Source organism: Capricornis sumatraensis, chromosome X (genome assembly GCF_032405125.1).
Source record: "Capricornis sumatraensis isolate serow.1 chromosome X, serow.2, whole genome shotgun sequence".
Taxonomy (NCBI): Eukaryota; Metazoa; Chordata; class Mammalia; order Artiodactyla; family Bovidae; genus Capricornis; species Capricornis sumatraensis.
Genome location: NC_091092.1, coordinates 125,946,529 through 126,018,617, shown reverse-complemented (window position 1 = coordinate 126,018,617; position 72,089 = coordinate 125,946,529). Strand labels below are relative to the sequence as shown.

Sequence of the window (72,089 nt, the reverse complement as noted above, 5' to 3'; positions counted from 1 at the left end):
CTCAAGTTCAGAGAAGCTAAATTTCTCATGTCCCTTAGCAGGGAGGTCTGGCAATGTAAAGACAGCTTCTGGTTTCATTAGAAACTAGAGTTGTCTGAAATTGTATGAAATGATCCAATTTTTTTCATAGTTTAAAATTCCTATGCAATGGCCTTCATATAAAATGTAAATAGATTCTTGAGAGTGCTTTGCTTGGTATGAAATTTGTATATATACAAAATGCTTATGACATAATAGCAAGTGACAAAACACAGCATACATCCATATCTTCACATGTCCTATACTTATAATTGCCTTTTAACTTAGAAAATACATTAAAACTCTGGCAGTAAATAGTCCAAAAGATTAAGAGGTCATCTAGGAATCACATGGCAGTATTTGGTCCTTTTCCCTTCTATTTTCTAAGTCAGAAGAGGATGGGGGTGCAGCCACTGGCCTGGGAATGAATGATTCAGGCTTCACCGGGGACTACCTGGCTCACAGTATTGGGAGCTTTCTGAACCTCTTTATGCCTCAGGTTCCTCATCTGGAAAATGGGTTGGCCTGAGACTATAATGGGCTAATGCTTGCCAAGTGCTTAGCACAGTGTCTGACACTGTTCCAGATTTTCTAGAATGAGTTTAATTTTAGTAATGAAAAAGGTTGCTTTTGAAGGTTGTTATACCTTGATGATGTTTTCCTTATTGAATATCTTAGAATAAACAGTGACTGTAATTGAGTAATTACAGTCATATAGTCAAACAGAAGCCACCTGATGCGAAGAGCAAACTCACTGGGAAAGACCCTGATGCTGAGAAAGATGGAAGGCAAAAGGATTAGAGGGCAGGAGAAGATGAGATGGTTAGATATCATCACCAACTCAATGGACATAAATCTGGGCAAACTCTGGGAGGTAGTGAAGGACAGGGAAGCCTGGTGTGCTGCAGTCCATGGGGTCACAAAGAGTTGGACACAACTTAGCGACTGAACAACAACAACAAATAACTGAGGAAACAAACATTTAAAAATCATCACAGGACTGTAAAGTGAGCATCTACTTGGACAATTTGCCACTGTCTTAAACACATGCTTCTGTCCATCTAGCACACTAACATGTGTCACCATCTTTCCCTCTCCAATCCCAAGAAAATGATGATAAAGGAATAAAGAGGAACTCCACCCACAATTGGCACCAGTGGTAAAGAGCCTGCCTGCCAGTGCTGGAGACCGAAGAGATGCAGGTTCCATCCCTGGGTCAGGAAGATGCCCTGGAGGAGGGCATGGCAACCCACTCCACTATTCTTGCCTGGAGAATCCCATGCACAGAGGAGCCTGGCGGGCTACAGTCCATAGGGTCATAAAGAGTCCGATGTGACTGAAGTGACTTCGCATGCACTCACCACCCACAAGGACAAGGAGAACAGGAGAGGAAATAGCACAGGACTAGGCATTTCAAGGGGCTGCCGTCTATGGGGTCGCATAGAGTCAGGCACGACTGCAGTGACTTAGCAGCAGCAGCAGCAGCAGCAGGCATTTCAAGGCACTGTTGGGGTTCAAATAGCAACCTGGTAAGGGTATCAGGCTTAGCAAGGTGAAGTCAAAGTCACTCAGTCATGTCTGACTCTTTGCGACCCCATGAACTGTAGCCCCTCAAGCTCCTCTATCCATGGAATTCTCCAGGCCAGAATACTGCAGTGGGTAGCCTTTCCCTTCTCCAGGGGATCTTCCCAACCCAGGGTTTGAACCCAGGTCTCCCATATTGCAGGTGGATTCTTTACCATCTGAGCCACCAGGGAAGCCTAAGAATACTGGAGTGGGTAGCCTATCCGTTCTCCAGCAGATCTTCCTGAGCAAGGAATCGAACCAGGATCTTCTGCATTGCAGGTGGATTCTTTACCAGCTGAGCTACCAGGGAAGCCCTCAGGCTTAGAAGGAGGCCAGCAAATAGGGGTCTGCAGCAAACCCCAGGAAGCGAGCACCTTGGCTGAGTGAAATTCAGGCGAGGCTCAGGGCTGTGATCATGGGAACGGTGTCACTGTCTGTATACTGAGTGGCTGGATCCTCGGTCCTCTCCTGAACCTGCTCTGTCAGATACTAACCCCGAGAGGATCCAGTTCCCAGAACCCTAGTGACCAAGCCTGGCCATCCTCCCTGCCATGGGTCGGGGCTAGAGTCTCCTTCTCTAGAAAACCTAAGAGGCTGAGAGGCAACTGAAACCAAACACCAGTTCCCTGGGAACAAGACACACTGGCAGATGGGATTCACAGCCGCTGCCCATGAAGCCTTTGAGAACACTTTGCCACTATAAACTGGGGTGACTTGTGGGAGAATCTTCTTGGAGATTCTTGAGAATTGCCACAACATCCAGTTCTGGAACTTTGGACCAAGGCATTTAACTATCAGCTCTTCTGACCTTTTCAGCAGCAACCCTGACCTCTATCCTCACCACTCCCTCCAGCCTGCTCCTACCCACAACCAAGATCCTAATTCTACATTTGACCTTTTATACCTGAAACATGCGGAATGGCTTCTGTTCTGACGGTCCCAGACTGGGACAGGCTGTGGAGGAGGCCTTCTTTTGCCATCCTTGGTTCTCCTCGAGCCCACTCTGGGCACTGGAAGTATGCACAGCACTAGCAGGGGTGAATGGCGGGAGAGAGAAGTTAGGGAATTAAGTCCCTTTACTCTCTCCCTTCTGTGTCACCAATTGGCTATGTCCTTGTGCTGAAGACCTCAGCTTCCACCCCTGCCCTTCCTGTGTGGAGACCCTCATGGAGTTCCAAATATGACTTCCTCTTTCTGCCCTTTGGGCCCCAGCATACTGATATAATCTTTGCTGTTTCCCCTGCACCCTGCCCACATGTTCATAAATGACCCCTTATTAAACCCTCTAGATGGCCCAATTGAAGTGTAGCATTTGTTTCCTGCCATGCCCCAACTGACACCCCTCTCCATCACTGCTCACCAAAGGCCCTACCAGGCTCACAGGATGGCCAAAAGGCTTGTAGGCGCCTCGGTGTTCAGTACCAACCATCAAAGATCACCAGAAATTTGAGAAATATTTCCATTGTGAAGGAAGTAACAAAAACATACCAAAAAAAGAAAGAAACTAAGGGGAAAAGATAAGCATATAGGGAACAAAAGAAGACTTCATCAAAAACCAAACGCTAAAACGCTGAAAGAACCTAAGTGTCCATTAACAAATGAATGGATAAAGAAGATATGTTGTATATACACAATGGAATACTATTCAGCCGAATAAAGAATGAAATCTTGCCATTTGTGACAACATGAATGGGACCCTGAGGGTATTATGCTACATGAAATAAATCAGACAGAGAAAAACAAATACAGTATGATTGCACTCATATGTGGCATCTAAAAAACAAACAGAAAAACAAACAAAAAAAAAATCAACAAACCAAACCCAAAGAGCCAGTTAGATACAGAAAACAGAAGAGTGATTACCAGAGTGGGAGCAGGGAGGGTGAAAGAGGTAAAGGGGGTCAACTATATGGTGGCCCACAGGCATGCTGTAGGGCTACACAGCAGTCAAAACATAATGTTGTACGGATGAAGCTTCTGTAATGCTATCAGCTGTTGTTAACTCAATTTTAAGACTTTTAATAAAATAAAATAAATACTATACAAGGACCAAAAACCCCCAAACACAAAAAATTTTCATAATGTGAAGAGCCTATGCATTCAGGTCACAAATAAAAACAGAGACAAAGAGGGAGATAAGAGAGAGTGAGAAGAAGTGGGAAGAAGAGGAGGCAAAGTTGTTGCAATCAAAGAATGAGAGAGATCTTGGAAATACAGAATATGATAGCCAAAATTTTAAAAACTAAATAAAAGAGCTGTTGTATAAAGTCAAGGATATCTCCCAGGAGGTAAAATAAAAGACAGTGAAGTGGAAAACAGAACAGGAAGGGTGTGAAATATAGAGGATCATTGCAGAAGGTCAAGTGTCCAACTTAAACGTAGTCCAGGAAAAAAGTAAGCAAATAAATGGAAGAACTGCGATTATTAATAATACAAGAAAATGTCCCTAAAATGAAGGATAATTGTCTCTGCATGGAAAGGGCCCACCAAGTGTCCAGGACAATGAATAAGAAAAGATTCACAAAAAGATACAGCCTCATGAAGTTCAGAACAGCAGGGATAATCCTAAAAGCTTCCACAGAGAAGCAGCAAGTTGTCTAACAAAGGGATTGGGGATCAGGACAGTATGAGACATCTCAATAAGGTTTCCAGAAGTTGGAAGATAATGGAACAATACCTTGCAAATTCTGAGTTATTGACCCTCAGCCTAGAATTCTACACTCAACCAAAACGTCTATCAAGTATGAATATGAAGAATGACATTTGCAGACATGTGAGGACTCCAAATGCATGCCTCCCATGTACTCTTCCTTCAGAAGCACTGAGAGGATGTGCCCCAGCAGAGAAAGGAGCACACTAAGAACACAGAAGACACAAGACCTGGGAAACTAGGGGTGCCACTGAAGACAACAGCAACAGGATGGTTCCTGGATGACGCTGTGTGACGAGACCACAGGGCAATCAGTTTAGCTGAAACAGCATGGAGAGCTTGAGGAGGGAGTTTGTGTAACATGTTATTGATAATCATGAGCAAACCTGGTGGAGGACATGGTGGACAAAATAATGCCCCCCCAAAGATGCCCATGTCCGAATCCCTGGAACCTCTGAATATGTTAGGTTAGATGGAAAAGAGAAATTAAGGTTGCAGCCAACTTTGGGAAGCGGCAAGGAGGCTGGCTTATCCAGGTAAACCCAGTGTAATCCCAAAGTTCCTTAAATATGCAGCAGGGAGGCAGCAAAAAAAAAAAGGAAAAAAAGAGAGTGCTGCAGCACAAGAAAGAGAAAAAAAGAGAAAGATGGGACCAGCTGTTTCCAGCTTGGAAGATGGAAGGGGTCAGAGAATCCAGGCAACCTCAAAAACCAGAAAAACAAGGGGATAACTTTTCTCCTAGAGCTTCCAGAAGGAATGCGGTCCTGCCAACACCTTGCTGTTAGCCCAGTGAGACACATTCTAGACTTCTGGCCTTACGATAGCAGCAATAGGAAATAAGGAAGATTTGAATGAGTGCCTCAGAACTAAGCAAGTAAGAAAATCAAGACACCTATTAACATCAGGAAAAACAATAAATTGTACGGAAAAAAAATCTATAGTATAAACTACCTGGAACACTATTTAAGTGGTCATTTACTGTAAAGCAATAAATATTAACAAAAAAATATGATATAGTGGAAGACTTTGGGAGAGAAGTTTGGGAGAATAATAGAAGTGATTCTAAGAGGAGCTCCAGAGATAGTGCCTAAAACTAGTAAGTCAAGACATAGCACTATAGGCATGTTATTTAGATATAGCGAGGGAAATCCAGAAGAAAGAGTTGAGTTTGAAAGTGAATCTCCCTGGGGAGTGGAACTGAGGAATACAAGGGAGGAGAATCGAGGTCCACTCCCTCAACTCTCAAAATAAGGCAAGAGAAGCCTTAATTTAGAACACTTGTTTATGTGTATACCACTTTCCCGTCATCCTGTAACAAAGTACCGTGAATGGAGGGGCGTAAAGCAACACAAACTAATTATCTTACCATTCTGGAGGTTAGAAGTCCAAAATGGATGTCATTGGGCTGAACTCCCTCCAGAGGCTCTACATGAGAATTCATTTCCCTGACTTTTCCAGTTCCAGTGACTCAGTGCTCTGGGTGTTTGGGAGTTTGTGGCCCTTTTCCCGTCAGCAGTTACATCTCTCTGAATTTTGCTCCCAACATCTCAGCTCCTTCTGGGACTATCTTCTCTCCCCATTTTGCTACAACCTTTGTGATTATACTGGGCCCACCTAGGTAATCCAGAACACTTTCTCTAGTGCAAGAGCATTAACTTCATTCATCACACCTACAAAATTCCTAAGGGATTTTGCAAGGGAAGGGAACTAGTTCCAGGTTCCTAGTTCCTAGTTCCAGGGGTGAGGACATGGATGTCTTTAGTGGAGTGGCTTTATTCGGCTTACCCCAATTGCCTGTGTTACTTTAATAAAAATATTTTTTAAAACATGCACTCTTTGACCCAACAATTCTCCTCCTAGAAATTAATGCTAGTGGAAAAGTCATGTGCATAAAAATTTATGTTCACAGACATTGTTCATTACACTGAAAAATTATAAAAAATACACTTTCATGATAAAAAGATTTAAGGTACAGCAACGGTAAAGATGTACTGGATGGACAGGGAAGCTTGGGAGTGCTGTAGTCCATGGGGTCACAAAGAGTTGGGCATGACTGAGTGGCTGAACTGAACTGAACTGAACTGAACAGTAAAAATCCACCTGCAATGCAGTAGGCCTGGTTTAGATCCTGGGTAAGGAAAATTCCCAGGAGAAGGGAATAGCTACCCACTCCAGTATTCTTGCCTGGATAATTCCATGGACTTAAGAGCCTGGTGGGCTCCTTATCAGAACAATATTTTGAGAAGGACATAGCAACCCACTCCCATATTCTTGCCTGAAGAATCCCATGAACAGTGGAGCCTGGCAGGCTACAGTCCATAGGGCCACAAAGTTTAACAGCACTGAAGTGACTTGGCACGCACACACATAGAAAGACTATTATGTAGCAGTTAGCTATCATGCTATAGAGCTTTATGATGAACACAAAAAGATGTTGACTGTAGTGAACAAAAAAAATACAAAATGGTAAGTTCACAACTATCAAATTTTTAAAAAGTGTATTATGTGTAGAAAACATTTTTTGGTATGTATATTTATGTGTACATATGTGTGTGTGTGAGAGAGTTTATATAGGGAGAGAGAGAGTAGGAAAATGTGAATGTGTGAGCGTGTGTGTGCATGCACAGTGGGTATATATGTGCCTAAGGCCCACAGGATTGAGACCAAACTGTTAACTCTGGTTACCACTGAGTGGTGGAATGCAATTTTAATTTTTCTCTTTATGTTTTCTCCAACTTTCTAGGATATTTCCTCCCCTCAAGTGTGTATTACTCTTATAACTAGTAAAAAAGTTACTTTCATTTTGCATAAATAACTTTTTAAAATGAGCATCTGAGGCTTCAGAGGCTAACCATAGCAACAGCTATAGTGACCAAAGATTACACAAGTAGCAATTAGCATGGCTAAAAAAAAATGCCAACAACCCTTATTAATCAACAGTCTCTTAAGAGTGACTTCACTTTCACTTTTCACTTTCATGCATTGGAGAAGGAAAGGGCAACCCACTCCAGTGTTCTTGCCTGGAGAATCCCAGGGATGGGGGAGCCTGGTGGGCTGCCGTCTATGGGGTCGCACAGAGTCGGACACGACTGAAGTGACTAAGCAGCAGCAGCAGCTATCCATGCTCTAGGAGTATGTTGAAGCCATGACTATAAATCTCCATATCTTGTTCTCTTTCAAATCTTATTTTGTGCTAAGGTCGGCTCCCTTGGAGAAGGAAACGGCAACACATTCCAGTGTTCTTGCCTGGGAAATTCCATAGACAGATGAACCTGCGGGCTACAGTCCATGGGGTCACAAAGTCAGACACAACTGAAAACTCATGCATTACTACTGCTAGGCTAGGAGAAGGCAATGGCACCCCACCAGTACTCTTGCCTGGAAAATCCATGGATGGAGGAGCCTTGTAGGCTGCAGGCCATGGGGTCGCGAAGAGTCCGACACGACTGAGCGACTTCACTTTCACTTTTTACTTTCATGCATTGGAGAAGGAAATGGCAACCGACTCCAGTGTTCTTGCTTGGAGAATCCCAGGGACAGGGGAGCCTGGTGGGCTGCCGTCTATGGGTCGCACAGAGTCGGACACGACTGAAGCGATTTAGCAGCAACACGCTAGGACATCTTAGGAGGTGCTGAATCTCAACTGGTTTCTAGGCAGCAATCAAAGAAGGCAGCTCAATTTCCTTCCTTGCCCATTAGGTGGGGCAAGAAAGCTTTAGAATAGTTGCTGCTAGCTAAAACATGAACAGGAAGAGACCAAATTGAATGAAAAAAAAAAAAAAAACTAGAAAGGCTCAGAAGTCATCTCTGTCCATTTGGGTGGCATGGGTGCTAAAATTTTTCAAGGATGAAAACTATTTCCCCAGAGTTTTCTGAGTTCAGTCGCTCAGTCGTGTCCAACTCTTTGCGACCCCATGAACCGCAGCATGCCAGCCCTCACTGTCCATCACCAACTCCAGCAGTTTACCCAGACTCATGTCCATTGAGTCGGTGATGCCATCCAACCATCTCATCCTCTGTCATCCCCTTCTCCTCCTGCCTTCAATCTTTCCCAGCATCAAGGTCTTTTCAAATCAATCAGCTTTTCGCATCAGGTGGCTAAAGTATTGGAGTTTTCAGCTTCAACATCAGTCCTTCCAGTGAACACCCAGGACTGATCTCCTTGCAGTCCAAGGGACTCTCAAGAGTCTTCTCCAACACCACAGTTCAAAAGCATCAATTCTTCATGCTCAGCTTTCTTCACAATCCAACTCTCACATCCATACATGACCACTGGAAAAACCACAGCCTTGACTAGACAGACCTTTGTTGGCAAAATAATGTCTCTGCTTTTTAATACGCTGTCTAGGTTGGTCATAACTTTCCTTCCAAGGAGTAAGCATCTTTTAATTTCATGGCTGCAGTCACCATCTGCAGTGATTTTGGAGCCCAGAAAAATAAAGTCAGCCACTGTTTCCACATCTATTTGCCATGAAGTGATGGGATCCGATGCCATGATCTTAGTTTTCTGAATGTTGAGCTTTAAGCCAACTTTTTCACTCTCCTCTTTCACTTTCATCAAGAAGCTCTTTAGTTCTTCTTCACTTTCTGCTATAAGGGTGGTGTCATCTGCATATCTGAGGTTAGTAATATTTCTTCCGGCAATCGTGATTCCAGCTTGTGCTTCTTCCAGTCCAGTGTTTCTCATGATATACTCTGCATATAAGTTAACTAAGCAGGGTGACAATATACAGCCTTGATGTACTCCTTTTCCTGTTTGGAACCAGTCTGTTGTTCTATGTCCAGTTCTAACTGTTGCTTCCTGACCTGCATACAGGTTTCTCAAGAGGCAGGTCAGGTGGTCTGGTATTCTCATCTCTCTCAGAATTTTCCAGTTTATTGTGATCCACACAAAGGCTTTGGCATAGTCAATAAAGCAGAAATAGATGTTTTTCTGGAACTCTCTTGCTTTCTTTGATGATCCAGCAGATGTTGACAATTTGATCTCTGGTTCCTCTGCCTTTTTTAAAACCAGCTTGAACATCTGGAAGTTCACAGTTCACGTATTGCTGAAGCCTGGACTGAAGAATTTTGAGCATTACTTTATTAGGGTGTGAGATGAGTGCAATTGTGGGGTAGTTTGAGCATTCTTTGGCATTGCCTTTCTTTGGGATTGGAATGAAAACTGACCTTTTCCAGTCCTGTGGCCACTGCTGAGTTTTCCAAATTTGCTGGCCTATTGAGTGCAGCACATTCATAGCATCATCTTTCAGGATTTGAAATAGCTCAGCTGGAATTCCATCACCTCCACTAGCTTTGTTCATAGTGATTCTTCCAAAGGCCCACTTGACTTTGCATTCCAGGATGTCTGGCGCTAGGTGAGTGATCATACCATCGTGGTTATCTGGGTCATTAAGATCTTTTTTGTATAGCTCTTCTGTGTATTCTTGCCACCTCTTCTTAGTATCTTCTGCTTCTGTTACGTCCATACCATTTCTGTCCTTTATTGTGCCCATCTTTGCATGAAATGTTCCCTTGGTATCTCTGATTTTCTTGAAGAGATCTCTAGTTTTTCCCATTCTGTTCTTTTCCTCTATTTCTTTGCACTGGTCACTGAGGAAGGCTTTCTTATCTCTCCTTGCTATTCTTTGGAACTCTGCATTCAGATGCTTATATCTTTCCTTTTCTACTTTGCTTTTCCCTTCTCTTTTCACAGCTGTTTGTAAGGCCTCCTTAGACAGCCATTTTGCCTTTTTGCATTTCTTTTCCATGGGGATGGTCTTGATCCCTGTCTCCTGTACAATGTCACGAACCTCTGTCCATAGACCATCAGGCACTCTGTCTATCAGATAGTCCCTTTAAATCTATTTCTCACTTCTATATAATCATAAGGGATTTGATTTAGGTCATATCTGAATGGTCTAGTGGTTTTCCCTACTTTCTCCAATTTAAGTCTGAATTTGGCAATAAGGAGTTCATGATGTGAGCCACAGTCAGCTCCTGGTCTTGTTTTTGCTGACTGTATAGAGCTTCTCCATCTTTGGCTGCAAAGAATATAATCAATCTGATTTTGGTGTTGACCATCTGGTGATGTCCATGTGTAGAGTCTTCTCTTGTGTTGTTGGAAGAGGGTGTTTGCTATGACCAGTGCATTCTCTTGGCAAAAGTCTATTAGCCTTTGCCCTGCTTTTTTCTGTAGTCCAAGGCCAAATTTGCCTGTTACTCCAGGTGTTTCTTGACTTCCTACTTTTGCATTCCAGTCCCCTATAATGAAAAGGATATCTTTTTTGGGTGTAAGTTCAGAAGGTCTTGTAGATCTTCTAAGAGCCATTCAACTTCAGCTTCTTCAGCATTACTGGCCAGGGCATAGACTTGGATTACCGTGATATTAAATGGTTTGCCTTGGAAATGAACAGAGATCATTCTGTTGTTTCAGAGATTGCATCCAAGTACTGTGTTTAGGAGTATGATGGTGATTCCATTTCTTCTAAGGGATTCCTGCCCGCAGTAGTATATATAATGGTCATCTGAGTTAAATTCACCCATTCCAGTTTATTTTAGTTCACTGATTCCTAGAATGCCAATGTTTACTTTTGCCATCTCCTATTTGACCACTTTCCATTTGCCTTGATTCATGGACCTAACATTCAAGGTTCCTATGCAATACTGCTCTTTACAGCATCGGACCTAGCTTCTATCACCAGTCACATCCACAACTGGGTATTGTTTTTGCTTTGGCTCCATTCCTTCATTCTTTCTGGAGTTATTTCTCAACTGATCTCCAGTAGCATATTGGGCACCTACTGACCTGGGGAGTTCATCATTCAGTGTCCTCTTTTTGCCTTTTCATACAGTTCATGGGGTTCTTAAGGCAAGAATACTGAAGTGGTTTGCAGAATACCAAACTGAGAATCTGTAAAATGTGTTTTGGTACCTGATGATCAAATCTGCCCCAAAACAAAACAGAAACAGGCTGAAAGACAGAACTAGTGTGGTTACCAGTAGAGAGAGGAAGTAGGGAGATATGGGGAGAGGATTGAGATACATACAAATTACAATGTATAAAATTAATAAGCAACACAGGGAAACAAAGCTATTATTTTGTAATAACTTTAAATGTAGTATAATCTATAAAAACATTGAATAACTAGGCTACACATGTGAAACTAATACTGTAAATCAACTATATTTCTAATTAATTAAAATATCTCTGGTTGAAATGCAAATTAAAACAGCACTGATATAGCATTTTCCATGGGTCAGATTGGCAAAAGTTAAAAATCTTGTCAATACATGCCACAGGCCAGTGGGAAAAGAGGCTGTCTCCAGCATTGCTGGAGGAAATTCCAACTGGTACAACTCTTATGGAGAAGAGCTGGCAGTATCTAGGAATACTGCACATACAGTTTACCCTTCTGCCCAATAATCTCACTTCTTAGAATCTACCCTGAAGATTTACCTCCAACAAAATGAAACTAAATATGCACAAGGTTATTGATTACAGCATTATTTGTAATTGCCAAATATCAGAAACTACCCAAATGTTTGAACATAAGAGCACAGGGACAAGTGGAGGATGTGTAGCTGTATAGGAGGAGAACAACCTCACAAAATGACATGGAGTGACTTCTAGGATTTCTTAAGTGAAAAGAGCAAAAGTGCAGAAGATGACATAGAAGATACTTTCTTCTGCATAAGAAAGAGGAAATAAGAAAACAGACATGTATCTGCTTGTCTTTATCAAAAACACAGGCAGAAGCCAGAAGTTGGTTATCTACAAGGAGTGGGAGGGAATGGTGTTGCAGGAATATGGAAGACAGTGACATTTAGTGTATTTTTTTTATATAGTTTTGATATGTGGAAGTATGTTAATATTGTGCCTATTCAAAAAACCAAATGAATAAGGATGTTGCCAGGTGCTGCCCTGAGGGTTGGGAGGTAAGGACAGAGCTTCAAAAGAGAGAGATGGTGGAAGGTGAAAATTACCATAGAATGGAAAGACCTAAATCTCCAGGCAGAAGGAGCTCAGCAGGAGCTCAGATAAACAAGGAGCCATAGAGAAGACCCATCATTGATAACTTTCAGAATATCAGAGAAAAAAGGCAAAATTCTAAATTTCCTGGAGGTTAGAAATATTCACATATGCGGGAGTAGGAGCCAAAGCAATGGAGAAATTTTTAAAATAGAAAGCATAATTACTTCCTATCTATTCTAGGTATTTCATATAAATAGAATCCTATATTTGTTCTTTTGTGGCTTATTCACTAAGCATAATGTTGACAAGACTCACGCATGGGGTAGCATGTATCAACACTTTATTCCTTCTTATGACTGTATAAGAAGATTCCATGGTCTGGATAGACCAGATTTTGTTTATCTAGTCATCTGTCGATGGATACTTGGGTTGTTTCCACCTTTTGGCTTTTGCAAAAAATGCCATTGAGTACAAGTTTTTAAGTCTCTGCTTTCAGTTTTCGTGGGCATACACCTAAGAGTGAAACTGCTGCATCCTATGGCAATTCCATGTTTAACTTATTGAGGAACTTCTGGGCATGTTTTCACCATAGTCCTTAAGAGACCATTAAATAAGTCACACTGTATTCTCTGTAATCCTTTGCAGAAAATTCTCATCAGCAAGAACTTCACAACATTGGAGTCAATTTCTTCTTTATGAAATTTTAAGTATCATTAGAAGGGATTCGAATTTGAGGTAAGAATTTGCTTCAGAAAATTACCTGTAAAATTTAATCTAGCTTTTAATATCATAAATGATATGTACAGCAAAAACAAACATGCTCTCTTAATGTTAATAATTCAGGGTTTTAGAAAACTTTTTTTGCTTTTTGGGAACAGGATTCGCCTTGTCCTCTAAAATATGTAAAGCTGAATGTCATACAAACTGCAAACACATTTTAAACATGTGTGTGACTATCTACAAAGGCTGAATATACATAAAGTATTATCTCAACTACCAAAATGATAAAGCTCAGAAAAAGACTAATAAAAAATAGCAAAAGTTAGTTTACACTAAATATATATGAGCAGTGTGACTGTTGAATAAATTTTTCTTCCTTTTATATACTATTCTAAATGAATTTAAATTGTACATAATTATATCAAATATTATAAATCAATTTATTAAAAGCTAATGCAACACATAAATATGTTTATCCACATTTGATGATGTGGGAGGGACACAAGGAGCAAACCCCTCTGGACTAAGGAGAAATAGGGTAGCCCTTGGAGGTAAAACCTATTTCTATAAATTTTTAGTAACATATAAAATGGATAGGATGAAACATTACTTTAAAAAAGGCTTCCTTTTATAAAAATGATACAACATTCATTATATTCAACCAGAATACAGAAAAGCACAAAGAATCACTCATAATCCCACCACTTACAAAAATCATCTGAGTTAACAGTGGGTGGGCATGTGTCCTGACCTCTCTCTATCCATGCACAGACAGGACTGATGGTGAAAATTGCTATTTTTAAAAGTTTCAGTTGAATGCTACAGAAAAGAAAATAGAAATGAAACTGAAGGTATTGATGAACTTCTGATAAATACAAGGGCTGCTAGGTTCCTAAACGCACTGTCAGTAAATCTCAAACTGAGCGAGCATCCATATCCCCTAGAGGGGTTATTCAAACAGACTGCTGGGCCATCCCCAAGGTTTCTGATCCAGCAGGTTGGCAGTGCAGCCAGAAATCTGCATTTCTAACAAGTTCATGGGTGATGCTGATGTTGTTGGTTGGGAAATGATGCTTTGAGAACCACTGCATTAGGTCAAGAAAAAGACTGAAAAATAAATTTTTTTCTACTTTATACCACAGTCTTAGATACTATAACTTGACATGACACCTGCTCATGAAAGATGAAGTGGTTGGTTCTTAGTCTTCATCCCATTTTTCCCCCACACCACCTCACCCCACCCCCACCATGTCCCAACTGATTCATTTCTGTCAAGATTTATAACATTTAACATTCTATTCTACAACTCTGATTTCCTCGGTTTTAAAATCTTAGTTGTGTTATTTTATTGGATTCAGAGCTAGTAATAATAACCATTCCTTTAGGCAGGACTTTGCTGGGGAACCTGGTATCCTCTCTTGTCTGGGTTCCCATTAAGTGTCCAGAACTGGTGCTCACTGGACCCACAGGTGTATCTTACTCTGTGGGCTCTGGCTTCCCCAGGCTACTTTGCAACCTGGAGAGTGCCTTGTCCTGGTGAATCTTTCCCCTTTCCCTGAGGTCCTGAGACAGTAGCAAGCCCTCACCTTCCCAAGGATTTTCCTTGAGTCTCCTCCACATGACCTGGTCGCCGCATCAGTCCCTCCATTCATACTGGGGCTCCCTATCACACCAGTTTCTTTGCTCAGTACTACTCAAGGGGTGGGGGGGAGCTGCAAGTCACACCACGCCCTGTTACACTGGCATCTTCCCCGTTTCCTTGCTTGGTTGCTGCTGGCGAATCTGTGGTTGCCAGTTATTGAGTTTGCTAGATAATAGAAAAGGAGAGTTTCTAATCCTGCTTTACTTTTTCCTCCTTCCTTCCACCTGAAACTATCCCCAAACTTTTTCTAAAAACCACTGAAAAATGTAGGGTTTATTGGATAAAATATGGTCCGTATTATGTATCTACATAATTAATAGTTTTTCTAATTGAAAAAATATATCCTCCAAAATATTTATTGTAGTTTTCTATGATAAGATTATGGCTGATCTTTTAAAAACTGAAATTTATATTGACTTTACATGTAGATATAAGAAATAATCCAGAGATCCTATGTACGCTTCACCCAGATTTTGCCAACCGATCAGATTTTAAAAGCAGCAAAACCACCAACAGAATAGTGCCTCTTAAGGTCTGTGAAACCAGTAAGAAAGAAATGTGACCAGGAGATGCTCAACCAGGAATGCCAGTTTCTCTCTCAACCTTTAGTATATTATGTTTGGTTTTTGTAAGTACAGAGCAGTGGTTTAAACATCAACAGGTCATACCTAGGGCTGTAATTCTCATACGAAATTAATGTTCTCACAAACTGGCAAGTAATTGCTTCAAGCAGAAGGATCAATAGTATTTTATTTCATTACAATTAAACATTTGACAAAAATGTAAGTGGGAATGTATATTATTATTAAGCAAAACACAGAAAACAAAGAAACAAGATATTGAGACTTAAAATGTCATTGAAAGTCCCATCGATGTTATCTTACACATAGTAGGTACTCAATACAACTGAACTGAAAATAAACACTTTATAATATGTGCTTGCAAAATGTGTAATGCTGTAGTAAAGTACAATTTCCAAATATGAGATTTTTGTCTGTCAATTTTTTAAAAGCCTTTAAAAATATGATACGCACAAGCTTACCCTGAGGGAAAGTAAGATGGAATATATAGATTATAAAACCTTCATGTATTTTTCACAATAGCATTTTGAAACTGGAAAAGAACAAATAGTTGTGGAAAAATAACTGAATGAACCAATTACTAAAAATTCAGTGCACTCATAACTACCTGATGGAAAATTTGAAGCACCTTTTTTGCGCTTTCTTATGTCATAATATGAAATGTGTGAAGTATATAGACCTCGATCTTCAGAAGCTTAAGAAAACTTCAAGTTGTAAGCCAAATGTCATCAGAAAAAGAAAAATCTGATATAAAAATTGCTATGTAAGGCCACTGTTTAAAGTTCTTTCATGTACAGACACTATACAATTCATACTTTGTTTTATTTCATAAGCAAAACTTTCAACATAGAAATGTCTGGATATAACTCAGTTCTCTATGAAACCATGCTCAGAGAAAAATGCATCAACAAATAATGCCCCTTTGAGACTTTTTGCAAAAGAAGCTGTAGTTAATACAACTTTTAAATTGAATACTGTAATTTAAAAGCAATTGTTAAGTGTAAAAAAGTTGCAGCATTCCACTACAGAAAAATAAAATTATTTTATCAAGAAAGTTACAGTATTAGTGCTTTAGTGCCAATTCTAACTCTTGATAAAAAGATGCTCCCAAATATCGTCCTGTAGTGTCGTTTCCATTTATAACAATTTCCAATTAGATTGCTGGGTCAATGTTTGTATATTCCTATTGAGAGAAAACAGGAGAAATACGGTCTTCAAAAGAATTGTCGGTTCAAGCATCTGAGCTAGAATTTTGTTTACACTCCAATTTTCAAAATATTTTAATTAATATATTACCACTTGTACTCAAGATCCCCACAAAGCTATATATATATATATATATATATACACACACATATATATATATATATATATGTGTGTGTATATATATATTCCCAAAGACAGAAAGTAACAACAAAACACATCAAAGCAGCTATCAAATGGTGTCAGTAGGACAAAGAAAATATATGGCACTCAATAGGCTAGTATTAGTAAGTTAATGAAAACAGCATTTTGCTACTTGGGTGAGTTTCACTGGGGACATCCCTGACAGAAAAATCAACACTCTTAAACCTTAGTCCCTCAAAAACAGACCCCAATGTGACACGCACACAACCTTTATCTTTGTCATCATATGGTATCTAATTCTAAAACTACATGGACTCTTCTAGCTTGACTGATAACAGCAAAGAAAGCTATTAGAGGGGTTAAAACTTTCTTGCTTTTGGATGGTTACCTACATTGTACGAAGATGTATGGTTTCAATAAACACAGGAAAAGGAATTCACAATAACAATAAGACTACGACTTAACAAATGTGAATTCTATACTGTGATGCTATGCAAAATATTAAATTACCAACCACAAACTGGACACAGGACCATGCAATTAATAAAAGAGCAAAAATGGTAGAATGGCATGTTTTTCTGGGACATTAAAAAACTTATTAATACATATAGCCTTACCTTTTAACTAGGATCTTATATTATTAAAACTGAAAGAAATTTAAAAGTTTATTTATTTTTTGGCACTTATATCCATATGGAAACGTCTAATTCCAAACAAAAACAGTACTGATAGAAAATTCTTCTATTTTGATTAATGAAATGTTCAAAATATATACATAATTTTTGTCAACATCATTCCTTTAAATAGAGCCAGAGTTCACTGTATCCTATTTCTTTACTCATTATATAATATAAATAGCATTTACATTGATCTTCAAATAAAATATCTGTTGCCTACTAACAACTTTAAAAATAAACATTAACTGTAATAATTCTGAAAAACTTCAACTTAAACAGTTTGTAAAAATGTGTAATTATTCTGCATCACCTTCACCCCTGACATGGCTTCTTCTACATTCACTCTCAGATTGATCCCTACATTCTTCCAGTTATTTGAAAATCTATGTTAAGTAGAATGCTGAACTAGACATATGAGCACCACCCTCATCGAGGTGCTCATAACTTGACACTTGTGTCACTGCAGTTATTTCCTTGTTGGTCTTCCTCCATTTTGCCTCCTCCTGGAACCTGCCCACCAAGCCCTCAACCTTAGACAGTTTTCTCCTTCTCAGTGTAGGAAGACGTCCTGCTGCCACCACCTCCTGTCCTCTCTTTTCTACCCAGATTTCCAGGTCCTCTATAACTTGCATACCTGTTTCTATCCAACTCTACATTCTACTGACAAAAATGGATCTCTGGCTGTAGCTGCTTCTAAGTCCTGCTCTCCAAGACTCAGCTTACAACTTCCCTCCTCGGTAAAGACAGTAGAAATCACAATACTTAGGATATATTCCCTGACCATCTCTAACATCCTGATCTTTTCCACCTCTCTTCAGGCACTTCCACCTGTGGAAACAAGCTCTTCAAAAATATGGCTGTGCAGAAAAGAGTGAACACAGCATGCCTGACTGCTATCCTTTGAAAGGCCTGCTTATAAAGCTGGCCTTTGGCTTGCATCTAAGAACTTATATTTCAGGAAGTTCTCACCATCAATGGGTGCATAAATTGTGCAAACAACATGGTCTATGCCGAACATCTGCTTTAGACTCTGAGCTAGAGCTCAGAGTCTGGAATGTGGTATGTGCCTGGTGGGGGCTACCTACATGACCACCATTGGGCCCTGAGTCTCTAACGAAATTCCCTGCTTGGCAACATTTCACGCGTGCCCCCAAACAGCTCACTGTTTGGGGTCTCAGGCACATCCTGTGTGACTCCACTGGGATGGGACTCTTGAAAACCTGTACCCATTGTCCTCTGAACTTCGTCCGTGCACCTCTCTCTGCTGACTGTGCTATGCAGCATTCCACTGAACATCACAGCTACCAGTGTCACCACAGGCTGCATCCTGATTCCTCCTCGTGAATCACTGAACCCGGGGTGGTTCTTGGGACCCCTGACACAACTGCTGCTGTGCACTAACTTTTTAGAGCTATAGATGTGTATGTGTTTGTGTGTGCTGTGATTAGATTCCATTCAACAAGCATTTTAAAACACAAACTGTATGAAAGGTAGTAGGGGCAGATATGACACTATTGAGGTTCCCTCTATCCTCAAGGAGTTGTTCAACTACTTGGGGAAATAGAAAGGTAAGAAGCAACAATTAGAGACCAAATGAAGCAAGAGCTAAAGAGGGGGCTTTCATAAGACTTTACAGTGGATCTTAAAAAGGAAAGACGGGGTTTAATAAGAAAAGAATGGGGATCTGGAGGCAATTTCTAGTCAAGAGAACAGCATGAACAAAGATAAAAATACATGAAACATATTATGCTCCAAAAACACAGGGCACATGGGAAAATGTAGTTAGAAAGGCAGCTTAGAGCTGGACCTGGCTAACAAGTCTGGTCTCTTTTTTTTAATAAGCAACAGAATCCTTGGAAGATGTTTGCACAAGAGTGATATGACTCAGACTGTGTTTTGGGACAATTAACTGTGTTACTAGCAAAGGGACAGAATAAACAAATCACAGGAGGTGAGAGAGCAAGTTAGAGGCTCTAAAGATTCCCTGAAAAGCCCTGGAATACCTAAGAATGCAACACACAGCAAAGGTGGCATTTCCAGTTGGGGAGGGGAGGACAAATTACTCAATAAGCAGTGTTAGAAAAACTGACCATCCACTGGGAAAAAAGTTAGATCCTGACCTTATATTGTTTCATAAAGACAAATTCTAAAAGGAACAAGTATTTATATATTGAAAAAATTAACCACAAAACTACTTAAAGGAAACACAGTAAAGTATTTTTATAAGCACAAACATGATATGCAATCTGAAAGATACGGGATTAACCTGACAGATTCATGAAAATTTACCAGGTCGGTAATGTAAAAGCCACCATAAAAGCTGACAAACATAAAATAAATAGCAGCAAAATGCATAACAGGTTAATGCCCTCAGTAAATCAAAAGCTCCCACAAAGCAGTAAGAAAAAGTACCAACCCTCAACAGGAACACTGGTAGAGCATAGAAATAAGGAAACTGAGGGAAGAAATACAAATGACCAGTAACACAGAAAAAATATGCTCACATCATTAGTAACTGAAGAAAGGCATATGAGAACTATTTTCTGCTATTAGACTGACAATGGGTAATAGAGATTAATAGTGTGGAGTGCTAGCTAGGCATAGGTAAACAGGCCCTTTCATGTGCTTCTGGTGAAAACAAAAATGAGGAAAAATGAAGCCATGGCAAGATACCAAAATGTCAATGTGCTCAGTTGTTTTACAGAAAAGAAAACCTGTAAACTATCCCTAAGTCATCAACAGCAACAATGCATCCTGCGCCTGCAATGCAGGAGACCTGGGTTCAATTCCTACGTGGGGAAGATTCCCTGGAGAAGGAAACAACTACCCATTCCAGTATTCTCGCCTGGAGAATTCCATGTGACTGTATATAGTCCATGGGGTCACAAAGAGTCGGACACGACTGAGTGACTTTAACTTTTTTAAGTCATCAACAGAGGCATGGTTAACTAAGTCAGCAATCAAAATGGGGTAACACATACTCTTACAGGTATATGACGATTTTCCAGGGTGTATGTGGATACAGACAGTTTGGAGGGGATTAATTTCCAGACCTTCAAATGCTCAGTGCTTGCTTTCCATAATTAATCTGCCTGTACAATAGGTTAAGGCTGATCTCCTTCCTTTTTATACTAGAAAGATACACCTTCTTATCCTGAATCTTAGTACTTTGCATTACCTGGGGGCCCTCCTCCAAAAAAGGGGCACCTGGAAATACTGGTGATGGTGTCAAGAAAGTGAATCAACCCTGCTGCTGCTGCTGCTGCTAAGTCACTTCAGTCATGTCCGACTCTGTGCGACCCCATAGATGGCAGCCCATCAGGCTCCCCTGTCCCTGGGATTCTCCAGGCAAGAACACTGGAGTGGGTTGCCATTTCTTTCTGCTATGCATGAAAGTGAAAAGTGAAAGTGAAGTCACTCAGTCATGTCCAACTCTTAGCGACCCCATGGACTGCAGCCTACCAGGCTCCTCTGCCCATGGGATTTTCCAGGCAAGAGTACTGAAGTAGGGTGCCATTGCCTTCTCCAGAATCAACCCTAGTAGCTAGTTATAAAGATCATACTTCTGCAAGTCAGATGCTTTCCATTTCTTTGCCTTATTTTAATTGTAGGAGGACAAAATCAACCTGTCAGTAAAAGAACATTCAAATACTTTTTGATAACAGATCACTAAGTGATTTTCTGGCCTATAATTGAGAGTGAGTCCAAAGAACTGAGTGGCACTGCTATAATAAAAGTCCTTTCATTTCCATCTATACAATCCTATAAACAAGGTTTCTCAGGACTTACATCTACAAAAAGAAAAAATACATTAGAATCGATAATTGAACAATATTATCCTATACACTCTACTAGTAATATTTATCTATGAACACACAAACTAATTGAAAAGAGAAATGCATTTCCAATAAAACTTTTGTTTAATCACTACTTAACAAAATCTGTAATATATTTATAATATTGTAATCAACTGTAATGTTAATTCAATCCAACCTAATAGTCATAGAAATCTATTAATATTATCTGTCAAATTTTATTTGCTGAGCACTAAAAGACTTTCAAAGTTAAAAGTCCATGGGGCAAATGGGATCCAAATTCAAGGTAAAAAAAAGGAATGACATAGTATTTCTCACTTGTTAAAAAAGCTTGTCTGCATATTTTAAAAAATGGATGCTAGTTATCAAATTCCTGTGGTGTGCAGGTTCATCAAAGAGATTTAAAATGATGATGTAACAATTTTACCTAAGATTCTCTATTTATAATATGCCATAAATTATATCCTATATAACATTAAAATTATGATAAAAACGTATTAGATACCAACCTAAACATGTACAAGGAGGTAGATAATTTTTTGTACTTTTAGGGTATGTAAGCAAAAGAAGTTTGAAAAATGCTGAAATAAATAAGACATCCACAGAGTGGAATGACATGCAGTGAACTGGAACAGTAGATGAGTTAAACAAATAGGAACACCTGGGACAACTGTAGTCAAAGAATTAGGAGGGTGAGGAGGACAAGTTTCTAGCCTGGCTGGCTAGCTGTGAGAGCTATGGACCCTGAGGAGAAATCAGTGGTCTGAGGAGAAGAGCAGTGTGATTTTACTTTTAACATCTTGAGATATAATTCACATACCATATAGTTCACCCATTTAAAAATACAATCAATGGTTTTTAGTGTATTCACAGAGTTGTGCAACCATCACAATCATTACTTCTTTTGTGCCCCAGCATCCTTCAACTCGAGGGATACAGCAGGAGCATAATAGGTTCTTGTTGATTCATCTGATCTTGGTTCCTGCTCTATCTTTGTACCTCATGACCCCTGTGTCTTTTTCCAACCCCCCAAACCATGAATCCCAGTCTCTAGTTTCCTCCCCACAGTGTTTCTTTCTGCTCTCTCCTTCCCCTCTTCTTATCCACGTTTGGAAGAGCTCTGGTAGGCACTGAGCTGACAGGTACCTGGGGACTCCTGGAGTCTAGGACGCTGAGGAGCTGCATGTTTTCCTGACCAAATGCAGTTTTTCAGAGGCAATGTTCCCAGAAGAGGCTTCATGAATTCTGAATAGCTTCTCCGTCCTAGTCTGGTACATAGTCAGACAGACCCTCAGGAGTTTCTGGAAACTTTCTATGATGAGCAGAGAATATTTCATGGGGGCACTTATGAATGACAGTGGATAAAAGTCTCTTTCCAGGGGTAACAGAAACTTCTCCTACCTCCTCATCTTCTAGCCCAAGCACAGAATCCAAGACAAAGGAAACATAATAAAATGGAATTTAGGTGCAAGAATTGGGTTAATATAACAAGTGCATGATGAATGAGGAGGAAGCATTTTAGTTTTGCATGTTCCTAACACTGCCTTGGAATCTTACTACTTTGTAGGCAGCTAGGAAGCTGAAGTAGTTTTAGGGAAGCCATGACAGTTCTGGTAAACAGACAAAATATATTAGGAGCACATCAAGGATCTCCCCTACTCCTCCCTGAAACTGTTTGGTACTGGACACAAGAAACACATGCCTGATGGCACAGTAACCAGACTGTACTACAGATGAACATGATAAGAACGTCAAGCTATGAATGATCAACCTTGACAATTCAACATGGTCAGAGAGTGAGGAATCCAGACAAGATCACTGTAAACCTTCCTGGTGGACTTTGAGGCATATGCAAATACATTGGTTCATATCTAATTTCAGAATCAAGAAGCTCCAGGACACCTAGATTAATTAATTAACCAAGCGAAAATAATGAACTCCTTAGTAGGGCAAAAAAGCCAAAGCAGGGTACAGATGCTGCCTGGACTAAGGTTTCTCTCCAGGGCAGGAGCTTCAAAGTCCCCCCCTCCCCCCCGCCCTCCAACGCTAAAGCTTGGGATGAAGCAACACTGGAAGAAACCAAAGACTCCAGGACTTCACTTCTTTTCTGCAGGGCATGAAAGTCAAGGTAAAATGGAGGACTAGGTCTAAACTACCAGCTGGTACTATGGAATGGGATTCCAGAGTAGCACAATACGACTAGGACATCTCTAAGGCGAAGTTAGTCTTAAGTACCTTAGTTAAGACCCTGACAGAAACAGAGCAGTTTGTGATGCCTCATTCCTTTCCCTAAAGTTCAGGAGAGTGTGGAGCCCAACTGTCAAGAAGGGTGCTAATAGCAGAGTGCTTGATTTCATGCCATGCTCAGAGAGGTGGACCTAAGTTCAAACAAAAATCTATACAAAGTCTGGCTATGACTTGCAGGCATTGACAGCAGCCATGCTGGAAAAGCTCATGTCAAAGTAGCTACTACACAAACATCTTTAAAGTAGTACCCAGAATGGTAGGCCCAAGAAAAATAGTAGTAGACACTGTTTTATTAAAAAAATCTAGTGTATGGGGACAACTTCTAAAGCACTCAGTTGGCAGTGAAATGCAAGAAGAAGGTGAAGCCACGAGCTGCCTGGGACCCTAACTAAAACCGCTATATCCTAGATAATATAAAAAGCCTAAGCCCTAGAGATTGGAGACCCATAGCAGGTTGTGGCTCTTTCCAGGACAAACTTGTTATGTCCTAAGATGAAGGCTTGATATCTGGTTTCTACAGGCTGTTAAGTAAAGCTGGCAGGCAATGTGGTCTGGAAGAACAGGGTGGCCAGCAGGAGTGAAACAAGCTGAGGCAAAGAAAAGGATGAGGAAATGGGGCAAGTTCACTGAGCATACAGACACTGCAGGCTGAGGCAAACAGTCAAGTGAGCACTCAGGAGCCCAAAATCATCTAAAAAACACAGGTAAAAATGGAGCTAAGTGAAGCTAACACTCAAAAGTTCTGCACAGAGCTAACAAAAGACAAACACATGCTATGTACATGAAACCCAACCTTGCAATTGAGGAAAAGGCTTGCCTCAGCCTTCCTTCTCGAGTGGGGATCAATGACCAGCTTCCCTGAGAACAGCCAGGCTGCCACCTTTGACTGGGGACGCATGCCTAGAAGATCTGCTGCAAAGAAACTTGTCACATGAGACAGGAAGAGAAGCAGCACCTTGATCCAACATATGGGAAGTGTATGAGAGGGGAAAATGACTTCAGTCACTCTCACATTTTTAAACAAGAGACAGCTTTCATAACACTAAGAGTGATAGACACAGTGAAATTAAAAACCTCTTTTAAGGTAGTCAGTTAAAATTGAAGGGTGGGAGAAGTTACAGAAGATATTCTATTCAACTCGAAAACTTCAATAAAAAAATCAATTGTTAACTCCATTCTACTGGTCTACTTATTTTGAAAAATAAGTTTTACTAAAATCACTAAGTAAGCTCAGTGTAAAGGCTTTACCAGCATGAATATTTATGGGAACACTGAAGGTTAGAAAATTTATAAAGCTACAACTAGATTTGATAGTAACATTAGATATACATCTACTTCTCAAAATATTAGCCCCAAATTATTAACAAAAATGAGTCAAAAATTGACAAACATGCCTCACATAACAGTAAAATGCTATTGTTCTCATTTCAAATATTTGCAAAAATTACTTTTATATAGTTTTGCTGCATTTTCAAATGCCAACATGGCAAGTTTAAATAAAATCAATCCACAACTAAAGAGTACACAATCCAAATTATCAAGTAGTGAAACTTTTTAAGTAAGAGTTAGCATATAGTAATGATGGTTGCACAGTGCTGTGAATATAAGTAGTGCCACTGAATTGTATAAAAATGGTTAAAATGGCAAATTTTGTTATATGTATTTTATCACAAAAAACAAATGAATGGGGAAAAAAGAAAAGTTACTGTATTTTGTAATTATGTGCCATTTTTATGTAGTCAATTCAATATTTTTTGGTACTTGGAAAATTGACATTGTATTAGGCTAAAATGTATCAGATACTAAGTCTTTACCCAAATTTCCATTTCAAAGATTAACCACAGGACAGAAATTTTAAAGTAAACTGTTCAAACAGCTGGCATATTTAAAGTATTTGAGGTATAATAGCCAAGGCATTTTAAAATTAAGTGGTCTCACAAATCTATTACCATTATTCCCTTAAGTTTTTCTTCAACTATCATGCAATAAAAACTTTGATATGTAGGCTGCTTCTTAGGTCAAAATTTAAACTGAATTTATCTATTAAACATAAATACTTTAGGAGTTCTAAAGTCACTTAACATTTTTAAATGATAATAATCCAACTAACCTTTTTTCCCCTCAGTAATCTTTCTCTGAATTTATTAGAGACAAATCCCCTTGGACCAGAGAACCGTAAACGCTGATATTTAGCCTGAATGTACAAGCTCTTCTGTACTAGGTCTGATTTATGTTGGAAATGAAATCTGCCACCTCTAAAGTTGGTCTGTAAAGGAAAAAAATAATTAAATGTTAAAACTACAGCTTCCAAATCTACTTTATTAGTATAAGAAAGGGCAAAAGGTCTGGAACTTAGGGCTGCCCTTAATTCTAGGTATTACAGGTATTTAAAGGGAAAAGGTTAATGATAGTAATAAAGTATGTTTTCCTCAAATTAGCTTTTTAGTTCATTTTGTAGTAATAATTTAAAAAATATTTTATATAAAATGAATATTTTAAACTACTAAGTTAAATTTTTTAGTTCTTGAAATTTATCATACTAAGAAAAGCACAACTTTAAAAACTTCAGAATTATTGTTCTGATTCATAGTGAAATATATCAAATCCCAAATGGGTAGAGGAAGACATTAAGTATCAACATCTATTTGAGAATCAAAAACTCTCTTAACTTTATCCTTGTCAGTAATTTTGAGTCAATCTTTCTTTACCATAAAAATCCCACTGCTGCACGTATTTCCAAGATAAGAGCTATACTTAACAAGACATTTCCTGCCCTGTATACTGTCCAGTATTACAATAGATATAGAGGACAATGAGTATTTGTATGTCTTCTGTGGGAAATATACAACTGGTATCTTACAAAGGAGTAATTTTTAAAATTAAGTAGATTTCTCTTTCTACAATGATTTCACAAATGGGTACATTATGCATAATCAAGAAGAGTTTATTAAAAAGTATTTATGCCAGGCCTATTATTTTCTTAAGGCTACAAACAATTTCAAGTAAAACAGAATTATAACTTGATACGTCAGAGCTAATCTTGTGATTTACATTCCCATTTTTACATATCTAATAAGGTGATTACTATCTGACTCTGAATTAGTCCAATTTATGTAAAAAGTAAATTTTAATGAAATACCTCCTTTTCTTAGGAAGGATTATTTCATCTCCTTTTAATGTTAAAGAATTTTCCCTTAAGGAGAATGGATAACAGGAAATAGATCTTACAAGTCTTAGAAGAATTACTACAATCAAGTACATATGACCAATGAGAAGTACAACATGTAGGAAACACTTAAATCTTAAAGTCTTCCTACACTGTCTCTGAGTTATGCAGACATTACATTTTTAGTTTTATACCTCATTGCTCAACAGATTAAAAGATGGTATGAAACATGTTTATATATTCTATGGCCCTAGCTATTATCTTTTAATATTTATTTATTTGGCTGTGCTGGGTCTCAGTCACTCTTTGTTGCTGGCAAGCAGGTTATTTTAATTATGGCATGTGGGATCTTTTTAGTTGCAGCATGTGGAATCTTTAGTTGTGGCATGAGAACTCTCAGTTGCAGCATGTGGGATCTAGGTCCCTGACCAGGGACTGAACCCGGGTCCTCTGCATTGGGAGCATGGAGTCTTAGCCACTGGGCCACCAGTGAAGTCCTCTATTTTTTATTTTTGAAAACCTAATGTCACACATGCTTTTAGGAACATGAACCATTGGTTAAAAATTTTATCTAGGCAATGGCTAGAAACTGTGTTATTCCCACTGAAAAAAATCTTTTGACATCTAGAAATTTTGACTTAGGAAGCCAAGGTATTAACAGAAGATCACTCAAGTACACTCCTAGTCTATGGTCTGGAGATCATTTATACTACCTTTCTGGTCATACTAACTTTCTCCTAGTGAGCTAACTGCTCTAGCCAAACTGCCTACTACTTTCACCAAAAAACCCTCAGGTTCTTTTGTTTTTTAGGGGAGGGGAAAGAGACACTGTTGAGTGGAAAAAATATGAAAAAAGGATTTATCATAGGTAGGAAATTCAGTCAAAATGGATTTTAAAAGCACCCCAACTTCCGAGAGCAAGGAGAGAGAAATATAATACTTTGCACTGTAATTCTTATTCCATGTTTGAGGCATGAATTGTTCTAGAAAAACAAACATGTCAGTTGATTAAAAGTAACACTGACATCAGACATAGCTGTACAAGTAATTGTAATGCGATGAACATGTTTTAACAAAGCATGTGGGACCAGAGACTTTCTCTGATGATCTGGAAGACCTGTGAGGGTTGTGTGTCTAAGGGCAGGGTTTCTTAATCGGTGAATCCTGGAGAAGGTTCTATAACTATGAGATTACATCTTAGAGGTAAAGGGGCAAGATCCGTCTGCCTCTCCACCTAGAGCCACTCCATCTGCTGCTGCTGCTGCTGCTAAGTCACTTCAGTCGTGTCCGACTCTGTGCGACCCCACAGTCAGCAGCCCACCAGGCTCCCCCATCCCTGGGATTCTCTAGGCAAGAACACTGGAGTGGGTTGCCATTTCCTTCTCCAATGCATGAAAGTGAAAAGTGAAAGTGAAGTTGCTCAGTCGTGTCCGACTCTTAGCGACCCCATGGACTGCAGCCTACCAGGCTCCTCCGTCCATGGGATTTTCCAGGCAAGAGTACTGGAGTGGGTGCCATTGCCTTCTTCAAGAGCCACTCCATCTAGATCTGTTTTATGTATTTGAGTTTCCACGTAATATTTGAAAAAGGGTTCCACAGGTAAAATACATTTGAAAATCAAATTCTGAGGAAAGGGGTCATCATTAAACTGATTACAGTTAACTATAATCCAGAAATACTAAAGCTATTACTTCAAAAAATCACATAAAGAGCTTTTAATTTACTAACACTTAGAACATTATGTTCTAAAGCAAAAACCTAAAGCAGGAATTAGATGGAAAATAGCACTCTACCTTAAAAGGTCTTCTAAAGCCTCTTGTATTTTGACGGTTTTCCTCAACTTCAAATGGTCTGTGAGTAATGACATCTTTTCTCTGCATAGTATCATTCTGCATGAAAAAAGTTATTAGTATGGGTTAATATATTTTAAATTTTATTTTTAAAAGTTCAACATTCAAAAAATACACAGTTTTTTTTTTTGGCTGTGCTTCATGGCATGTGGGATCCTAGTTCCCTGACCAGGGATCGAACCTGCACCCCCCCTACACTGGAAGTGCAGTCTTAATCACTGGACACCCAGGAAGTGAAGTGAAATGAAGTCGCTCTGACTGACTCTTTGCGATCCCATGGACTGTAGCCTACCAGGCTCCTCTGTCCATGGAATTCTCTAGGCAAGAATACTGGAGTGGGTTGCCATTTCCTTCCCCAGGACACCCAGGAAGGTCCCCCAAAATATACATTTTTAAATGCATGGGATTAAGAACACAGAACATGTAGCTTAGCTGTACGAACATACATACATCTTCCTTCATGTAACCTATGCTAGTTTGTGAAGGGCTAGTTTAATTCATGAATGTGAGAGGCGTTAACAAAATACACACTTTTGCATTAACACAGTCTGTGACTTTTAGAAAATGGGACTGTAAATCTAGTATTTACTCAAGGCATCCAGAAGAGAAACAAATCCATTATTACTAGGAATTGCTAAAGTTCCCACTGACCGAGAACATAAATTCTCAATGTTGTATGAGGAGGTGTTGCTGACTCAGGCTCCTGCTTTAAGTAGATGCTCCTGCCATGACTAAGAAAGTATCAGAAAGCAGAGTATTTGTGTGTGTGTGTTTGTGTGTGTGTTGTGTGTGTGTGATTTTTATATTCTCTATTTTTCCACTTATTATCAATACATTTTTTATTTTAGGAGTTGCTTTAATGTTTATAGTTGTTGTTGTTTAGTCACTGAGTCATGTCTGACTCTTTTGCAATGCCATGGACTGCAGCCCACCAGATACCTCTGTCCATGGGATTTCCCAGGCAAGAATACTAGAGTGGTTGCCATTTCCTTCTCTAGAAGGCAGAGTGTTAAGACTGTAACTACAAAGAACGTGAAGCCTTTGATGGGAACATAGAATATGGGCCCATTCTGAAGATGGATTTCTTTTTCCAAAATAATAGTCTTATAACCTTCTATTTATTCCATTTGCTATGGAGTCTACTTTTCACAAATTTTCCTCTTTCACATTTTATTTCTCTCCCCAGTTCAAGAAAAGTCATATAAAATCCTTTTCCTAGTAGTCATCTTGAGTTTATACTAAGTCTATATATTTGAGTAAGTGCAAAAAGACACATGTAATGAGATGAGACTGTGGGGGACCTTGAGAGGGAGGAGGTGTATTCTGTATATGAAGGGGCCAGTGGGAAGACTGTACCAGGAGGCTTCTGATGAGGCTCCAAATCATCCCCACAGTCCAGTATCCAGGTCCCTATGTTACTGCCTTTGAATGTGGGCCCTATCTAGTGACTTGCTTCTTACAAGTGGAGTATGGTAGAAGTGATGGGATACCACTTCTAAGATTAGGTTACAAATAGACACTGCTTCCACCTTTCTAGCTGTCACCTGCTTGCTCTTATGGAAGGCAGCTGCCATTCTGTGAGCTGCCCTTTGAAAAAGCAAATCTTTAAAAACAGAAAGTAGATTAGTTGTTAGCTGGGGGTGGGAACAAGGAATAAATAAACAGGCTTGAGGGATCTAATAAGGGTGATGAAAATGTTCTAAAACTGGATTATAGTGATGGCACACATCTTGGTAAATTAATAAAAGATCATTAAATTGTATGCCTTCCCTGGATGAATTTTATGGTATACAAAATAAGCCTTAATAAAGTTGTTCCAAAAAGTTTAAGAAACCTAATTCTGTAATACATGCAGTAAAATCCTGCTAAATCAAATGAGATGATCATTTCTTTGGTCATAGTAACTATAAGCCTTAACAGAATATTAACATTGAACAACAGAATCATAACACTTATTAATAAACAATTACAAACATGAAAAACATTGGTGGTCCATGTACCTAAAGATTCATGTGAGAAGGAAAATGGAACATACAAAAACAAAAAAGTTGGGAATACAATCTTACCGAGGAAGGTTTCTGAATAAATTTTCTAAAATTTGATTTTTCAAAAGATGTAGGTTTTTGGAATTCATCAACATGAGTATCCTTCAACTCTGAAAAACTGGAATGCTGATCACTCCTAATAAAATGAAAGAGAAAATAAGAATCTTTTATTAGTTTATGTTTATCCAACAAATAAACAAGAGAAATCAAATTACACCCTTCAGAAACAAACCAGCACGACAGTAAAAAACAACAACAACAAAACTCAATTATCTATCACTTCTAAAATTACGAATAATAGTTACAAGGGCTAAAACCCTCATTTCTTCATTTTTCTATGAACGTTAGTTAGCCAAATTGGAAGTTAGCAACAGGGGAAAATAGTATTCTGAGGACCAGGGTTCTTAATCTGGAATCCAAAGACAGGCTTCCTAGGGCTGTAACTCTTGAAATCATACACAGACTGTATGTTTTCTGAGGGAAGATAGTCACAGCTCTTGAGCCTTTGGCAGCACTGGACAGCCCTCCCTGGGCCAACAGACTCAGTGGGTAAAGTTCCAGAGAAGAGGCAGGTGAGCAACTTGGGCCTTCTCACTGGTAGAGCTGGGGCCTCTGTACTCTGGCTCCCCTCTCCTTTTGAAGTGAGTTCTGGAGGCTCCCAAGGGTTATTCCTGAGCAGCTCTACCCAGGAGGGAGGTCATTCCCTGGCTTCTCCTCTGACCCCTGGCCTCATTCCCAGAGCCTTCAAGGGGTTCTCTTTCTGTCACATCCAGCCTCTCCCACAGTGCTTCTCAGACCCTTCTTGCTCTGTGGCAAGCAGAGCTCACAGCCTCGGCCTCACGCAGCTCTGCTACAGGACCCCACTGACACAAGGACAAAATCGACATGCCCCCTCACTGACCACCAAGGCCCTTCTGGTCACACTTTTGCTGCCTCGGCCAGCTGCTTCATCCTAATCTCCCCAACAACCACACCAAACTGTGGGAACATCAGCTCCACATGGCCCCTGGAACACACCACAAAATCGTCTGCCTCTACACGCTGGCCCAACCAGTTCCTCTGCTGCAATTTCCTTCCAATTCAGATCAAACTCAAGAGTGAGCCTCACTTGAACCTGTTCCAAGAAGGCTTTCCCAGTCCCCTCTGCAGTGGACTAGGGGCCCTTGCTCTGTCTACATATAGCACTTTGGGGTCTTCACAAGTATCACTTGTGTTTGGAACTACTGGTGTGCCTTCTCACCAAGCAAGGTACAATTTCTTCAGAGGAGACACTGCCAATAGCTTGTTTTATAGTCCCAGCTCTGTTCCTGGAACCTGACATGAAATAGCCACATAGGATTTTTTAAAATGTCAAGAAACCTTACATTCTGTCAAAATGCTCACAATATGATAGTAAGTCAAGAGCAAGGGGCGAAGTAAAATACTGAGGATAATTTCACTTATTTAAAATATACATGTATATGCCCAGAAAAAAATGACAGGAAATATACTAAATATTAACAGTAATCATACCTGTACTACTACTACTTTAAACAAAACAATGGACTTTAAAAAATCCTCTTTACAAAGCATGTATCTGATAAAGGGGTATTATCCAGAATATAAAAAGAATTTATTACTCAATAATAAAAATATGATAATCCAGTTTAGAGATGGGCAAAGGATTTGAATAGATATTTCTTCAAAGAAGAAACACACAAAAGCAAGTGAAAAAAATGTTTGACAACATTAGTCATCACGGAAATGCAAGTCGAAACTACAAGTAACTACCGCTATAGCCAAAAATATGATAATACCAATCTTCACAGCAGCATGGTTTACAATAGCCAAAAGACAGACACATGTTCATCAAAAAATAAACAAAATGTGGCATATCCATGCAATGGGATATTATCCAGCTTTATAAAGGAATAAATTATTTTAATGAAATACTGGCACATGATACAACATGCATGAAAACATTATGCCATGTGAAATAAGTCAGACTGAAAGGTAAAATTATTGCATGATTCTATTTATATATATATGAAGTATTCAAAATAGGCACATTCATAGAGATGTCAATAGAGACATGAGGGGCTAGGAGTCAGGGGGATAGGGTGCTACTGTTCAATTTGTATTGAGTTTCTGTCGGAGAAGATTAAAAAGTTCTGGAGGTGTTGGCTGCACAACACAGTGAATGTACTTAGTTCCAATGAATCTTATACTTAAAACGGTCAAAATTCAGTGTTCTAAGTCAGTGCTCACAACAGTGACTAGAACATAGACATTAATATATAAATATTTGTTGAATATATGATTAAAAGATCTTCTATCCCACGTTGAAGGTCAGGAATGGCGGCGGTAAGGAGATACCCCTCGTCCAAGGTGAGGAACAGCGGCTGTGCTTTGCTGTAGCAGCCGTGAAGAGATACCCCACGTCAAGGTAAGAGAAACCCAAGTAAGATGGTAGGTGTTGCAAGAGGGCATCAGAGGGCAGACACACTGAAACCATACTCACAGAAAACTAGTCAATCTAATCACACTAGGACCACAGCCTTGTCTAACTCAATGAAACCAAGCCATGCCTGCAGGGCAACCCAAGACGGGCGGGTCATGGTGGAGAGGCCTGACAGAATGTGGTCCACTGGAGAAGGGAATGGCAAGCCACTTCAGTATTCTTGCCTTGAGAACCCCATGAACAGTAGGAAAAGGCAAAATGATAGGATACCAAAAGAGGAACTCCCCACGTCATTAGGTGCCCAATATGCTACTGGAGATCAGTGGAGAAATAACTCCAGAAAGAATGAAGGGATGGAGCCAAAGCAAAAACAATACCCAGTTGTGGATGTGACTGGTGATAGAAGCAAGATCCGATGCTGTAAAGAGCAATATTGCATAGGAACCTGGAATGTCAGTCCATGAATCAAGGCAAATTGGAAGTGGTCAAACAAGAGATGGCAAGGGTGAACGTCGACATTCTAGGAATCAGCGAACTAAAATGGACCGGAATAGGTGAATTTAACTCAGATGACCATTACATCTACTACTGCGGTCAGGAATCCCTCAGAAGAAATGGAGTAGCCATCATGGTCACCAAAAGAGTTCGAAATGCAGTACATGGGTGCAGTCTCAACAACGACAGAATGATCTCTGTTCGTCTCCAAGGCAAACCATTCAATATCACAGTTATCCAAGTCTATGCCCCAACCAGTAACGCTGAAGAAACTGAAGTTGAACGGTTTTATGAAGACCTACAAGATCTTTTAGAACTAACACCCAAAAAAGATGTCCTTTTCATTACAGGGGACTGGAATGCAAAAGTAGAAGTCAGGAAACACCTGGAGTAACAGGCAAATTTGACCTTGGAATACGGAATGAAGCAGGGCAAAGACTAATAGAGTTTTGCCAAGAAAATGCACTGGTCATAGCAAACACCCTCTTCCAACAACACAAGAGAAGACTCTACACATGGACATCACCAGCTGGTCAACACCAAAATCAGATTGATTATATTCTTTGCAGCCAAAGATGGAGAAGCTCTATACAGTCAACAAACACAAGACTGGGAGCTGACTGTGGCTCAGATTATGAACTCCTTATTGCCAAATTCAGACTTAAATTGAAGAAAGTAGGGAAAACCACTAGACCATTCAGGTATGACCTAAATCAAATCCCTTCTGATTATACAGTGGAAGTGAGAAATAGATTTAAGGGCCTAGATCTGATAGACAGAGCGCCTGATGAACTATGGAATGAGGTTCATGACATTGTACAGGAGACAGAGATCAAGACCATCCCCATGGAAAAGAAATGCAAAAAAGCAAAATGGCTGTCTGGGGAGGCCTTACAAATAGCTGTAAAAAGAAGAGAAGTGAAAAGCAAAGGAGAAAAGGAAAGATACGAGCATCTGAATGCAGAGTTCCAAAGAAGAGCAAGAAGAGATAAGAAAGCCTTCTTCAGTGATCAATGCAAAGAAATAGAGGAAAACAACAGAATGGGAAAGACTAGAGATCTCTTCAAGAAAATTAGAGATACCAAGGGAACATTTCATGCAAAGATGGGCTCAATAAAGGACAGAAATGGTCTGGACCTAACAGAAGCAGAAGATATTAAGAAGAGGTGGCAAGAATACACAGAAGAACTGTACAAAAAAGATCTTCATGACCAGATAATCATGATGATGTGATCACTAATCTAGAGCCAGACATCTTGCAATGTGAAGTCAAGTGGGCCTTAGAAAGCATCACTACGAACAAAGCTAGCGGAGGTAATGGAATTCCAGCTAAGCTGTTTCAAATCCTGAAAGATGATGCTGTGAAAGTGCTGCACTCAATATGCCAGCAAGTTTGGAACACTCAGCAGTGGCCACAGGACTGGAAAAGGTCAGTTTTCATTCCAATCCCAAAGAAAGGCAATGCCAAAGAATGCTCAAACTACCACACAATTGCACTCATCTCACATGCTAGTAAAGTAATGCTCAAAATTCTCCAAGCCAGGCTTCAGCAATATGTGAACCGTGAACTTCCTGATGTTTAAGCTGGTTTTAGAAAAGGCAGAGGAACCAGAGATCAAATTGCCAACATCCGCTGGATCATGGAAAAAGCAATAGAGTTCCAGAAAAACATCTATTTCTGCTTTATTGACTACGCCAAAGCCTTTGACTGTGTGGATCACAATCAACTGTGGAAAATGCTGAAAGAGATGGGAATACCAGACCACCTGACCTGCCTCTTGAGAAATCTGTATGCAGGTCAGGAAGCAAAAGTTAGAACTGGACATGGAACAACAGACTGGTTCCAAATAGGAAAAGGAGTACGTCAAGGCTGTATATTGTCCTCCTGCTTATTTAACTTATATGCAGAGTACATCATGAGAAACGCTGGGCTGGAAAAAGCACAAGCTGGAATTAAGATTGCCAGGAGAAATATCAATAACCTCAGATATGCAGATGACACCACCCTTATGGCAGAAAGTGAAGAGGAGCTAAAAAGCCTCTTGATGAAAGTGAAAGAGGAGAGTGACAAAGTCGGCTTAAAGCTCAACATTCAGAAAACGAAGATCATGGTATCTGGTCCCATCACTTCATGGGAAACAGATGGGAAAACAGTGGAAACAATGTCAGACTTTATTTTGGGGGGCTCCAAAATCACTGCAGATGGTGACTGCAGCCATGAAATTAAAAGATGCTTACTCCTTGGAAGAAAAGTGATGACCAACCTAGATAGTATATTTAAAAGCAGAGACATTACTTTGCCGACTAAGGGCCGCCTAGTCAAGGCTCTGGTTTTTCCAGTGGTCGTGTATGGATGTGAGAGTTGGACTGTGAAGAAGGCTGAGGGCCGAAGAATTGATGCTTTTGAACTGTCATGTTGGAGAAGACACTTGAGGGTCCCTTAGACTGCAAGGAGATCCAACCAGTCCATTCTGAAGGAGATCAACCCTGGGATTTCTTTGGAAGGAATGATGCTAAAGCTGAAGCTCCAGTACTTTGGCCACCTCATGCGAAGAGTTGACTCATTGGAAAAGACTCTGATGCTGGGAGGGATTGGGGGCAGGAGAAGGGGACGACCCATGATGAGATGGCTGGATGGCATCATGGACTCAATGGACGTGAGTCTGAGTGAACTCTGGGAGATGGTGATGGACAGGGAGGCCTGGCATGCTGCGATTCATGGGGTCGCAAAGAGTCGGACATGACTGAGCAACTGAACTGAACTGAACAAAGTTAACTCTAGTTCAGTAGATACAGATTGTTACAATAGCAAAAATAAAAACTGATGTTTTCTAAAACCCACCTAGATAAAAAGAAAATCTAGGCAGTTTGATGTTGTCTTGAAGTCTACTGATAGTATTTTGAAGCTGCTTTATCACACACATACCACGCCCCTCTAACACAGCACCTCAGTGACACTGTAGGGAACTTATTAATGCTGGTGACAAGTGGGAGAAATAGTGTGTCAGGAGGAGACATAGAGACTTTAGGGTAATAAGCCAGTTGAAAGCAGGAAAAGACAGAGAACAACAGGGTCTTAGAGATGAGACAGAATGTCCTGGTGTGAGGCTTGCTTGGGAAAGACTTTAAGGTATCAGGGAATAAAAAGTGATCCAGATCTAAATGCATTATGATTTCAGTGTCTCTGTCCTGTCTACACCTTTGGAAAATCTTTCATTCAACAAATACGAACTGAGCCCAAGGCAGTGGGGATACAGTGGTGAGTAAACACAGACGCAGAGCCTACAGACAACTTTTAACGGGAAAAAAAATTGCATAGGAGAGAAACAGTTACATCCTATGACATAATTTTTTAATATTTCATTTCTTCTGAATTTCTATGGAAATCTATACACTGACTTGATTAAAAAGGTTTATAGAAAAATATTAGTGAGGTCAATTTCAATAAACTAAATTTCTATAAAAGGATAAAACAAAAAGTTTTCCTTATGTTAACAAGGAGACTGAATTAGGATAAAATGAGAGATTAAAGATTCTATATTATCTTATTTAAAAGATGAACCATAACAGCTGTTGGTGAGGATGTGTTGAAAGTGGAACCCTCACACCTTGATAGTAAGAATGTAAAATGGTGCATCCACTATGGAACCAGACTGGCAGATCATCAAAAAGTTAAACATAGTAATGATATGAACCAGCAATTCCAATCCTAGGTATATACAGAAGTGAAAACCTATGTCCTCACTAAAACTTGCATACAAATGTTCACAGCATCATAATTTACAAAAGTCAAAAAGTGGAAACAATCCAAATAACCATCAACCAGTGAATGGATAAACATGTGGTGAATACATACAATGGAACACTACTCAGCCAGAAAAGGATTATTTATGCTCAACGTGTGTGTGTGTGTTCAGTCGCTTCAGTTGTGTCCGACTCTTTTGTGACCCTATGGACTATAGCCTGCCAGGTTCCTCTGTCCATGGGATTCTCCAGGCAAGAAAACTGGAGTGGGTTACCATGCCCTCCTCCAGGGGATTTTTCCAACCCAGGGATCAAACCTGCGGCTCCTGCACTGCAGGTGGATTCTTTACTACTGAGTCACCAGGGAAGTCCATGTTCAACATGGAGGAACATAAAAAACATTGTACTACATGAAAGAAGCCAGTCACAAAAGGAAACACATTATATAACTGCAATTATGTCAAGAATAGGCAAATCCATACACACAGAAAGTAGATTATTGGCTGTCAGGGGCTGGAAGGACAAAGAAATAGGGAGTGACAACTAATTGTACAGGGTTTCTTCTGGGGGTGATGAAAATGTTTTGAAATTAGATAGTGGTGACAGTTGCACAACTTTGTGATTATACTAAAAACTACTGAATTGTTCACTTTGAAAGGGTGACTTTTATGGTAAGGAATATCTAAAAAAAAATTCTCACGGCTCCACCAAGACACACTAGCCACCTAATACAAATAAGACAGCTCAACAGATCCAGCAAAAGACATCTTGCCAGAAGACATTTTTCCACACAACCCTATCCTCAAAGCTAACATTAATAATACTTAATGCTGACTAGCTACTCTGCAGCTTACATGCATCACTTTACTTAATCTTCACCACCACCATGAGGTAAGTATAATTCTTATCTCTATTTTACAGCTGAAGAAAACAGAGATTAAGTAACTTGTCCAAGGTGAGTCACATAGCTAGGTATCCACAGAGCCAGGTATTGAACTCAAGTCAAACTCCATTGCTGAAGTTCTTCATCACCTTAAAGGGTAAAGATATATTCTGAAGCCTCACATGGTCTTTATAATGTTGATTATCTAAAATCTGTTTTAAAACCCTTTTTTCTTGGTACCCTGAGTCTCTTGTACTTGCTAAGTCAAGAAAAGCATGACAGGGCTTGTGTCACTAAAGAGCAGTCATGCCATGTCATATAGGAAACTGGAGATCACCCACCAAGAAACAAGATTTTAACTATTTTATTTTCAATTATTTCATATGCCTCAACACGCAGTTTTGCTATGTTTTAATTAATTCCAAACAGAGTTCCAGAAAAGCATCTATTTCTGCTTTATTGACTATGCCAAAGCCTTTGACTGCGTGGATCACAATCAACTGTGGAAGATTCTGAAAGAGATGGGAATACCAGACCACCTGACCTGCCTCTTGAGAAATCTGTATGCAGGTCAGGAAGCAAAAGTTAGAACTGGACATGGAACAACAGACTGGTTCCAAATAGGAAAAGGAGTATGTCAAGGCTGTATATTGTCACCCTGCTTATTTAACTTATATGCAGAGTACATCATGAGAAACGCTGGGCTGGAAAAAGCACAAGCTGGAATCAAGATTGCCAGGAGAAATATCAATAACCTCAGATATGCAGACGATACCACCCTTATGGCAGAAAGTGAAGAGGAGCTAAAAAGCCTCTTGATGAAAGTGAAAGAGGAGAGTGGCAAAGTCGGCTTAAAGCTCAACATTCAGAAAACGAAGATCATGGTATCTGGTCCCATCACTTCATGGGAAATAGATGGGAAAACAGTGGAAACAGTGTCAGACTTTATTTTGGGGGGCTCCAAAATCACTGCAGATGGTGACTGCAGCCATGAAATTAAAAGACGCTTACTCCTTGGAAGAAAAGTGATGACCAACCTAGATAGTATATTCAAAAGCAGAGACATTACTTTGCCGACTTAAGGTCCGTCTAGTCAAGGCTATGGTTTTTCCTGTGGTCAGGTATGGATGTGAGAGTTGGACTGTGAAGAAGGCTGAGGGCCGAAGAATTGATGCTTTTGAACTGTGGTGTTGGAGAAGACTCTTGAGAGTCCCTTGGACTGCAAAGAGATCCAACCAGTCCATTCTGAAGGAGACCAATCCTGGGATTTCTTTGGAAGGAATGATGCTAAAGCTGAAGCTCCAGTACTTTGGCCACCTCATGCGAAGAGTTGACTCATTGGAACAGACTCTGATGCTGGGAGGGACTGGGGGCAGGGGGAGAAGGGGACGACCCATGATGAGATGGCTGGATGGCATCATGGACTTGATGGACGTGAGTCTGAGCGAACTCTGGGAGATGGTGATGGACAGGGAGGCCTGGCGTGCTGCGATTCATGGGGTTGCAAAGAGTCGGACACGACTGAGCGACTGAACTGAACTGAACTGTCAGTATCAATTCCAGTTTTAAACAAGCTCCAGTATCTTGACCTAGTTACCCATAGACATGACTTAAAAGTCTAGTCAAATATATTAATTTTTGAAACTAAGGACTGTGGAAACAGAATTAGCACCAGCCTTTTCTATTCACACATTCTCACTTTCTGAGAGATCCAAATAACTTAAGGACCCTTGAGTGAACTGGAAATTTTGTCCTGTTCTTTTATACCTCATAATCATATGGGGTCCCAGAGTTGTCATGAGTTCTACATAGTTTTCAGAACTAGAGATTAACTGCGACCACTCTAGAACACTCAGAAGCCCTCAAAAGAGGTACAGGGTGGGGAACAAAAAACAAGGATCTACTGATAGTCAATGTGCCACTCATGGCATTAAGTACATCACGTGTCAGTTCATGTGATATTTTTAACCTGTCCAACATAAACTGGTTACTCTCACTTTTTAGAGGAAAAGGCTCCGAAAACTAAGCAAGTTTGCCCAAGAGCAAAGAGTTTATAAATTGGCAGAGGTAGGATTCAAACCCAGGTCTCCTCTGCATTATCTACTACACCTGCCTCTGCTTCATGGACAGACATCCATGAAGAGTTCCGAAAGAGGATAGCAATAACCTCAGGAAATCTTGGATTATTCAAAGAACACCAGAATCTAAAAGGCAGAATGTGTCAGAGTTTCAATCGGCTTGAGCCAAATAGTCCATATATTTGTTGGTATTTGCTCCTTGCTGATATTAAAAAAGCTATTGCACTTCTCTCTACATAACAAAGACCTCAAATACTCACCTACCCCATAATTTTTATTATTTCAGTGAAATAGCACATGATGACCACTGAATAACTCTGAAACATTTTAATAAACATATGACATGGATTTGAAGGATTAAATTCCTACACTAAAGTGAAAATTACCATCACACACACAAAATTGGAAAATATGCTAAAACCAAAAGCTCTCTGATAAGAGGATGTTTTTCATCTACTGATTACCTCTCTGTAGCACTAGCTATGTGAAAAATGTGCTCATCTTCATTCTGTAACCGTTCTTTTCTCCTTCTTTCAATGTCATGCCGTAGGTCACTTGGATCTATTATTTTGACCAGAGTCTGAGGAATTTTGACAGAAGACAAACCATTCACATTACTGTTAGTTGCACAAAGACTGTATTGAACAAGAACCTTAAGTTAAAGTCCTAAATAAGTTATCTTGTACTCATCTTGTTAATGGTAGTGTAAACAGATAGAAGTATTTTGAGACACAACTGACAAAACACAGTCAGAAGAGTTCATACCACTGAACCAGCAATCCGACTTCTGGGCCTCTATACCAAAGAAGAGTCTATCTATTCAAGTATATTCAAAATGTTTTATTTAAAAAATAGCCAAAAAACGAAAGTAACTTAAGTGTGAAAAAATTTTAAAGGAGAAGGGAAGAAAAATTTATGGTAAATTTAAGTCATAGGAATAATGTACAACCACTTAAATTATGATGATATAGACTATGTGGAAGTAAACATGGAAAAACACTGAAAAGTTCACTAAAACTTGCAAAGTCTCAATTATAAAAAGGTCATTGGGAATTGAGAGATTTTACATAAAAGGAATGTTATTATAGTTTAAGTAAAAAGAAAAAGCATCCAAAATTGCATGTACTGTGACAGTGACTATGTTAAAATTTCAGACATAAGACTGTAAGGAAAGACAATCAAATAATACTTTGTGTTAAGCGAATTAAAGGTAATTTAAAAAATCCTTAAATTTCCTATAAGTTTATTATAGTATTTTGATCAACAGAAATTTCCTGAAAATATCATTGATTCAATAAACTAACCTATCTCTGTAAATTCAGTAAAATTGTAACCATTCATGTGAAAAAATTTATTTATATATTTTATCACAAATGTATTTATTAAAATCTCTCCTCTACAAAAACTCTTCACTCTCAATGAATAATTAGCAGGGTTTTTAGAACTTGATACTTCTTCTAAAACAAGAGCCAGTTTTCTCCTCCCTTGGCAAGTTAAGATAGTTTTTCTAATTAGCAACGAAATGAGGGTAGGGGGAGGTGGCAGGGGTGGGAACAATAAAAACAGTATTATTTTCATTATTTTGTTAGTTCATACTCCATAGAATCTTTCATATAATCTTCAGTAAAAGGAAGGGCAGTATCAAATGAAACTAAGTTCCTTTGCATGCATTCCACATACAACTTAAAAATATATCCCACATGACTGCTTTGGAAAAAAAAAGGTATCCAACATACTTTCTGCAAGATTTACACTGTGAAGTTTTGGGATGAATATTAAACACTATAATTTTATGTCAATTTTACAAAGCTGTAAAATCCTTAGGGACTGTCTCTCTTAGGGAATATTTTTGTCTTTTGCCAGTGTTCTCTTTGCAACCTGGCTGAAAACTAGAATCACTTGGAGAGCTTTGTAAATTTCAGATTCCTGGGTCTTAATCATCCTTCCTCACCCACTTTACCTTTTTTGCTCCCAATGACCAGTTCCCTTTCCCGTTAGTTTGTCAACAATAAGATAATCCCCAATCAAAAACCATATTCACTTACCTGTTTTGAGTCATATACCATAGTTTGTTTACTCTGAAGCTCGGCCAAAGACATATCTATTCTCCTAAAATAATAAAGGCATATTACAATTAAATAATTATGTTATACACGGATACCTCGATTCCATTAATACAGAATGGAATTTGAAATAAAGCTGGTGTGTCTTGAAGGAAGAAAAAGAAATCTGCTACCAGGTGGTTTTTCATCTATGTGGCAGTCTCCCAGGACACACATATCCTGTAAACAACATCACAGTGAAGCCTTAGTAGTTCTCAAATCACTAGTCTGTGTAACTTTAAACTTGGCTCCGGTGATCTACTGCATTCTAACATTGATTCAGCTCAGCTCACAAGACAGGGCGCACCACCTGCTTGGACAGGTGCCAGCAGAAGAAGACATATGTTTTCATCCAGCTGCCCTCAGAACAGTCATTTCTGAGGACATGAAGCAACCCATGATTTCAATGGCTCGACAACTGTCTTTCATTCTTCCAGTGATAACTTCAGTAGGCAATTACTATAGACACAGCAGAATCAAAGTTAGGTAGGTAAATATTTTCAAAGTCCTGTACATTTAAACAATGCTAGTCATGGCTTTAATACAACCTAGTCTATCAAAGTGCACTGGCCTAGTACCTGCTTGGGTCAGTCCTGTTTTAGGCAGGAAATGCTGTTCTAGAGTCTACAGTAAACCCAAGAGGCAGGCAGCATGTTCCCACATCTGTTCTGAGGCTTATTTCCATGAGTTATATGGACGTACAATAATCAGTCATTACCTGTGAATTTCTGGATCCGAGCTCAACTTAGTTTCATTTACATCTGCAGCTTTTTTAACTTGAATTTTTGAGAAACGCTCATGCAGAGTTATTTCAGGTGATGGAAAATAATTTGCTGCAAAAGGAAACAAAAAGTTTTATCTCAGTGTAAAACTGATTCCACTTAAAAGGTTATATATACAATAAGCACAGGAGTAAGGGAGTATTAAAAAAACATCCAACCTGCTTTCTCTTAAAAATATGGGACCTAAATTTATTTCACAGACTAATGTATAGTGCTCACATGTTTTTTCCAAGCTCAAGCAACAGTAAATGGATTTATGAATGCAAAGATTCTGTTCCTATTTGGCATTCCTGCTTACTTGCCAGAGGGGAAAAAAAATATTGGCTTTTTCAGAGAGAGGACCTTTCTTCTCCAAGGTAAGAGCTTCCTCACTGTTACTATATGTGGGAAGTAAAGCTGGCATAGAGCTCTACAGTTCACTTAGAGCAAAAATAATTTCAAAAACAACCCTAAAACATCAATACAATTCTGAACAAATGCTAAATGCTATGGTTACATATCACAGAAGGCTTCCTAACGCCATTTTACTTAGTGTTAACCGAAGTTCATGAAGACATTCTCAAAGTGCCTATGCTACAAGCTTTGAACAGAATAGAGAGAAAGATAATACACTTGACCCATGAGAAAGCTACTTGAGCAATCCTTTTCCCTAACGTACTGTTCCTGTTCTGGGACAATCTCCTGGAATTCTCTGCAATACCAGCTTCGTTTCTGCCAAGGACCACACTTCCTTTGGGTGAGAGGGGCTGGAATTGAGAAGGTGAACTGTTTCAAACTGCATCCTTTAAAGTAAATATATGCCTTAGTTTGAGGGCTGCAGAGAAAATAATTCATTTGCAAAATGTTTTAAGAAGGTAAGAAAGATCAACACAATCATCTAGTAAGAAATATAAAATTAAAATTTTGAAATTCATGAAAGATCCTAGCTTATAATACACAAAACTGCCTTAATTACACAGAATCAATAAAGAAAGTTATTCTACATGACTAAATTTTCCAATTAATGGAAACTGGCCAGAAGCAAAAGCAAAACACAACTCAATGAAAACCTTTAAAATATTAATTATGCAATTCCCTGACATCATAAAGTATAACAAATAATACTGGAGTCTTTTACTGATCACTTAGCATCACCCTTATGGCACGAAGTCCCAGTAACACCCTTGGGGGCTTTAGGAATATGACCAAATGACCTACACTTCCAGATTTCTCGAGCTTCTTGAGTTTCATATCTGGCTTTTGTTCTTTCCTCCTTTCTACTGGGTTATCAGTTATTGTTTCTCTCTGCTCTCAGTATACCTGTCCTTTGCAGCAGCCAACCTCTTCTTTTATAATTTTCAATTTGTAATCTACTATGAGTTGAAGCACCAGATTATTGGAACTACATAAAAAAGAACTGGCTTGAATTAATATGTGCTACTTTCTTCAACAGATTTCCTAATTAATGATTTAACTTGTAATGAAATAATTACTATTACAATATCAGATATTTACCTATATCTCGTGAAAAGTCAGTACATTATTTTTGCGTTATCCCTAATGTATGTGCAAAATATACCAACCTTTAACTTGATGGATTATAGTTATGATTTGCTGAGCAAATTCTCCTGTAGGTTTGTTTTCAGTATTCTGAGTTGAGTCAAGATGTTCAAACACTGGATGAAACTTTTCACTTTTCCTGCCAACAGCAACCAAATCATGTGACATCTGTCTCTCTGTGGAATAGCTAGAAGCAACCCTAGAATAATTTGTAAATGTTTAACTAAATTTGAGACTATTCACTGAGAAAATAACTTATTAAAATTAATCAAGATAAGTATAAAACTAAAAATGTTTATTTTTTCTTATAATTAAGGCACTAAATTGTATGCCATAAACATGTACAATAATGAGTAGGAGAAAATAACTATAGGCACACAGTTTTGAGTTCTCCTTTTCAAATCAGAGATCATCAAATATTTGCCACTTTAATAATAAAATCTTCAAAATTCTAAGCTAAACAATTTTTACTTCAAAAAATACAGCATGGCATTGAAGACACTCAATATGCAAAATATAATCAGATTATTTTCTACTCCCAAATGTCCATATAACTATAAAGCCAGCAAGCTGACACTATCTTGAAATACTACCATTCTTTACAAGCTGATATCAAACATAATAATGTTTCTGACTTCATAAAAATCCTAAACCTCTATGTCAGTAATGAGCTGAGACTAGTATTTTGAAATCAAATTCTGTTTAGCTTAATCACTTACAAAGTCTCACTGAACTCTCAGAAAATAGCCTTAGTTGTTAGCAAAGTTATGATCATGAGAAGCAATGATACTGTTCACCCTAAAATATATCCTTAAGGATATACTACCATTTATAATATAACCCCAACCATCTTACCATTTTAATACTTTCTGAATCTTTATAACTTTCATTAAGCACTTTCCTGACCCTCAAGTACCATTATAAATTCATGATTATGACATATAACAATTATTCATGCCAAACAAAGGGGCTCAGAGCTTACAAATATTAATCTTTGTAATACCTCTATGCAGAAGGTGTCATGATACTGAGACAATAGATGTCATTTGTTTTGCTTTTCATCCCCAAGGTTAAGCATTCATTTGCATGTAATCCTTCCAAATGTCATAATGGGAAAGTATACTTTATTCTAAGAATGCTACTCCTGCTTAAAACCACTCAAATTCTTCATCTGTAGGCAGTTTATGCATCAGAAAAGAAAATGCCTAATTATTTATATATATTCCTCATTTTGGACCCAAAACAGCACTAACCAGCTTATACCCATCTCACTCCTCTGCATTTAACTCTGAATAGCTTCTGGCTCTTCCTAAAAAATAAGTTCATTATTCAAAGAATTGAGATTTACAACTGCTAGGGTTTTTTATGATGATGTTTCAGAATCCGAAGATAAATCCAAAAGAGAGCCCTGAAATATGTTTTAAATAATAGCAGCACCACTAGAAAAAAAAAATCTCTTCATACAACAAAAATCAATCAGATGGATACATTTGGGGCTGTGGGTGTACACATGCACATATTTATTTACTGACGTCACTTAATAGCCATATATTTAAAACTGCTCCAAGGTTATGAAGGGCTTAAAGATATTCTTAACTGAAAATTTTAACTCTTCTAGCAAGATGGTTTTAAGTGCTTATTTTCAACTTCTCAGAGGAAAACCTTCCATCTGATTTTTCATGCTCCCTCTTAAATCAGCCCTGTTGAGATGACTCCCTGCCATGGCAGAAACATGGATGAGTGACTACGCCACAGGTTGATGCCACTGCTGTGGTTTCCTTGACTAATCAGAAAGACCTTTAGAGGGCCCATTTCTCCTCCTAATTTGTTCCAAGCTTCTCATTCTATATCTGATAACTAGTAAAAGACATTTAGTGATAAATGTTAGAAGCTAGAATGGCCCTGTAACAACCCCTACTAACAAAGTAATTAGCCTCCAATTAAAATAAATAAATTTAAATAAAAAATAAATTTAAAAAAAGAATTACATATGCTTTCTGTTCAAAGGGGTTTAATGGTACAAAAAGCTCTTCCATACCCCCAAAACAGCTTTACATTTTTTTTTACAGGAGAAAAATAAGATGTTTGAATAGAATTATAAAAATGATCTATAAGGGGAAATCAGTTGACAATGGTTTTCACTGCTGTCTCAGTTTCCCCCAAGACAAAACCAGCTGATAAAGGCTTCCAGTTTTTCACCAGATAATTATTAAAATTTACTTGTAATTTATTACTGTCATAACTCTTATCTCCCCACTCCAAGTCCAACTCTCAATTCATAGGAATACTGTGGTATACTTTGAAGCTATACTTAATTCTTGATATTTACCAGTTTAAAATTTTTCTCGAGATATCCCATAAGATTTTTAATAAAAAATTAAAAGTGACCATCTTTCTAGAAAATATACATGAAAAGAATATAACCTGAAATTTTGTTTTTTAAAAATAACTATACTTTTGCTATAAGGAAAAACTCCTGGAGACTTCAAAATGCAAAATGTTCTAGGTAGTTTCATTTGCAAATTTAATCACCTCTTCGTTTATATTTTAGTATTTCCCATGACATTACTGATCAACAAGTTTACAATTTCACAAAATATCCCCAAAACAAGTAGTTAAACTGGAAAGACCAAATGTTCTCATTTGAGATGCATTTTAGACACTTTTAAAAATTAAAATATAGCCATCACCTGTATTCTATTAAATCTTCTGGGTTCTCTGTTCCCTCCCCCCACTTCACCCTGGTTTTCCTTCTCTATTTAAGGATATTTCACCTGATGTTCATCTGAGTGTCACGCATAACAACTAACAAAACATTTAAAAAAAAAACTACATTAAAACTTAATTCCTCTTCTCCACAGTTAAAAAACCAACTGCCTGGCAAAACAACAATAACAAAAACCGAACCACCAAAATCAACGGATAATCTCCTGCTCTCTGGAAGTTTATAATAGGTAACAAAATTCATATGACACATGTAAAGTTTTCCTTTCTCAGTTTTATTCTAGCTAATAACTATCACAAAGCACTTTCTGAATCATAAGTTTGTTCTTGTCTTCCTAAGAACACATTTAGAATTTTTGGAGTTGAGGGAAATGGATTAGAGAGACTGCTACTCCCTTAATTCAACATCTCATTATTACTTTTTTTCACAAAAGTCCCGTAACTGGCCTTGTCAACCTCAGTGCCCTTTCAAGACATCTGATAGAAGGTGGCCAAAACTGAGCCCTCTCCCAGAAGCTAATCCTGTTACATCAGGCTGGCAGTGTGGTGGTCTTACTTTCACACCTCCTGCCCTTCTATTTCCTTTCCCTAGACTGCTCAGAATGGCACAGCTCAAAGTTCCTGGGTGTGTTTTCTGCCTTTGTTAACCTTTAAATATAAAAGGTCTTTCATCTCATCTCCACATGTCTAAAACACACCAACCTTCAAAGCCTAGCTCACATGTCAACTCCTGAAACAAGCCTTCCCTGAATCCCCCAGCTTGGGATCATCTGAATCACATATCACACACCACCTCACACATCACTCCACTGTGCCATGGTATTACCAACATCATCTTCTTGCCTCTAAGACCAGGGGAGAAGAAACCTAATCCTATGTGGATCCATAGTCCCAGGGCACCTTAACAGATTGTCTCACAGGGTAGGTCCTCAAAAAATATCTGCTGTATAAAAAAATGATAAAATGAAAAATGACTGGCACAATATGAAATGATGAGTTTCACCTTAAAAGATGACAGATTTAAAAATTCTGAGATCAATTTTTGTTTTTTAACTTTCTTGGCTTACTTCAAAAAATTTTAACTTAATTTAGATAAATTTAAATTTTTTCATTTTTTATAAGAGAAAACCTCAAATATATTCAAAAGTTCAGAGAATCCTATGATGAGCCTGTCAAGTTAGCTTCAATAGTTATCAACACATAACCAACTGAAGCAGACTCACAGATCCTAGAGGAACACCCAGTTAATTTGGGCCCCAAAAGGCATAGCCAGGTGACCTGCTCAATGTTATGGAACTGCACAGTGACCTACTGGAAAACAAAGACCTATACATCCCAACATCAAACAAAGTTTACCTCCCTATACTAGGACCCCCAAGAGGTACTAAGAGAAGACTGAGCGAAACATAGGAATGAAAGGGAATCTTTTCTCAATTAATTTTTGAGTTTAGAAAATATATATGAGAAATATCAGAAGGAAAAAACTCTTAAGATTTTTGTGATACCTAGCAGCAAGTTAGCAGGTTTGTGTATCACAAAAATATCTCCACCCAGCTTATTTTGCCTCCAGCTGAAAAGTGCCTATCACGGGTAAGCTTGTATGATTAGGTTACCTTCCTTCTATCCTAGCTGTGGTTTTTCACTCTTCCCCAGCCTAAGCAGCACCTGACTGCCCGGAGCATCAGGGCTCCAGTGTCTTCTGGGGCTCATCATCCACCTCATTCCCCTTTTAGAATGGGGAAAAACTGGGTAGGGTCAGGGATGCCCTCTCTGTATCTCTTCACTGGGAAATAAAAGGATTAAGTGCAAATATGGCTGAGGCAGTCAGTCCAATGTTGCCTTCACTAGCCAACCTTCTCATTCTAGATGCCTAGTGCTAGCACCTGGGAAGTCAAAGGAGCCTCAGTGCAGGCCCATCTGCCCCAGCTTACTCTTCTCTGGAGACTGGCATGCCCTCCTTCCCTCCTCTCACCAACTTCCTAGCCTGACCAAGGTTCAGTCTCTCACCTATTCTGTCCAGTAGTAAACCCAAACTCCCTTCATCTGCCCCATGACTTTCAGATGTCTACAACAGTGAGTGTTTGGAGTTCATAACAACCTTAGTACAGATTTTCATATTGTGACGCTCTTCATTCTGAAACATAGTTATGACTCATATGTAACTTCTACCTCTGATAATGCAGTTTCTGACAAAGTAGGTCACTAGGTCAACTAGGCTTCTATTTCTCAACATCAAATTATAAAATTAACAGTGTTCAGCATCTCTAATGAGGTCTACTAAAATAAAATCCTTCAAAATTGTTACTTCTATGTTGACAGAAGTATTAACTATGCACTGAACATTCAAGAAGTGTCACCTACTGCTATTCTAGATACAAACTAATACCTAGAAAAATCACTAGGTTTCAACTGCACTGATAACTGGAAGAAAATGTATCAAAACCAGACCCAAGCTAAGAAAGTAAATGAATGTATAAAATGAACTGCCTTATTAGTATCTCCAAAAAAAGTGGATACTCTAGATTTTAACCAACAAATAACCTATCTGCACTCTATGATTATTTCAGTCTTATTAAGCAGAAGGAAATCTAATTTATGTTGGGAGTTGAGAACATGGCTCTGTTGAGGATATGAACTATCAATACCTTTGTTTTATGGACACTTCATCAGTTCACACATAACTAAATTCAACCCCACAAAATTCTTACACATTCATTCATCAGTTAATAATTATAATCAGAGAGAAAGATTTTTGCTGATTATGATGCACTGCCATACTGAAAAGATACATATATTTATTAAGAAAAATCACTAGGTGACAACTGTATGTTTTCAACTGCACTGATAACTCAAAGAACATGTATTAAAATCTGACCCAAGCTAAGAAAGGAAACGAATGTATAAAATGAACCACCATTTATACATTTTAAACAAATGTATAAAATGAAGAACCAAGATTCTTGAAGTCTTTAGAAAGAACTTACAGTAAAGCTCTTTATTACACAAACCATTCCATAGGTCCTTGTCAGGTAATTCAAACATGTACTGACAGGTCCCAATTAATGGGCCATGAAATTCACAAAAGGAGAGTTTATAAATTCAAAACAAAGGTACAGCAGCCTCAATTTTAGGAAGCTCATTTTTGTGACACATGATGAAGATCGAGCTTCTATTTCTCAACGTCGTTATAAAATTAACAGTGTTCAGCATCTCTAATGAGGTCTACTAAAATAAAATTCTTCAAAATTGTTACTTCTAGCATTCTTTAAAAATGTTACAGCCAACTTATTAATTCTAATTTAAGAATAAAACATTTCTTTATTAAATATTTAAAAATTCAAGATTTTAACTTTTATTTTAAATTACTTTTACTATTATTTTAAAATTCAAAGTTTTTGTGATTTTACTTTTATGTAAAAATTCAAGATTTTTGTGATTTGATTCCATGTAATTTTACCTCAAAAGAAAAAAAACTGTAAACAAATATTAAATACTGAAATATGTAAAGGTGAGTGTACTTGTATCTTCTGTATTTCACTTTGAAATACAGTGAAAAATTAAGATGGAATGATAGATGAACAGATGTGATTACAGAAGTATAGTAAAATGTTAATTGTAGACTCTAGGTGGGTATATAGGTGTTGACTGTACACCTATATATGTTTGTATGTTTTGTTTCAACTTTCAATTATGTTTCAATTGTGTTTCAATTATGTTTCAACTTTTCTGTATGTTTGAACATTTTCATAATATAAGGTTAGAAAGAGAAAAATCTTAAGGTAAGATCCTTAAACTTGATGCTCAGAGTAGCCTTTATACTCTTAAGATTAAGAACTAGTAGAGCCGTTATGGAGAAGGCAATGGCACCCCACTCCAGTACTCTTGCCTGGAAAATCCCATGGACAGAGGAGCCTGGTGGGCTGCAGTCCATGGGGTCGCTAAGAGTCGGACATGACTGAAGCTACTTCACTTTCACTTTTCACTTTCATGCATTGGAGAAGGAAATGGCAACCCACTCCAGTGTTCTTGCCTGGAGAATTCCAGGGATAGGGAAGCCTGGTGGGCTGCCGTCTGTGGGGCCGCACAGAGTCAGACACGACTGAAGCGACTTAGCAGCAGCAGCAGCAGAGCCTTTATACTCTTAAGATTAAGAACTAGTAGGAAATATAGCACAAAGTGACTTAAGACATATTATATAAAATAGAATGTTGCCGTTTAGTCACTAAGTCATGTCTGACTCTTTTGCGACCCCATGGACTGTAGCCCATCAGGCTCCTTTGTCCGTGGCATTTCCCAGGCAAGATTACTGGAGTGGGTTATGACAACCATATATATGGTTATATACGGTTATGACAGCCATATAGAAAAGTAGCCCCAAAAAGCTGTATCAAAATATTAATAAAATGGTCCTAAGGTAGTAGGATTATGGGTGATTTCCCCCCTCCCTTCTATTTGTCCAACTTCTAATATAATCATATATATAAATTCTTTCCGTGTACATATAAATATGCATATGTATATTTTGAGATATTTTTGCAAGTATAATGAATGTAAAAAAATATCAGGAAAAGGACAGTCAAATCTAACTTTAAAGAAAGAAACAAATGTATTTTAAAAAAAAAGACTATGGGTTTACCACCCTCACTTTTACATTCTAACCTTGGATTTTTTTCCCTCTAGTTTTTTTTTCAAATACAGATACGAGTCAACTGTGAACATAAATGCATCAAATCAACATGGTCCATCACTTTTTAACTCACATACTGGTAGCGTATTAAGATAACAAACAGACTAGCTGATGCATCCAAGTGTCAGTGCCTTATTATTCTCAGAATCCATAAACAGAGGTAATAGAACAAAACATGCAATCCACTTTAGAGGAATAAAACCTATTACGAAAGTAGTCTTTTTTGTTAAAGTCTCATTAAGCGCTAAACCAAATGTCTTACAAATTGGCCTCTCTCTAGACTCTAGCCTAATTCCTCTACCTAGGAGAAGCTAGTTGGTTGAGCTCCACTCCTTTTGAGATGGTAGCAAGAACCATGTTAAGTCATCCACCTCCTTGAGACACAAGAGGACATATAGATTTGAGCCGCAGGCACGGACTCAGATCTAAGTCACTTCATTTCTCACAGCCTCACAGTCTTTCTCTATAATATCAGGGCCTGCTGAAAGGTCCCTTCCAGGCCAAAAGTTCTCTGAATTACATGCAACAGGGAAAACAGGCTTTGAGAAATTGAGCAAGGAATAGGTCTCCTTGAATATGACCTGGCCTATTTGTGGGTATAGAAAATGTGGAAACATAAAAACATGTAAATTCATGAAGAGGACCAACTCCATAGAATGCCCTGCACCCCAAAAGCATCTTGAGATACAAACACGGAATAAATATGACATCATCCTGTATTACTAAATCATGGGATTAATTCCCATTACAGGGCTTTTTTGAAAAATCTGGCAATCCCCACCCCCTCACTTGATGAACTCTAAACACACTATGAACTTTATTTTCAAAGCTAAAATAAAGGTGGCAGAAACAGTTATTACACATCATTAAGAAAAAATGAAGATAATACCTAGATCTATTCTGTGCTTGCTTTACATCTACTTTAACTGTGAGTGACTTCTTCCTAAGAAAGACAGATGAAGGCTTCAAGTCGGAATCACTATTATCAAGTTGGTTACAGGAAGAGTTGCTGTCTTTACTGCCAGCTCTTTCTTTCTTTATTTTGTCCTTCCGTGTGTCCTTACAGGATCTCGAATCAACATCGCTTTTATCTGAGTGGGTTAAGGCAGCACAGTCTTTCTTTGATGGCTTAGAAGATTCTCTGACTTGCCCACCTTCAGTCTCTCTCCCTCTTCCAGCATGAGAACAACTGGACTCTCTATTCACAGGGCCTTTTTGAGAACCCAATTTTCTATCTTCCTCCTTAGGGTACCTCTGAGCTCTTCCATCATAAAAGTCCTTGTCGCCACCTGAGGTCTTTCGATATCTGTGGCGAGAATCACAGGATACCTTGGCTGCTGAACTGGTCTCTGGGAATTCCCTTGGAGCATATCGATGAGTCTGGGTTTCAAGGTTCCGCTGATCTTTCTTCTCTTGGTAAAGAGCAGAAAAATGCCTGGATTTCCACTGCAGGCTCCTGACAGGCTCTCTGTTTTCATACCTCTCCACATCGTGAGGTCTTTTTGATGTGTGTCCGTATTTTCTGAAATCATGATCCTCAGGATACCTGTGTTGACATAAAACAGTTTACATTTGCACTAGAGAGAAGAAAGTGAGAATTTATATGTGTAGAATGTTGGGCAGCATGGCTTTAAATGCAAAATGTAGTAGAAAGTTAACCTACAATCCCTTAAGCCAGCTCATAGATAGATGCACAAGGTACTTAAAGAAAATAGCATCTTTAAAAAAAATATATTCTATCCATCTACATGATTTACTCTAAAAATAAACACTTCACTACTATCAGTAGACCAAAACTACACTACAATGCTTTTGATCTTTTAGACAAAAGCTTTTCAAGGTTATCTTTAACCATAAAGTAAACAGACTTTTTCATTTGAGGCTTTATATCGAATTATGCTAGTTTAATGTTTTTCTATACCTCTTCTGAAAAGAGCTCCTTTTCTCAAAATCTTCAGAGCCTCTTCTAAGTGACTGAGAGTATTTTTCATCTTGTATCCTCTGGTGCCTCGGTTCATCTTCATGCCAATATCCTTCGAATCTAAAAGGATCTGTTGTTGATCTCACAGGTGGTGTCCCTCCTTTTCCACTTCTTCTATTTCTGCGGTCATCAGGAATATACCTTCCTTGTGCTTTCTGGGGATAACAACTCCTCTGGTGCTCTTTGTAGAATATACCTTCTGAGTGTCTGGGCACATACTGAGCTCTTCTGTTACTATCATCTCCTCTTTCTGGTAAATATACTTGGGGAGGCTTATAAGTATAAAACTTTTCTGAAGAGTTTCCTCTTATGTTTGGGGAAGGTGATCTATGCTCGTAAGATCGGTAATATATATTTTCACGAGAAGAAATCCTTGGTTTACTCTGTCCATATTTCTCATTGTCCATTCTCCAAGTGATGTGTCTTTTTGGATCCTTCCTATAGTCATAGCCATAATGCTCATATCTTTGCTTGTAGTGTTCAGAACTTCTAGGCACTGGTGTTAAAGACCTATGTAAACAAATACAGAAAAGTTTAGTCCATTCAAAGACAATACACTAAGTTGGTCTTACAGTGACTTATCCAAATAAAACATTTGCTTTCCCCTGCCTCTTCCACTCCGATTCATCAGTATTTGGTATCTGTATTCTAAATTGTTCACTTGGGAGCCTGACTATGCTTCTGCCCAATTCAACATGCATACTCTTTTCACCTGAACTAATGCACCCCATGTACATATCAAAATGGGCTGAGCACAGCCATCCTACTGGAGGAGGACCAGCTTAGGTACGCAGCAGGATCCATTTTGGAAGACTGCTGACAGCAAAGTTCTGGCAAAAGGGCCTGCCAACAAAAGCTTACGTCAGGTTCCATGGTCAAGTAAGAAATAAGGAGAAAGAGGGTTAGTTTCACACAATTAAGTGTGCAGGAGAATCTCTGGAAAACCGAACATAATCTCTGAAATCAAAATAGATTCTAAGAGTTTATGTTGCATATCAAATCCAAACTCAGACCCCAAACTGATCTCACAGTTTTCCTAACTGATTATCTTTTCTCTCTACTAAGGTTATATCAAGTAGCAAAAACTACATCTTTAAACAGCATGTGGAGGTGGTGGGAGGAAGAAGACCTTAAGAAGTGGACCTCATGCTTAGTCCCTCCAGTATTACTATTGACATAAATAAGTTTTATGTCCCAGACCTGTCCCCTTATATATAAAATGAAGGAAGTGCTGTTGAATCATAGCTTTTAATTCTGTGAATGTGTGCTTTAGTGCAGCTTTAATGATCTCCAGGGACAGCATGCCCTTTCTGTAACTACCTTCTCTAACACCTGAGCACTGCCAACATGGAACCTTTCATTCCAACTGAGGAGGAAGGCTTCTGTATCTGAGGAAACCAGTCTGAGTAACCAGTCTTAAGGTTAAGAGAGAGAAGTACTACCATCTGGTTCAAATTTGCACCTGGGGACCTTTCCTCCCATCTGACTTATCCAATCTCCCAACTTCCTGAGAGTTTAATGTCTTCTAACCAATGCAGCAGCTACCTTTGCAGTTTTTGTTATCACCTCCTCTGCAGCAGCTGCCACGGAGTTGAAACAACCATGAGTAAAACTCTTTCCATTTGGTGACATGTCTGGGTTCTTCCTACAAGAAAGGAGGCTGATTTATCTTCCTCATGTACATACCAGGACTTATACACTGGATTTGACAATCTCTCCCTCTAGAGTCACCAAACTAGATGCACTGGCAAGTGCATTATTCAGCTGAAGCAGAGACTCTGTCATCCAGCTGGCTGTAACTCTTCACAGGAAGAAGCAACTGAAGACCTTGAGGACTTCCTGGAACACTCCATCTTTTCTACTGCTAAGGAGAAAAGCTGCCAGCCAGAGGCTGAGGTCTTCCAGACTGACGAAATACTCAATCTCTTACTTTAATCCTTACCTCACATTGAGTACTGCTTTGATATTATACCTCATATCAGGGTTCTATTGCACAGAGCCCCTTTCTTCTGAAGGAGACTGCTGAAATAGTGGCTATCATTTACAGTTCTCCTAAAGAGACAAAAGAGACCCAAGGAGTCTGTTGGGACACTCCATGAGTCTCTAGTGCTCTGCACGCCTCCTGAGCTTCTGTTTCAAGGCAAACTCCCTGGAAAGATAGGGACAGGGCCTCCCTAAGGGGCAGAGAGCCAATGTGTTTGCTGTCCAGGATAACAAGATAATGTCTCCTCCAAGGAAAAGGCTGGGCAGGATTCCCTGCTGTCCTTAATAGGGCTTGGGTTCCTCAGCTGTGTCAGCAGCTCCCACCCTCAGAGGACTAGAGGTAATGTGTGTGTGTGTTAGTCGCTCAGTTGTGAGTGACTACATGGTTGCAACCCCATAGACTGGGGCCCACCAGGCTCCTCTGTCCATGGAATTTCCCAGGCAAGAGTACTGGAGTGGGCTGCCATTCCCTTCTCCAGGGGATCTTCCCGACACAGGGATCGAACCCAGGTCTCCTACACTGCAAGCAGACTGTTTACTGTCTGACCCACTAGGGAAGACAAGAGGTAACAGGAACACAGGAACAGGAAGCTCAGCTGCCTGCTGCACATGAGTAATAAAGGTTTTTGTCTCTGATCCAAGAGTGCCTTGTGACACACTAATCTGTTAGCCTGCAAGTAGGGAATGATAGCAGACCCTTTAGAGTTGGTGACAAAGGGTTCTGAGAAGGCACCCAGAAATCAGGCACTAAGCTTGGCAGGGTCTTTTGTGCCACCTCACCAGAGCCTACCACAAAAGGGTGAAACAAATGACCTCTGTGAGGCCCTCCATGTTCAAACCATTTACTTCTTTGCATTCCTTTTTCTTTCTGAAGCTCTTCCACATTATAATTTGGTCTTGAAAATGACAAAATGAAAACTGTTGAAGCACGTTCCAAACCCATGCTTACTCTGCTTAACTAAGGACTGCTCACCTGTGCCTCCACCTGGGGGATCTAGAGCGTGACCGTGCCATCCTTTGACACGTGAGCCACTATCCTCTTTTTACACTGCAAAGAAACACAGGATTAGCAAGTTTGTAGAAAGGGCCTGTAACCTGCTCCAAAAACAGTGAATGCCACTGACAAAAAGTAACTTAAGCCCTCTGTGCCTCAATTTCCTTATAGGACCCACCTTATTGAAATGTTGTAAACATAAAATCAATTAGATCAAAGGTAAGAAAGTTTTTTCTGTAAAAGGCCAGAGCATAACTATTTCAGATTTTGCAGTTCACATAAGGTCTTCATCATATTATCTTCTTAAAAAAATTTTAATATAAAAATCATTTATAGATCAAGGACCACACAAAAATAGGCCCCAAAGGCCAAATGCATTGTAGTTTGATGATCCCTGAATTAAGTCATGAAAAAAGCTCAGAATACTGCCTAGCACACAACAACTACTAAATAAGTGTTTCAAAAATAGGGAATACTCCCCCAGAATTCCTCTGAACACAACCACTACTCCTCCTCCCCACCTTTCACCATTGGTTACGTACATATAACTGCAGTTACGTTCATACAATCATAGTCAAAATATTTAGGAATACTTGATGATATATCCCACTTTTAAAATTGTTAGATAATAAGACTTACAATGCCTAATTATCATACTCAATTATCACCTAACTTCCACCAGGTAAATACACCAAGACTTAAGCATGATTAGACATTTAGTTTTCTTCTGTTTTCTAAAACAAATAATGTCAAATAAGTTAATTTTAGAAAACATATAAACTAGGTTTTAAAAATACATTTCAGTCTTTAAAAGAAACTGGTAGATTTAGGAACTGAATTTTTATAAAAAACCCATTTGGGTATAATCTTTTATAAGTTGTTTTTAGCACAAGTCGCTCAGTTGTGTCCGACTCTTTGCTACCCCATGGACTATACAGTCCATGGAATTCCAGAATACTGAAAGCCGTTCCCTTCTCCATTTCAGTAATCTTCCTCAGTTCTGATACTATAGTTAAGTAGTGCCCAATTAACTGGACCCAACCCCCTGATGGCTTTCAAAATTATTGCCATGGGTCCATGAATAATACACACAGCTACCAAAAACAGACTACAGAATGAGTAAGGGTATGTCTCACATATTAGAACCTCTATTTTGCAAATTTCTGAAGATACCATAGCCACTGTTAAAATAAAAATGACTTCTTGTCACTACGAAGTTTTATCACTAATATAAAAAGTACAACCATAACTATGTGAACATAGGTTTGAAAATGGAGTTCTCATAGTCAAATATTTGCAAACTATTGCTATAATAAATTTCAGAAGAAAGTAAAAGCATGTAAGGTCAAAGGACTTGAACCAGATCACTCACCAGAATCACATTCAATTCAATTCAGTTATACATTGGTTCTTTTCAAAAAAAAAAAAATGAGGCTAGGAAAAATTGGTTCAGATGCAGTATGAAATTAAGACACTAAAGCAGAAAGTGTTTTCTTCTGAAAGTGCAGTTTCTCAGTCGTGTCTGACTCTTTGCGGCCCCTTGGACTATAGCCTACCAGGCTCCTCTGTCCACAGGATTTTCCAGGCAAGGGTACTGGAGTGGGTTGTCATTTCCTTCTCCAGGGGATCTTCCCAACCCAGGGATCGAACCCAGGTCTCCCACATTGCAGGCAGACACTTTACCATCTGAGCCACCAGGGAAGCCCAGTGTTTTCTTAGTAACTAAAAATATAAAAATGGGGGGGGATGGGGGAAGGGATAGTTAAGGAGTTTGGGATGGACATGCACACAAAGCTTGTATTTAAAATGGATAACCAACAAGGACCTACAATATAGTACATGAAACTCTGCTCAATGTTATGCGGCAGCCTGGATGGGAGGGAGGTTTAGGGGAGAATGGATACATGTATATGTATGGCTGAGTCCCTTCACTGTTCACCTGAAACCATCACAACACTGTTTGTTAATCAGCTATGCATGAGTGCTTAGTCGCTTTAGTCATGTCCAACTCTTTGCGACCCTATGGACTGTAGCCCACTGGGCTCCTCTGTCCATGGGATTTTCCTGGCAAGAATACTGGAGTGGGTTGCCATGCCCTCCTCCAGGGGATCTTCCCAACCCAGGGACTGAACCTGTGTCTTCTGTGTCTCCTGCATTGTAAGCAGATTCTTTACCACTGAGCCACCAGGGAAGGCCCTAATCAGCTATAACCCAATACAAAATAAAAAGTTTAACAAAATAAAAATATATTCATTTAACAACTGTCACTGAGTACATATTATTTGCCAGGCACTGTTCAAGGGAGAGAGCAGTGAAGAGAAACAGAAAAAAGTTCCTGCTCTCTTGGAGCTTACATTCTACTGAGGGAACTTATAATTTAATTAAAGAAGTTTTGAGTACATACCTATTAAATTGAACAAAAATAATAAAGCCTAAAGGTTGTACGGGAGACACCAAACACAGTTGACTGTGATGAAAAAATATAATTTTCCCAGAGGGTAATTTTTTAATCCATTTTATTTTTTGTAAAACATTTATTGAGATACAATTCACATATCATACAACTCACCTATTTAAAGTGTACAGTTCAGTGTTTTTCAGTATATTCACAGGGATTTGTAACCACCACCACAATCTAATTTTAGAATATGTGATTCTTCGTGATTGGCGTCTTTCCTTTAGCATAATGTTTTCAAGGGTTTTACTATTATCAGTACTTCATCCTTTCATGGTTGAATAATATCCCACTTTATGGGTATACCACATCTTGTGATTCATTTATCTCTCAGTGGATATTTGGGCTGTTTCTATTTGGGGGGCTATTATGAATAATGCTACCATGAATATTTGCATACAAGTTTTGTGTAGACACAGTTTTTCAATTCTCTTGGGCATAAACCTAGGAGTGGAACTCCTGGGTTATAAAATCACTCAATGTTTAACTTCTTGGGAGACTGCCAAAGTTTTCCAAAGCAGCTACATCATTTTACATTCCCACCAGCAATCTATGAAGGTTCCAATTTTTCCACATCTTCATCGACATTTGTTATGGTCTGTCTCTTCCACTATAGTCATCCAAGTGAGGGTGAAACGGTACCTCACTGTGGTTTTGATTCGCATTTCCCTAATGATGGGTAACCTCAAAATATGTAAGAAATTATGAAACTAATCATGCCTACTTTCCTTTAATCTAATAATTTCACTCTAAATGTGTTATTCTAAGATAATAATTTAAAAGAAAAAAAACCACTATATATACTAAGATGTTTATATCAGCTTAATTTAAAATAGGAAAGAAAAAAATCCACTCTAATTATAATGCAAATGCCCAACAGTCAATAAAAGATTAAACAAATTTAAAATACATACATCTAGTCACTCCCTACCTTTCTCCTAGCCTTGTATGTCTTTTCCTTCGCCTATCTTATTAGTTCACCACAGCAAATGACTTGCTTTTCCCTGATCAGGCCATTCTGTACTCTTTGACCATCATCTCCCTGAAATTCTTTCCCTGACTTTCTTTTTTTTCCCCTGAGTTCCTTTCTTTTTGGGAATTCTGAGTTTATTCTACAATTCTGTCAATACATTGTGATTATTTAATATAACTATTTATCTCAATAGGCAAAAGACTCCAAATAGCACATCACAGAACACAAAAAACTCAAATGACCTATGGACATCTGAGATGCTCAACCTCAATAGTAACTGAGTAAATACCAATTCAGATCATAACCATTCCACACCTGTCAGAATGACCACAAAAAAATGGAAGTTGTGATTTCACAGTGTTGGTGAGGCTGTGGAACGATAGAGACTGTCTGTACACAGCTAAGCAGGTATACGACCTGCTTATAACCAGTTTGGAAGGGGTTGGCAGTACCCATTAAACTTCAACATGCTCATATTCCATGAACTAGCAATTTCACTCCGGGATAGAGCTTAGAACAGTGGTTCTCCACCAACTTAAGTGTGAGGAAGAGTTACCTGAAAGACTAGTTACAACACAGAATGCTGAGCCCTCCTCTGGGATGGGCCCTATTTCTAGCAAGTTCCCAGGTGATGGAGATTCTGCTGGTCTGGGGAATATAAAACTACTGGTTTACTCAAAATGGATTAAAGATCTAAATGTAAGACCAGAAACTATAAAACTCTTAGAGGAAAACATAGGCAGAACACTCTCTGACATAAATCACAGCAAAATCCTCTATGACCCACCCCCCAACCAGAGTGCTGCTGCTGCTGCTGCTGCTAAGTTGCTTCAGTCGTGTCCGACTCTGTGCAACCTCATAGATGGTAGCCAACCAGGCTCCCCAGCCCCTGGGATTCTCCAGGCAAGAACACTGGAGTGGGTTGCCATTTCCTTCTCCAGTGCATGAAAGTGAAAAGTGAAAGTGAAGTCGCTCAGTCATGTTCGACTCTTTGTGACCCCATGGACTGCAGCCCACCAGGCTCCATCTATGGGATTTTCCAGGCAAGAGTACTGGAGTGTGTTGCCATTGCCTTCTGCGACCCCCCAGAGTAATGGAAACAAAAACAAAAATAAACAAATGGGACCTAATTAAACTTCAAAGCTTTTTCACAACAAAGGAAATTATAAGCAAGGTGACAAGGCAGCCTTCAGAATGGAAGAAAATAATAGCAAACAAAGCAACTGACCAAGAATTAATCTCCAAAATATACAACCAATTCATGCAGCTCAATACCAGAAAAATAAACGATCCAGTCAAAAAGTGGGCCAAAGAACTAAACAGACATTTCTCCAAAGAAGTCATACAGATGGCTAACAAACACATGAAAAGATGCTCAACATCACTCATTATCAGAGAAATACAAATCAAAACCATAATGAGGTACCATCTCACACTGGTCAGAATGGCCACAATCACAAAGTCTACAAGCAATAAATGCTGGAGAGGGTGTGCAGAAAAGGGAACCCTCTTATACTGCTGGTGGGAATGCAAACTGGTACAGCCACTATGGAGGACAGTGTGGAGAGTCCTTAAAAAACTGGAAAGAGAACTGCCATACAACCCAGAATTCCCATTGCTGGGCATACACACCAAGGAACCCAGAATTGAAAGAGACACATGTACCCCAATGTTCACTGCAGCATGGTTTACAATAGCTAGGACATGGAAGCAACCTAGATGTTCATTGGCAGATGAATGGATAAGGAAATTGTGGTATATACACACAATGGAATATTATTCAGCTATAAAAAAGAACACGTTTGAGTCAGTTCTAATGAGGTGGATGAAAGAGTGAAGTAAATCAGAAAGAGAACCACCAATACAGTATATTAATGCACACATGTGGAATTTAGAAAGAGAGTAATGATGATCCTATATGCAAGGCAGAAAAAGAGACACAGATGTAAAGAACAGACTTTTGGAATATGTGGGAGAAGGCATGGGTGGGATGATTTGAGAGAATCGCACTGAAACATGTATATTACCATATGCAAAATAGATGACCAATGCAAGTTTGATTCATGAAGCAGGGCACTCAAAGCTGCTGCTCTAGGACAACGCAGAGGGATGGGGTGGGGAGTGAGGTGGGAGGAGGGTTCAGGATGGGGAGACACATGTGCACCTGTGGGTGATTCATGTCAACGTATGGCAAAACCCACCACAATATTGTAAAGAAATTATCCTCCAATTAAACTCATTAATAAAAAAAGAAAAGCCACTGGCTTAAATGGAAAGGTATAGGTCACTTGGGAGAAAATGTTTACAAGTGAGATTTACTGGTTATGTGATAAAAAGTATTACTTAGAATATTTTCCTCTGACAATATGAAAATTAGCTTTATTAAAATTCAAACTATTCACTTAAAATTAGTGAATTTTATTGCATATAAGTTATACCTCAAAGCTGCAAAAAAAAAAAAAAAAAAAGCTTTGGGGTGATGAAAGTGCTGTAAGATTAGACCAGATATTATGGAGATGATTGCACAATTCTGTTAACTATCACTATCAAAAATCATGAAGTATACATTTTAAACCTGTAAAATATATCTCAATAAAGGTTTTTTTTTAAGGTAACTTTGCTTGCATTTGCTTTTTTGGGTTCATCAGCTAGTAATGATTAGTAGTGGCTCAGGGACTTAGTGCATAAGAGAAGAGCATTCATTTAAACTCTAGAGCTAAGATGGTTTTTACATTTTTAAAGCATTGTTTAGAAAGAAGAAGAATATGCAACAGAGACTGTACGTGGCCCACAGTCTAAAATATTTACTATTTGCTGCTGAGCTTAACTGTTCAGCTGTGTTTGACTCTTTGTGACCCCATGGATCACCAGTCTCCTCTGTCCATGGGGATTCTCCAGGCAAGAATTTACTATCTGGTCTTTTACAAAAAAGACTGCCAATCCCTGAATGAAACTGGGTAGGGCAGCAGGTCCTTGCATGCTCCACTGAGCTTCCCAAGTGGCTCAGAGATAAAGAATCCACCTGCCAGTGCAGGAGATGTGGGTTTGATTCCTGGGTTGGGAATATTCCCTGGAGAAGGAAATGGCAATCCACTCTAGTATTTTTTTTTTAATCAAGTCATGAAAAGACATAAAGAAATCTTTTTTTAAAACTATTTTCCTGAAGTATACTTGATTTACAATGTTGTGTTTAATTTCTGCTGTACAGAAAAATGACTCAGTTATACATACATATATTCTTTTTCACATTTTTCCTGTATAGTTTATCACAGGTTACTGAATATACAGTAGGGCTTTCTTGTTTATCTATTCTGTATAGGAGAGTTTGCATGTGCTGGTCCCAAACTCCCAGTCTATCCCTCCCCCATGTACTCCAGTATTCTCGCCAGGGAAACCTCATAGACAGAGGTCGCAAAGAGTTGGAAACAATTTAGTGACTCAACAAAACACTTGTGACTAGCAAAGGACAGAGCTGGAGAGGAAAAAAAGGAAAAGAAACACCAGCAGGGTTTGTGACTGGGGAGAAGGAGATATCAATAACAAAAGAGAAATTCATTTATACTGTTCCTTCAGAGTGAACTGTTTAAGGGCAGTGAATGAATCTGTGTGCCCTTGAACTTAGAAAGATGACTGGACAACAGGGGTATCCACTCCCAGGAGGATGCTGAAGGGGATGCTGGTGCCAAACAAAGCCGTTCCTACCAGGACAGCACTGGACACATCCTCTCACCTGCCTGAAAAGGCCCAGCTCCAGCAGTTCTCCTCTTCTTCCACAGCATCACTTCCCTTCCCCATTGGGTCCCTTCCATCACTATACAACCTCTCTCTCCGTTTACAAACAAAATCCTCAAAGGGCTGCCTGTATACCACAATCATTCTCACATTCTTCTCCTCCCATTCTACTTGTCCCCTCACCAATCTACCTTTCCACTCCACCAAACTGCTCCAGTCAAGATCACTAACAAAATCCATGCTAAATCCAATGGTTCTTTTCCCTCTTTTTCCTGGATCTACCTGCAGCACCAGATGGTTAATCACTCCTTCCTCCCAGAAACATTTTCTGCACCTGGATTCCAGAATACTATACACTTTCCTGGTTTTCTCATACCTCTAACAATGCTTTCTGTCTCCTTTACTGGTTTTTCTTTATCTCACCATCCTGATGCTTAAATAGTGAAGCCAGTCTTCCTCTATATAGTGACTTCAGTCTTTGACTTTTCATTGTCTACACTCTCTTCCCAGTCTACACTTTTCTTCAATCTCATGGCTTTAAATACTCTCTATATACTAACAACCCCAAGTTGACATCTCCAGCCCTCACCTATCCTCTCTGTTGCAGCCTTCCACATCCAACAGACTGCTGGATGCTGTAAACATGTCCAAGAGCAAACTCCACACCTTCTTCCAAAATCTGCTCCTCTCAAGGTTTGCCCCACCTCAATAAATGGCAACTCCATCCTTAAGAGTTTTCAACAAAGAGGAAACATAACTGTCCAATAAACATACAAAGAGATACCCAATACTACCTACTCAGGAAGATAAAATTAAAACAATGGGGTACCATTTCATACTCATTAGATCTGAAAAACTTTTAATCTGATGACCCCCATATGTTTACAAGAAAGCAGGAAAAGACAATTTCTCAACTGAGGAAAATTTGTCCTCCAAAAAACATGAAGTAGAAGCAAACTCTAACTTTATACACCAAACAGAATATATCCCAAAGCATTTAGGAACGTATATTTTAAAAACTCACCTTGAATCAGAAATTTAAAAACTAAGAACAGAAACATATCAAAAAAGAGTGATATGACTGAAAAAAAATTAACTGAACTAAATGGAAAGAATGGGAGAAAAAGGCTAAATTATCTCAGAAGTGAAAGTCGCTCAGTCGTGTCTGACTCTGCAACTCCATGGACTATACAGTCCATGAAGTTCTCCAGGCCAGAATACTGGAGTGGGTAGCCGTTCCCTTCTCCAGGGGATCTTCCCAACCCAGGGATGGAACCCAGGTCTCCTGCATTGTAGCTGGATTCTTTACCAACTAAGCCACAAGGGAAGCCCAAAAATTATCTCAGAAGGGAAGAATAAATTACCAGGTGCCCCAGGGAAAATAAATGAAATGATTCAGTCACTTTGGCAAGCAGTCTGGCAGTTTCTTAAAAAATTAAACATAGTAGTTACCATGTGACCCAGCAATTCTAATCCTAGGTATATACCCAAAATAAATAAAACCATGCATCCACATAAAAATTTATACACAAATGCTCATAACAGCATTATTCACAATAGCCAAAATGCAGAAACAACTCAAATGTTCATTGAGAGAGGAATGAATAAACAAAATGTGGTATCCCCATACAATGGAATATTATCTGGCCATAAAAAGGAACAAAGTACTGACACACAGTCAGACAGGGATGAATCTTAAAATCATTACGCTAAGGGAAAGAAGCCAGTCAAAAAAGACCACATATTACAAGATTAATTTATATGAAAGGTCCAGAATAGGCAAATCCATAGAGACAGAAAGTAGACTGGCAGTTGCCTGGGTGTGGTAGGGGGAGGGGAGGCACTGGGGGAAATGGGCACAGGGTTTCTTTTTGGTGTGATGAATATGTTTTAAAACTAGACTATGATGATGGTTACACAACTCTGTGAATATATTAAAAAAAACCACTGAACTGTAGACTTTTAAATGGGTGAATTGTGTGGTATATTAATTATAACTCGGTAAAGCTGTTACAAAAAACAACTGAGAGAGATTCCATACTAAATGTGAACTCAGCATTTACAAATGCAAAAAAACTGACCAGGAAAGCCTTTGTAACAAAGACGCCACACTGGCAGCACAGAACCAGGTCAACTCAGAACCCACAGAACAAGAGGGCAATCAGCAGATCAGAGGAAGTCAGACCTCAAGAGAACAGGTCACAGTCTATTCTCCTAGCCACAGTAGTTGAGTGCTGTCACCAGTTCCCAGTAACGAGGAGCTGGAAGTGGATACAGAACCTCAGCGTTGCCTATTATTATTCTACTCTGATTTCACGGACAGTTATATTTCTCTCACACACAAAAAAGGTTAAATAAATAGGGGAGTGGGTTTCTCAGGTGGTGCTAGTGGTAAAGAACACACTTGCCAATGCAGGAAACATAAGAGACGTGGGTTCAATCCTGGGTTGGGAAGATCCCCTGGAGGAGGGCATGGTAACCTACTCCAGTATTCATGCCTGGAGAATCCCACAGATAGAGGAGCGTGGAGGGCTACAGTCCATGGGGTTGCAGAGAGTCAGATATGACTGAAGCGACTTAGCACACAAATGGGGAGCAAAGGCATAAGTACGAAGGTTAACCATTAGACAAAAATAAAAACCTTCCTCTTTTTAAAAAAGAAGAGCAAAAACTACACATCACAGCATAAAGAGATAGCAAGTATAATAAAATACACATGATTATAAAATATTATGATAGACCAAACATATCAGTCCTAATAGTAAATGTGATCGGCTTAACTCACCTACTAAAATAAACAGGTTCAATTTGGCTCACAAAACAAGTATTTGTATAAAATACACATCTAAAACAAAGTAATTGTGAAAGGTTAAAAATAAAAGGATGGCCAAATTATACAAGGCAAATGGAAATAGAGAGCAGGGGTGGGAAATTTGGAATCAGGCAAAGCAGAATTCAAGTCCCAAAGCATTCATCATGTCAAAGAAAGACACTTCAGTGTTAAAAGTCACAATCCTCGATGAAGACAGAACAAATAAAAATACACATATTTACAACAAGTAACACTGCAACCACCTTCATGAAACAAAAACTACAACAGATGAAAGGATACATAGAAACACTAATACTAGGAGACTTTCATATAACATGCTTAGTGGTATTAAGACAAAAATGAGATAGATCTAAACAGCAAAATCAACAGGGTAAATATTAAGTATATTTATCAAGCTCTACATTTTGATACTATTTGATACTATTTAACAATATTCTTCTGAAGTTTCCACACCACATTCACCAAAAATAAGCATACATTAGGTCACAAAGAACACATCAGTTAGCTGCACATAATAGAAACATTACAAACAAAACTTCTTGGTCATAATGCAATAAAACTAGTTTACTAATAAAAACAAAAAACAAATTTCACCTAGAAAATTTTAAAACCTCTTATTAAACAATTCCTGGATACTCTAACATAGATCTTTAAAGAAATAATGACAATAAAAGCTCTACATATCAGATTCTATGGGATGCATTTAAAGTAGTCGTCAAAGAAAAATTCATTGCACTAAACTTATTTATCAATAAAAATGAAAGAATAAAAGTAAATGCATTTATTTCCAAGGTAAAAAAAAAGGAACTAAAAAGCAGCAAAGTAAACCAAAAGAAAGCACAAGGAAGGAAATAAAGATAAAAGTAGAGGAAGAGAAAAGTAGATCTAAGTAATCAGAATTCTGTAGTTTTGGGAAAAATTAAAATGGATAAACCACTAAATAATATAACTTGACTAGGAAAAGATCTAAGTAATAAATCAGGATTCTGTAGTTTGGTGAAAAATTAAAATGGATAAACCACTAAATAATATAATTTGACTAGGAAAAATAATATAAATTGACTAGGAAAAATAAAAAAGAGCAAAGGGGAAATAACCAATGAAATAGAAGAAACATTTTAAATCATGAGATTATTTTATAGCCCTCTATTCAATAAATTTGAAAGCCCTGATGAAATGGATAATTTTCTAGAAAAACTGATTATTACTAAAATTGACCACATTAAAAAGCTTGAATAGACCAGTTTCCATAGAAGAAACAGAGAAAGTTATTAAGAAAACATTACATGAAAAAGCAGCAGGCCCAGATTGTTTCACAGGGGAATTCTACCAAACCTTCAAACATCAGATTGCCTCAATGCTCTATAAATTATTCCAGAGCTGGTATATCGGGATAAGGATCAAGCCTACAGGAACATTAACCTTTTAAGGAGATGAACCAGCCAAGACGAACATCCTCTAAGGAAGGTGGGAACCCAGGAGCATAGAAGGATGTTTCAATAAAGGAGACTTTCATAGCAAAAGCTATATAGAGACCCAATAAAAGGAATGAAAAGTGTGAACACATGGCTTGAGGAAGGTAAGGAGACTGAGAAAGCCAATTATTAACAACATTTTCTAACAGTCTGTCTGGCAGGGGAGGAGTTGTAGTTGAGGGATAGGGGTCTAGGCAGGAGGTTTTGAAATGGGAGCAATTTGAGCAGGTCTTTATTGATAAGGAAAAATTAATTATGTGCATGGCACTGGGGACATAATGTAGAATGATAGTCATAGTAGAAATCTGTCTAGGTCCAATTAGTTGAATGTTTCCTTTGATTCCTTACTATCAACTCCAAATAATGGAGTCAATCTCTCAATATTCCACATTTATATATTACCTTCTTCAAATGTCCAGACTGAATTTTTATCAGCAGTCACATTTTACGTTAATTTGGCAAACATTACTCACTGCTAGCAACTGCTAGGGGCAAATCATACTAAGTCAGAAGAGACCCAGTTTCTTTACTGCAGAAGCTGTCTTCACTGGATAAGAAGGATCACCAAAGTACCAGTACTTCCTAGTTCACTAAGTTGTTTTGCGAACACTATCTCATTTAATCTTCATAAGCCTTTGAGGAAGCCAGAATTACCTCCATTTCACAGATGAAGAAACCAAGCCTCAGAAAAGTTAACCAACCTGCCCCAAGAGAAAGATGAAAAATCAGAATCCAGGGACTCCAACATTAACACTTCCCCGCCTTGCAACTCCTACCTTCAGAAAGATGACTCTGAAGTGACTGCCTGGTCAGCAGAATTGGACTTTAGCACACTTGAGAATAGTTGACATCCTGCATCACATCTAAAATTGCCGTCTAAATTTGGAAAGCAGCTTTTATGTCCTCTAGCTGCCTGGATATTCTGTAGCCTGTAGGGCACAAAGACTATGTTTTATTCATCATGATCTCAAGGACTGTATTTTATTTAGCTTTTTATCTGTCCCCCTCAGCTTTATATATAGTGCTTTTAATTATTTTCTCCTTCAACATTAGCAGATTCATTCATTCATTTAATTTCATAACTCTAATATCATTATCAACATAATCTAGGGCATCAGTGTAAAACTTCAGATTTAAAAGGTGAAAGAGTGGGGGCAAAGGGTATCACAAAACAGCTTTCTGAATTCAGAAATTAACATTAGAAAATCAATATGCTCATGTGCTCTGACATTTTTACAATATGGTAAAAATTAGCAATGAGACAAAGCATATTTAAAAAATGTACTTTCATTTGACCCTTAAAATCACCCTGCAAGAAATGCAAGATAAAGGCACTATAACCTCCAATTCAGAGTTGAGCAAACTGTCCATGTTCAAGATAATCAGATATACTGGAATTCGAGGAAGTCCTGACTTCAAATCTGTTCACTTTATAATGCCTTTGCCTCACCAAGATAACCCTTCTTTAGGAAACTAGTGAAGGAAGACTAGAAGATGAGAAACAGAATTGCCATCAACCAATAAGCAGCATGGGGGGGGTGGGCGCGAAGAATGTCATCAACAAATAAGCGGCAAGGGGGATGTGGGCGGGGCAGGGGGGGTGGGAAGAAGAGGACATCTAGAGGAGGATACCTGTACTTGATTGCAGAAGAACATAAGGGCCCTGAAGGGGTCCTATAGAAATCCTTTAACTGTTGCCTTTTGTTAGGGTGGGGAAAAGGACACTCACAGATTGTCGGTGGGAGTGCAAAATAGCACATCCTTTCCAGAGGGAAATTCACATTAAAAACAACAACAACAATTCTATCACTTAGGAATATACACTAAAACAGTAATCATGGATGTGCAGATTTTAAATTTCTCCAACGAAGTGTTTAAGTAGTGACAAACTGGGAATAACCAACTAAGTAAATTACTGTAGCCAAATAACGGCATGCTATGTAGTCAGGAAACAAACAAACTGGTTATTAAAGAGAATCTATTTCATAATTCATATATTCATCTCTGCAAAAAAAAAAAAAAGATGGAAGGTGTATCCCCAGCGTAAACATTCACAACGGTTATTTGAACGGTGAAAGAACAGTTATCTTCCTCACCGTGGTTCTGTATATTTTAGAAACTGTATATATAAGTATATTATTAAATATTTCGCTATATAAATATTTCTAATCAGATGTTTTAAAGGCTTCTGGGGAGGGTGTGAAAGCGCAGGGCTTTCAAAAGAACACTTTAGTAGCCATTTTAAAGATACCACGTGAAAAAATAAAGCATTCTACACCGTTACTATTAAAACACCATCGAAAAATAAAGCACTCATCATGAATCTACATCAAAATCTTTTATTTCCAAATTCCAGTCTTTCAGTCGTACCAGCTCAAATTCAGGAAAACGTTAAGAAGGTTGCCTGGCCAGAAGTCTGAGAGACCTTCTTGATTTCTACCTGTGGTTTTTAGTTTGTTTCAGAAAAGAAAAGCAATCACCTAAGAGGCAGCTCGAAAAGCACCTCGGCAGGAAAATGTGTGAGAGGATAAGTTTCTCTCAGATTTCTTTCCCTCCCGACCTACGGACAGGGCAAACCTGACAGTAGCCGGCCCAGTTTCCTAAATACACCTCAGAGAACCACAGAAGATTCAATTTTCAATATACGTTTCTAAAAAGACAAGTTTTACTTTCCAATGCAGGATAAAGAGCAGCCTTCACTGCTCACTCTGGACATTACCAGAGCAAGACGCCGCTTCCCAGCAGGAGAGCCTCCTGCGAAGGACAAAGCGGGGGCTCGTCGGCTCGGGTCCCTACGGCGACGCGTCGGCAGCCGCCTCTGGGAAAAGGGCTCCGTCCCTGGGCACCGCCCCCTCCCCCCGCCCGTCCCCGAGACAGAAGCTCGTAACCGCCGGGGGCCAGAGCCTGCCCGACGACGGGCGAGGGTCAGGGCCCCGGCAGCAGGTGCCCGGATCGCCGCGTCTAAAATAAGGCACCGGTCTAGTGTCCAGAGATAAGGGAGCAGTCCTCCAGGATCTCAAGCTGGGCCGCCGCGTCCTCCCAACCGCCTCAACCGCCTCACCCGCTACCCCAAGAACCGTTCTCTCAGGCGACGGACACGCCCTCCCCTCGGGCCGGAGCCTCCTCGACTCGCCCGCCCCCCAGGGCCGCTCACCGGACCGAGAAGTTCCCGCTACCGCCGCCGCCGCCGCCGCCGCTGCCGGCCCCTCCGGCCTCGCCCCTCACACTGCCGCCGCCTCCCACGGAAGCGGCAAAACGGCTACCTCAGCCGGGCCGCGGGACCCGGAACCACTTCCTTCCGGAACCGCCTCGCCCCGCCCCCGCCCTGGCCACGCCCACTGTCCATTACTCCGCGCTGAGCGCGCTCTCCCACTGACCTCTGCTCTCAACGCTTTCCCAGTGACGGGCGCCCCGCTTGAGTGGCTCCGGCCTGAGCTCCTGCGCCCTCTGCCGGCCGTTCCCACCTCTGCATCTCTGTCCAGGGCGCATGCGCCATCTGCCGCTCTCCCTCCGGGAAGGAACACAATGGGCACAAGGGGCGAGGCCCGAGGATCGTGGAGGTTAAAAGTCAGGGGTAGGAGCTCACCCCTCAGTCACAGGCAGGAGCTTGGTCCCGTGGATTTCAACCCACCCGAACCTGCAATGGCTGTGGCCTCTTTCCTGCCTACTCAATCTCCAACCATTCCCCATGGCTTTAACTTAAGCTTCTACCCAAAAAACAAAACCTCCCTTCTAGACCTTCCAAACAGGTTAATGATACCATTATCTCTCCACCGTGCAATTAAAAATATTGACTCATTTTTGCCAGCTCTCTTGATTTCCCTCCTCCCACACTCCATCCAGCACCCTAAAGGTAGTATGTCCTCACTCTTGAAGCTTTCTCATTTGACACTTTGATGTTCTTTTTACCC

General features: G+C 39.2%; 1 protein-coding gene across 1 annotated transcript; it reads right to left on the bottom strand.

Annotated features, from left to right (window-relative positions):
* Positions 1-15,448: 15,448 nt before the first annotated feature.
* BCLAF3 (BCLAF1 and THRAP3 family member 3) lies at positions 15,449-71,394 on the bottom strand. The gene is made up of 12 exons (XM_068962545.1): positions 71,333-71,394; positions 56,690-56,764; positions 53,674-54,243; positions 52,642-53,298; positions 44,365-44,540; positions 42,739-42,853; positions 41,964-42,027; positions 40,383-40,498; positions 30,300-30,414; positions 28,177-28,272; positions 25,328-25,483; positions 15,449-16,314 (listed from the first exon to the last, which is right to left on the bottom strand). The coding sequence occupies exons 2-12, from the start codon at positions 56,728-56,730 to the stop codon at positions 16,285-16,287; spliced, it is 2,136 nt and encodes a 711-aa protein (XP_068818646.1). The 5' UTR covers positions 56,731-56,764; positions 71,333-71,394; the 3' UTR covers positions 15,449-16,284.
* Between the last annotated feature and the right edge of the window lie 695 nt (positions 71,395-72,089).

Excerpts from the sequence above, each read along its gene's own strand:
- BCLAF3 (XM_068962545.1), bottom strand. The coding sequence starts at position 56,730 with ATGGCACGGTCACGCTCTAGATCCCCCAGGTGGAGGCACAG. Across the intron at positions 42,854-44,364 it reads TATAATCCATCAAGTTAAAG|CAAATTATTTTCCATCACCT; the intron begins GTTGGTATATTT and ends TTCCTTTTGCAG. Across the intron at positions 30,415-40,382 it reads ATAGCTAGTGCTACAGAGAG|GAGTGATCAGCATTCCAGTT; the intron begins GTAATCAGTAGA and ends TCATTTTATTAG.